Source organism: Crocodylus siamensis, chromosome 2 (assembly GCF_052110815.1).
Source record: "Crocodylus siamensis isolate JL-2025a chromosome 2, ASM5211081v1, whole genome shotgun sequence".
Classification (NCBI taxonomy): Eukaryota; Metazoa; Chordata; order Crocodylia; family Crocodylidae; genus Crocodylus; species Crocodylus siamensis.
In genome coordinates, this window is record NC_143396.1 from 242106233 (window position 1) to 242178321 (window position 72089).

The window sequence follows — 72089 nt, forward strand, 5'->3', positions numbered from 1 at the left end:
ACCCAGATGGAGTTCATGGTTCCAGGCTCCATGGAGATGGAGCCCCTGGCTCTTAGCTGCAGGGGCTGCCTGACACTTTTTCAGGCTCTGGAGTCTGGGAGCATGGCCACTTCCCCTTGTGACGTCTGCTCCATACTGGGGTCTCTGGTGCTCCAGTTGGAGGAGCTCCAGGCTGCAATCTAGAGACTGCGTGCCATCAGGGATGGTGAGCAGGAGATAGACTCCTACTGTCAGGCCCTTCTCCTCCTGGAGGTGGAGGGTAGACCACAGTCACCCTCCAGGACAAGGGAGGACTCAGGGACCTCCCATTCTGTCCAGCCAAGGGGTTGGGCCAAGGTGGTCAAGAGCCCCAAGGCCCACCACACCAAAGTCCCTGCTGTGCTGGAATTTTGCAATGGGTACAAACCTCTTGCAGCCCCAGCAGAGCCTGCCAAGCTGCTAGCTCCTACAGGCAACACAGGCTAACTGTAGCTACTGCCCCCACTCCCCCTACGACAAAATGCAAAGTGTTTGTTATGGGAGACTTCATCCTGAGGGGGACTGAGGGGGCAATCTTCTGCCTTGACCCCTTAGCTCGGGAAGGCTGCTGCTTCCCAGGATCCCATATCTGAGACATCACGCTTATAGGGTCAGTAGTGCTACATTCGCTAGCACATAGCCAAAAGAGACTTGTAATGATTGAACACAAGATTTATATGAGCCACCAATGCAATACCACAGCTGACAAAGTGAACAAAACTCTGTCTGGAATGCCTGTTCACCAGAGCACTCCAAGGGATGACAAGGTCCAACAGTTACATAATCCTGCAAGACCATTTTAGGTTGGACATAAGGAAAAACTTCTTTACTGCCTGAACCCCCAAGGCCTAGAATAGACTCTCCCCAGAGGTTGTACAAGCACCTACTCTGGGCACTATTAAGAAACATTTGGATACTTAGCTTGCTGGGATCCTTTGACCCTGGCTGACTTTCTGCCTTTTGGGCAGGAAGCTGGACCCAATGATCAGAGTTCCTTCTAAGATGTGTGGCATGAGCAGCCATGCAGGTGTGCTTGGAAGTGCGGCATGAGTGTGCCTGTGCAGCTGCACTAACCATGCAGCTTAGAGGGAATGCTGCTGATGATCTTATGAGGTCCCTTCCAGCTGTCATGTCTATGAATTCCTAGAGGGAGACTCTCTGGTACTTGGGCCACACTCCACTGCTTCAGCTGAACACAGAAGAAACCCTGCCTTCTGGCTGTCTCAGGGTCAAGAAAGCCCAGGCCCTTGCTCCCACTCCACCTTGCACTCCAGGCTGCAGGAAGACATAAAGGGAGAAGGCAATTGTGTCCCCTGAATATGACCCATACCTCTGGGCAACCAAGACCCTGGGCCAGACTGCCACACCCTTCAAGACTACTCCTGAAGTAGCCCAAGACCCACACCTAAACCCAAACAGACAGACCAAAAAACCTCCAAGACTAAGACATAGACCCAAAGACCCAGAACCACAAGACTCAGACAACCCTAACCCTTGTTGCTGAGTGCAGAGGCCTGATGCAGAGAGGCAGGCTGCTGCACAGGAAGGTAGGGGTCAACTGTGTGGTTGTGATGAGGAGCCAGATGCAGAAAGAACCCTTTATTCTACAAGTATAGATAGGAAGGTGGGGCAGTAGTGGGGTATTGTGGCCCCGCAGCCTGTAGCCCACTGTCCAAGACAACATAAAGACACTTGTGGGGCCTTTCTCTCCTTCTTTCCCAAGGTGGGGGAGGGGCCACTACTGAGTATCTTCATGGTCAGAACACTTGAGGATTCCATCATTGTTTAAACACTCAAAAGGAAAGGACAGTCCTAGTGCATGGAGAGAGGAGGTGGGGCAGACCCTGGGAGCAGTAATATGCTCTATTCTGGAATAACAAAGCATTTAGCTCAGAAAGCTAATTGCTCAACCATTGACTCAATGCTGGTGAGATCGCACTACCACTCCCTCTCAGACCTGAAGTGCCCACTTCTGTCCACAGGCATTTCACACTTCATCAGTCAACAAGGTTGAAAATTATTCCATCTTTGTCACACCACCCTGAATTTCCCTCAAGCCCATCTTCTGTTGCTGGAAAAAGCTAACCAATTGTTCCCCCAAACACTAGAAAAACAACAACACCCCCTCCTTTGACTCTCTGTTCACTGCAGCAAAAACCATGCCCTGCAACCCTCAAACTCCATCAAGGTTATAAACAATCTCTCCACCCACCCCCATGAACTGTTGCCTGTCAGCTCCATGTTCTTGGGGAACCCTGACACAGGACACAGGCTGTCTGACTCACAAAGAATCGCCCCCCCAAACAGAAACTGATTAAGATGCAGTGAGAGACGCACCTAAAACCCTCCAGATAAGGGTGACAAAAGTGAAACAACTGCGCTAGGTCTCATTTGCATCTGAGATGGGAACAGATGACCATTCATTTACATGAGAGATGGAGAACAGAAAGCCTGAAGCAGAGACTGCAGTGAATTCTGGGATCAGCGAAGCAGGGGAGCACTGCATGATGGGGAAGCTGTGTTCCAAATGCTAATCAAGCCTCCCACCCAGCTCAGCATTTATCATACCAGTTCTAATCCGGATTTACAAAGACCTTTTCCTTCCCCCTCCACACACACACACCTCTAAGCAAAAGTAAGTTTATTAGGCATCTCGGGCCGTACATTCCCCAGTCCCACTATGGGAGGCCTACATAAACTTAATTGGCTAAAACTCGGCTACTGGGAACCCGGCCTACCCTCTTCTCCCCTGGCTTATGAAGATGTACATGGGAAACTTGGATTATGGGAAAGAATACTTCAGCCACTGCCTCAGATGGTGCTTCATGACTGCTGAATGTGTCTTCAGCAACCTCAAGACACACTGCAGGGCTCTGAGTATGCATCTTAAAGTGTCTGAGGAGTATCTGCCATGCCTCATCATCACTTCCAGTATCTTCTACAACATCTCTGAGGCTTGGAAGGAAGGATTCTGTGAGCCCTGGGCAAAGATGCAGCATGCTAAATGAATCATGGCACACCGAGGCATCACAGCATTTGGAAGCAAGCTGCAGCACGTCTTTGCCACAATGTGTTCCTCTACGTCAACTGGCAGGGAGTCTGGTCAGGGAAGCCTTGGTGAATTATTTCCTGGGATCAGGGGCAGTCTCCAAAGAGTAGAGTTTGAGGGCCTTGGAAGGATGGGAATTCCAAGCAGCTGAGCCTCAGCCTTGAGAAGGCACTATGAAGGTCCTACCTCAGTGTCCTCAACTGCAGACTTCATAGAGCTACTCTTTTCTTGGGGGCTTTGTGAGGTAGCCTCAGCTTAGCATGACTTTTCCAGATCTTACTATAGTCTTGTAACAGACTGAAGGCAATTACTGGAGTGTTCATAACCTGTTGCGGAGAGGACTTCCACCAGTCATCTCGGGAAAAATATGACAACACTTGTGGACAGGGCTCCAATGGGCTGGACGCTGTGATGAACCCTGTACCATTCTTCAAATGTTATCCATACCCCCTCTGACTCAGTCTATTGCCTCAGCATTCTCTCTGATTGCTGTGGCTTAAATCATATTATCTCTGAGTACTGCCCATTTTTCTTCAGTTCCAGTTGGTTTTTCACCTTCGTACACCTCTGACAGTGCCTCAAATTTGTTCCTCAGTTTAAGCTGGGATTTCTCACAGTGTTGCACTAGTGATTTTCTTTGCCAGTTTCTGTTTAAATTTGATCTTTTTTTTCAGTTTTTATTTTCAGTTTGGCAATGCAAAGATTGGAGTTGCTGATGACTTCTGCTCTTATGTATGTTATTCCATCATAAGCAGATAGATTACTTGAATTTTAAGTTGATGCAGATGCAGTTTACTGGAATTTTTGTTTAGCCATCTGGTGAGTTGTATTTCTTTGTGTAGATCTTTGTACTGGAATAAAGCAATTTGAAAAACTAGGTCAGACTCCACATACAATTTATCAAGACTAGTCATTTTGGTTGATGAATCCCAACCAAAGGCTTCCTGGTCTGTCTGGACCCCCCTGCCCACCTTGGTACCTCAGAGGTCTCCACTCAGACTGAGCCTATGGTTTCTGCCTCCATGCAGATGGAGCCCTTGACTCAGAACTGCAGGGGATGCCTGGCTCATCTGCTGCATACTGGGAACAGGAGCACGGGCACTCCCACTCATGGGATATGCTCCCTGGTGGAGTCTCTGGAGGGGCAGGTGAGGGTGCTCCAGAAGAAAGTGAACAGGCTATGAACCATCAGGGAACATGAGGCTGATGCATACTGCCAGGCTTGGCATCTGAAGAAGGATGCCACAGAAACTGGGCAGAAGACCAGGTTTGAGCAAGATGCCCCAACTGATGGTGGGCAGAAATTGGTCTTGTTAGGCTCAAAGGAGCCATTTGTCATCCAGACTCCTGAGTTTTGTCTGCCAGTGGTACTTCTTTACATTAAGAAATATTTTCACATGCAAGTATACTTCTATTTTAATCTTCATTGGCTTCAATCAGACCACAGTGCCTGGTTATAAAGGTTCACATTGTCTTCAGTCAGCTTTGGATCAGGCCCATTATATATTTGTTGCAGCATGGCCAGAATAATACAAAAGTTCTGTCTTGCCTAACTCTGCCTTCAGGTAACACCTTTTTTTTTAGTTTAACTATGTAAGACTTTAGGCTTCCTGCCAACATCACCTCACAATAATGCAAGCACACAAATAAAGAATTGCAAGTTTCCCCAAGAGCTGTTTCTAAACCTGGGCAAAAGTCTAAGTCATTATTCATTTCTCACAGACACAGGAAACCTCTTTAGGTGACAATCTCCCTTTTTTTCCAAGTGAATTATCAGGGTATATACAATTAGTTTTTGCCTTATTGCCACTGGATACTGGTCAAGTCCTTCTTCAGTCCTTAGATGTCCTAATTTAAGACGTAAAGTATTCAACAAATGATATCCCACCCTTTCACTGAGTTCACTGAGACAAGTTGTTAAAAACACAGAAGCAATGAACCAATTAGGAAGATATCACGAAATAGAGTAGAGGGAAGATGAAGGATGGATAGAAATTGTACTGGAATACTAGCAGTCACAAGAAGAGAAAAGTAAAGGGCAAAAAGGTCATTGAACAAATATTTTAATAATGCTTTATTTGAAATTCCATCAGTTACACATTATTAGCTCTGCTATGCTGCAGAAGCGCAGGAGGGATAATGTGAACTGCTTTATTTATAATACAACAAACCACAGCACCTCCAGGGTGTACATCATCCAAACAATTTTATTTTGCAATTCATTGCTACATTTTCTGAATGTCAGCACCTTGTTGCCTTCATTTGTGTGCCGACTGGTTGGATTGGTATAAAAGATGTTGCTAATAATATAAACCAATCACCTGCATATTTATTGACCTAACTTTAAGTGATCGTTCTTACAGACTGAAGAGCTCAGTTCTACTCCCACAAAAGTGATTGACTTCAATTTGATCAGGGTTTTGGTGGAAGAAAACAAGCCTTCCTGATATTTATTGATTCCATTTCAATGTTTTACATTAAGGAATTTTGTTGAGAGAGACAATATTTTTAAATCGTTGCAATTCTCAGCGTTTTAATACAGAATACATGTTAAAAGATACACACATTATTAAACGAAAAATCCAGACAAATCATGGGTTGTGTGAATTTGGGCATACTGATTTAGCTTGAATTAATCTTCATTTCTCCCTAAGTACACCAGATCAAAACTCTAATCCCAACCTTCAAAACAAATCCCCCCATGTGTTTTATGGCAGTTCCACCTGCTGCAGCCCTAGAGGGAATTTAGTGAAATAATTATTGTTACTTTAGAGCAGAGGTTGCATTTCCTTTTGGGAACGATATTTGGCCCAGTCTCTAAAAATGTGAGAATTTAAATAATAAATGTCAAATACATTTTCACATTGCATTTTTCAGGCTATTATTTAAATGGTAGGCAACAGATTACTGTATATAAAATAGATTAAAATTATATTCCTAATGGGAATCTTATGTTTATATTAGTTTTCAGTCCTCTTAATGTCCTTGTCAGACAATTTTTATTTAATTAGGTTTTCATGGATATTAGACATGTGTTAAAGTGTTCACACTTCTATACAGAGATACATATTTTTCTTCTCCATATAAATACAAGAAAGAAAAAAACTACTTGAACAAGCTAAGTATTATAAGAAAGCATAAACACAAACTGAAGCTTATGAAGATGTGGAATGTAGTAGAATTGGATGAATAAGGGAAAATGCAATGGATATTTTATTTCATTTTAAATGTTTTTTGAAATTTTTTGAAATTCAAGGATAATTTGACATGCTCTGTAAGATGGATAAGTAGTGAATCAAAATTCCCATTAAATATATTTTAAAAATAAAGGCAGAAACAATAAAATAAAATTATGTCAGTTAGACTTAGGAGCCTAAGTCACTCATAAATCACATTTAGGCACACAAAATTTCAGAGAGACATCTGGCAGGAATCCTTAAACAATCCCAGGGGCCTAACTTTAGTGGAGGTCTGGAACCTGGACACTTAAGAAAGCATATTAGGCACCTATATGCATATTCAGGCTCCTGAAAACCTTTAAATAAACACAAGTAAAGAGCTTAATTTTGAAAGAGGCTGTGTACGCATACCGAATATCCATCCTGATCACTGTTCTCTGAGTGGTAGGCTAGGCAGGATAAAGTTCTAACATACATTTGAAAATGTTACTTGGACTCAGGGGCAGATCCAGGGGGGTGCAGTAAAACTTGATTTCTGGTCCACCCAAAGTTTAAAAGTAACTGACTAGCAGTGGCAGTAGCATTTCAAGTTAGGCAGTGCTGAGGAAATCAATTGACTTCATGGCTCATTATAATTGTAACAGGGCATGGGGCCTTGTTATGGTCCTTGCATGACAGCTGAACTGCTGCTTACCTAGGGACTTACTTCAGGACCAAGGGGTTTCAGCACAGGCTCCAAAATATGCTGCCAGATGCCCAGAGATTGACCAAAACTGGAGCAGTGGCAGCAAGCTCTCATTGGATCCCAGGAGTTCTGCCAGAAGCTCAAAGGGACTTTCAGCACAGTTACAGTTTCCTGGGAGAGGGGAAGCCATGGGATGACTGAGTACCATGTGAACCACATGCAGACACAAAACCAGACCTAAACCTGTAGCCAGAGCCAGAACTGGAAACTGGAGCCAGAGCTGGAGCTATAGCTGGAGTTGTAGCCATAGTGAAAGCCAGAACCCAGAGCCAGAACCCAAAGCCAGAACCTGGAACCCAAGCTGGAGCCAGAGCTGGGACCTGGAGCTGGAGCCTGAGACAGAGCAGTAACCAAAGCCAGAGTACAGCCAGAACGGAGGCTAGGGCCAGAGCTGGGGACAGGATGTCCCATTGCCAAGCAGCAGCCTGAGGGAATGGCTGGGACCAGTGAGTGAGATGTGACTGATGACAATGGGGTAAGATTTCCCAAGATGGTAGGTGAGCATACTAATGAGCCAGTGGGTGATAAAATTAATTGTTGAGAATTCTTAATTGAGCTAAGGAAGGTTCCAATGGGGCATGGACTATTGAGCAGTGAAGTACATGGATAGCTGGTTAAGTTGATGAGCCAACAAGCCATAGAATGACCAACAAAGGGTAGAGATGATAACAGATTGAGTTAATAGAATGGTACCTGAAAGCCAGTTATTTGAGGAATTGTGGGGAATGTGACACTAAGGGTGATAATGGCCACAAGCTGAGGGAGGATAGGTTTAGGTTAGATTTTAGGAAGAACTACTTCACTGTAAGGGTGGCCAGAGCCTGGAATAGGCTTCCCAGAGAGGTGTTGTTCTCACCTTCCCTGGAAATCTTCAAGAGGAGACTGGATAGGCACCTGGCTGCTCCTTCCTGCACATGGCAGGGTGTCGGACTAGATGATCTGTCCAGGTCCCTTCCGACTCACTGATTCTGTGATTCTATAAACAAGGGAGCCCTAAATCAGAAAAAGGAGTCTCAACCTAAATACATTGGAGGACAAGTCTTACCAATGATAGGGCCACTTAGGGACTGGGAAGAGGAGACCCAAAGAATCAGAGTGCAGGTGAATGGGATAAAACCATAACCAGGATCCACCTGGGAGTGGAAAGGTGCAGGGTGTAAGGGAGGAGGAGCCCTGTGAAGAAATGTACTGCCTTTACATCATACTGCTGATCTTGGATAACACTTTATCTGTCTTCTTTTGTTTAAATATTGAAACAGAGTAAAAGGGGGATCTAGAAGTGGGGGGTATGAGTGAGCAAGATGTCCCTGGACATGCCCACTTACAATAACCTACCTGATCCCTTCCAACCACTCCATTCCACAGGTGTTAATGACCCTCTCTTTCTTCTAATAATTTTGATATTCCATCAATCAAGCAATCTTTTCTTCTGCAATTCAGCTGTCTGTTAGCTGTTCCTGCTAATGAAGCTCTTACTCTTCAACCCTGCAGGCTGTTTTCAACTCATTCCAATGGAGCTGTATTTGTTTTACCTTCAATATCAGACTGAATAATACTGCTGTTGGCTCCTAACATAATAGTAAGACTTTTAGTTTATTTTTAACTGGAGAAAAGTAGGTTTTATTTTTTATGTGATGATGCACCTCATTATCTGCACCGCTCTTCAAAATTCAAGATCTGATCATGCTTGGCCTTAATGTTATTGTTTAAAATGTGAGGTGGTTTGCAGAGATTGTAAGAGCTGCTCATTCCGTTGTCTAGGAACAATGCTTAGGAGCTGTGTAAACAAGAAGATATAATTGATGAAGCTATGAGAGAGCTAAGTGTGAGTCTATCAGGAAGAGGTCACAGTTTAAAGAAAGGCTATGAATACATATATTAAGAGAATGGTAGACTATTTTGAATCTAAACAAGTACGTTAAATTGGGCTTTGTATTAGGCCATGAAAGATTAAGGAGTCCCAATTAATAATGTATATTTACAATACGGCAATTTAAAGTTTGCCATAGTACTGTATTTACCAGAATCCAAGAGGACTGAGTCTAAGAGAATTTAAGACACCCCCCAAAATTAGATTCTAGACATGGAAAATTTACATGCTTGTTATAATTTTCCATATCTAGAATCTAATTTTTAGAAGGTCACCTTAAATTTGTCCCCCCAGCATTGCAGCAAGACAAACAGTAGGGGGACAGGTGGTAGTGGAGGGGTCAAGTGTCTTGGCTTTTACCCCTACCACTTGCCTCCCTGGATGTCTGCCACCCAATGCCCATGTGCCCTACCACCTGCCCCAAGCCTACAGTGCTTGAACCCACCTATCTCCCTCCCTCCTGCAGCCCTGTGTTACTCAAATTGCCAATTGCTCAAATCATGAGTGAGGCTTTATAAAGGGGGATAAGGCAAGGTGCTGCGTTTATTGATCACATTACTTAGACATAGAAGTTCAGACATACCATTCATACAAACACACACAAATAATCATAAACATCATTACATACAGGCATACACATACACAAAACAACCAGATATAGTTACCAGCAATAGTTGCTCAATATCAGCCCAGGGTGGCCAACCCGAGCTTATTGAGTAGATGATGATTTCACAGATTTCATAGACACTAGGGCTGGAAGTCACCTTGGAAGATCATTAAGTCCAGGCCCCTGCCCCAGGGGCAGGAAGTCAGCTGGGGTCATAGGATCCCAACAAGAAAATCATACAAATTTCTCTTGAAGGTGTTCAAAGTAGGTGCTTGAACCTCTGGTGGCAGGCTATTCCAGACCTTGGGGGCTTAGACAGTAAAGAAGTTCTTCCTTATGTCCAGCCTGAAATGGTCTTTATGACTGTTTGACCTTGTCATCCCTTGGGGCACTCTGGTGAACAAATATTCCCCCAGATCCTGGTGAGCACTCCTTATAAACTATAGGCAGCCAAGGTCTGTTTTCCTGACATCAGATGATTTGAAGATAGCAGATTTGAAGATAACAGCTAGAGTGGGGTGAACAGATGCATCTATGCTCTGATGAAACAGGAGTAGAGAAAAAGACTCACCCAACTTGTCATTTTTAAAGTGTTCTTTTATAGGGATTGGCATCCTTTTTTCAGTGCTTTTGGGGTTTTCCATACCCAGCATCTGTTTTTGCGGTTGTTCTTCTTTTGTCTTTAGCTTACATTAGCCTTGGAGAGTTCTTGTTGCCCGCATGGCAGTATTTCTTCTTCTATTATCTCCTTTGTGCCTTCGAGCTTCCAAGGGATTCTTCAGCCATTTGTTACTTACTGGCTGGTAATTTACACATCTGGCACCTTGTTGCTTACATAAACAGTTAAATCTGCTTCTCCCATCCCTATGCCATCCTCTCACTATTCACCTTTTTACACACACTCATACATAAAGCTATGCAGAGTTCATTCACTTATGTTAAGCAGAAGGATACAAAATGGAGTTTTTGAGTTGCTTACAGGACAATACTAACATGGTTACATTTCACTACTGTTACACTCTATGTTAACATCAGCTACATTAGTTCAATTCATGCTCCACCCAGCACCTGTCCCCCACCGCTTGCCCATCTCATCTGTCTCCCACTGCCTGCCCCACCTCATTCCTGCTGCCAGTCCTCAGCTTCTGTCCTCCTCTTCCCTGCCCCCTGCACCATTACTTACCTTCCATTTGCAGCTCTGGCTGAAACTCCACTTTAGTCCAGGCAGAAAGCAAGGAGCAGCATGTTGCCTTTGGACCCAGCTTTGCTACACAGTAGCTGTTGCAGCAATAGCAGGTCTGGCCCCAAACCCTGAGCTGAAGCTAGATCTGCTGTCATTACTGTGGCGCCAATTTGGGGATGGAGGTAGCACATGATCTGAGCTCCCTGCCTGGGCTGGAGCAGGGCTCCAGCTAGAGCCAGAGCTTTGAAAGGAACAGGGGGTTGTGGCAGAGGCAATGAGAGGAGCTGACTGCAGGGAGCAAAAGTTGGGGGTAGAAAAGGCTGCAGTGGGGACAGTGGCTGTAGCTCTGATAGTAACCCTGGGCTTGGGGTTAGTGGTGCTTCCCCACCCCACTTCTACTTGAATCTATGACAACAGGCTTCTCCCCTGCCCTTGCCATGTTGACTGAGAAAGAAAACTAAGTCTTGGATTTGACTACATACAGTATTTGACATATTTATTATTATGTCCTATTCCTATTTTCCTTGGCGGAAAATGGTTCAAAAATACTAATCCAAATGCTCAATAAATAGAATGAGTATCTTCCATGTTTATGAGGATGTTAAGGAGTAAAATGTGAACTTTAGTTACTAAATAGAAGAAAAGCAGATGGAAATCCAGGAAAACTGAGGTACTCTCTCTAAATGTTTGCTTCTGAAATGTTTTCCAGCTTAAACTAGCTGATCACCTTCAGAGACTATTGCATGTTCTTTGAAATGATGACTAAGACTTAGGAAGATAAACAAAAGATAAATTTTGGCTCTGAAAATATTCATTTTTTCAGTGAGAATAAGCTATAGTTTATTTATCAGAGGTAATTTTCAGAATTCAAGGAATTTTATCCTGATGAATGAGAAGGTTCATTGACAATTTTTAAAAAGTCAATACAGTGTTTTCTGAAGTTTTCAGAATGTCTAGTACACCTTTTAAGGCCAGAGTTAAACTTGGTTCCAGTATAAGGACAAGACTCATATATTTGGTAGATGATTGCCTCCTAGCAATGTTTAAACATCACAAGTTCATTGCAAACATCTTTGATTACACTGCTTATGGATTTTGAGAATACATTTATGGCTCAATGCCCAATTCTTTCTATCTTTGAGAGCCTAGATTGCATTAAAAAATATCAATAATGAAATCTCTTGATTTTTCCCAAAAGCCTAGAAGTATCTGGCTCGGGAAGGTAACGTTGAATTGGGGACATTATGTGGACAAATGGGAGAATATCAAAAAAACCCTTGATTTTTCATGAAGATGATACTGAATTATGCATTAGCAAACCCTATTTTGTTGCATAGAAATAAAGCAATATAATTTAAATCCAAACTTTTTTGAAAATTAGAAGATCCCTGCTCCTGTTAACAGGAAATAGAGACTACAAATAGGAAAAACACCATAAAATAAGTCTGTGTGCACATGTATGGTGGGTGGAATGAAAAGCACAATGAGGAAATCAATATATTTTTGATCACCCAGAGCAGAGAAATCTAAAGGTAAAAGAAAAATCTGAAGACCCTCCTCCTCCCAAAAAAATCCCCTACCTTTTGAAATGGTTATTTCCCTCCTCCACTTTTCCCCTCCCACAATGGAATGAAGACTATATTGTTAATATTTAATATATGTCACAGGAGGACAGCAATTAACTTGATATTTTCTAGAATTGTATAAGGTACATGTTTTCAGGATAGTGCAATGTGTTGTCTGAGTGTAAAAATACATTTTTTTAAACTCTGAACAAGTACTCATGGTAGTTTCGGTATGAGAAAACTGAGGATTACAAGAAATGTAAAAGTTTATCTGTAGGATGAATCTGTTACTTCACAGCAAACGAGTTTACCACCAGTTTGTTGCAATAGCTAGATAAACATAACTATGGGCTTCTATTCACATGCAGGGAGGCTGCTCTAACATGTTGTAGTTCTGGTGCATGGGATTGGATTTGCTTAATTGAGTCTGCTGGAGGTTGGAAATTACTGTGCACCAGCAGACTCCAGCGCTATGTGTATTAGCATCCCTGTGCTGAAACATAGCGGTGGGGTGTTTTAAACTAAAGCATGTTCAATAAGCTTTAGTTCAAAGTGTTCCTCCACCATTTTTCAGTGCAGGGATGCTAATACATGTGACGCTGTAGGGCTTTTAATTATTCCAGAGCTGTGCTAATTAAAGCACCCCCCCACCCCTCCGCCTGCTGGAGCATGTCTATAAACACCCTATGGTCAGGGGTTTATTTGTGTATACAAACTGAAAAATTAGAGATGATTAGTCAAAATCAGACTTCTAGAGGCAGAAGATGTAAAATGTGGAAATATCTATATGGTGAATGTAGCACACATGAACTTTGATAATTACTATAACAATAATTATGTAAATTAATACTGCAATTTTTCTAGAAAGTATATGATGTAATTTTGGTATGTCATGATATGTAATAATGTTCTATACACAGTGAGTAATTTTCAGAACTACTTATCCAGATCAATGAGTCATTGCATTGCTCTAACTTCTTGTCCAAGTCATATGTGTGCATTTGTGTAGGCTTAATTTAAAATAGGTAAATTGCTAGAAGAAGGAGGCAAATTCTAATGCATGCCTAGATTGCTACAAACCCAATTTTGTCTCTAGTACATAAGTAGAACAGCATGGGTATATGACTATTTTATGGAAAAAAAAAAAAACTAGCTATGCAGTCCATGTACTGTCCCTGCATATTTTTTTGGCAGGACCACTACATTATATGGTACTGAATGTTTAACATGATTACTACGGTCAGGGTAAATAGTCTAAGAAGTGCAAAAGAGTATTAGGAACCTAAAACAACTACTGAAGGGCTGGGGGCAAGAAGGAGGGGTTAGAAGTGGGAGGAGAAATTTAAGTTCCTAAGAATATGGAAAAATGAACTTTTTGGATGGTTTTGTACAAAAAGGATAGGAAGGTCCTGCTTGGGAGCGTGCAGTAGCTGTTACTATCTACTATGATCCTAATAATACAATTGTCTATACCAAGTCACTTGAAAAGTCTGTCCTTTTCAGAATGTTCCTTGTAAATAGTATATTTATGAAAAATGTGAATAAATTATTAAGTAGTTACCCAAACGTTTCATAGTTCATAATTGTTGGACAAAGCATTTAGGAACTACTTAGACTTAAGATTTATATTTATTTTTCTAAACCAATAATCTTTTGAGTAAACTTGAATACAAAAACTAGATATCAGTTTTAATTTACAATGTTTAAATGTTGCTTGAGCGACTTAATCTACATAAACAAGAATAAAATTGGGCCATACAGTTACAGGAAGAAGCATAAGAGATATGCACATAAAGGAAATTTTAGGATAGTCAATGTTCTTTCTATTTTCCACACAAGGACTCCTGCCTAAGTGATTTAGGACTCTAAAGGTAACATTTTCAAATGATTTAAGGGCTAGATTTTAAAGGTATTTAAGAACCTTAAGATACAGATAGACATTGAGTGTGATTTTCAACAGCTGTTGGGGAAGTTTCTAACTCTCATTGCAGTTAATAGAATCATAGGTTTGGAAGAAACATTCAAAGATCATGTAGTCAAATTCATGCAAAATTCAGGATAAGAGTTAGAAGTCATAGGCCAAATTCAAATTGAGAAGTAGGCACTTAAATATGATTTAGATTCCAATTCACTGGCAGCAATCCAGACCAACCCTGTTCCAGCAGGTACAAAACTAATCCCAGCCCTATTTTGGCATGGAAAAGACTTTTAGGCACCTGAAGTTAACATCTGAGGCCTATTTAGGTCAAGCCATTAGGCTTTATAGTTTCATAGTTGTGTCTCTTATGGGTTTACAGGATAGAGAGAAGTCCCACACGATATATTGGTTCAAATCAGTATGCTGATGGGGTGAGGTTGAGCCCTGTTCATTTTCACAATGATCACGATTTTTATTTCTTTAGTATGTTTATTAAAGCTTCTTACTATGCATATAACACTACTTAGCTTTAAGAAATACCACAAACATTAAAACACAATAACTACATATATTAGAAACAATGCTCCAAACTCACTTCCTTCCCAAACCATGCTATAAGAATTAATATTACAAAAACAGCTACAATTACAACTGAAGGTTAAATTTGAATAACTATTATTATTTTCATGGTATACTTACAATCCTAGAATTCCGAGAAACCAAATCCCCAGATATACTTTCATTCTTTAGTTATGGTTTTAGGGTTGGTCTCAGCAGTGATAGGAACAAGTCCCCTTCCTTCCGTCCCACTTGGGTACTCCGTGGCTTCAGCGTGAACGGGAGCTCGTGTTCGTGGAGAAGGTTGTTCAGGTAATCAGTCTGATCCAGCCTACGCTTGCAATTCTTCCTTCGGTGTTCTGCAAGTGAGGTTACCTCCAAACTGGGACTGTAGGTTACAGGTTATATACTGGGTGAGTTGCCGTCATGAGCCCCTCCTACCCAAACCTGTCACTATTCCCAAATTGGGCTCAGATCTTAGTCAACAGCTTTTTGCTGGGTGGTCAGTTTGTCTTCTGCAACAGAATTTGTCCGCTGACTATTCAGTTTATCTTAAATTCTTGCTTTTTGGGAGATTCTCCATACCACTGTGGTGACCTGTCTTTCCCAACTCCATTTCAAAAGCTTCTAGGGTTTGATCTCTTGGAATGTTTGCTTAAGGGTCATTTTTCTTGTTCTTAGATTAACTTGTTAAAGGCCTCTAAAGATAAGATTGAGAACCTAAGACCTTTAAACAAATTTGTTGCAGGGCCAGGCAAAGCAAGCAATGGACTAGATAAGAAGAAGAACCTTGCCTTTTTGTGTAAACTGGGTAAGGGGCAGTTATTACAAGAATTCCAACTATTACATTCAATATGACAAGTTGGTAGGGTTATAGATTCATAGATTCATAGATGCTAGGGTCGGAAGGGACCTCAATAGATCATCGAGTCCGACCCCCTGCATAAGCAGGAAAGAGTGCTGGGCCTACATTACCCCAGCTAGATACACATCCAACCTTCTCTTGAATACCCCCAGGGTAGGGGAGAGCACCACCTCCCTTGGGAGCCCGTTCCAGACCTTGGCCACTCGAACTGTGAAGAAGTTCCTCCTAATATCCAATCTAAATCTGCTCTCCTCTAGCTTGTGGCCATTATTTCTTGTAACCCCTGGGGGCGCCTTGGTGAATAAATACTCACCAATTCCCTTCTGTGCCCCCCTGACGAACTTATAGGCAGCCACCAGGTCGCCTCTCAACCTTCTCTTGCGGAGGCTGAAAAGGTCCAGTTTCTCTAATCTCTCCTCGTAGGGCTTGGCCTGCAGGCCCTTAACCATACGAGTGGCCCTTCTCTGGACCCTCTCCAGGTTATCCGCATCCTTCTTGAAGTGCGGTGCCCAGAATTGCACGCAGTACTCCAGCTGCGGTCTGACCAGCGCCCGATAGAGGGGAAGTATCACCTCCTTGGACCTATTTGTCATGCATCTGCTGATGCACGATAAAGTGCCATTGGCTTTTCTGATGGTTTCATCACACTGCCGACTCATGTTCATCTTGGAGTCTACTAGGACTCCAAGATCCCTTTCCACTTCCGTGCCACCCAGCAGGTCATTTCCTAGGCTGTAGGTGTGCTGGACATTTTTCCTCCCTAGATGCAGCACTTTGCATTTCTCCTTGTTGAACTGCATTCTGTTGTTTTCTGCCCACTTGTCTAACCTGTCCAGGTCTGCTTGCAGCTGTTCCCTGCCCTCCAGCGTGTCCACTTCGCCCCATAGCTTAGTGTCATCTGCAAACTTGGACAGAGTACATTTCACCCCCTCGTCCAAGTCGCTGATGAAGACATTAAAGAGTATCGGTCCAAGCACCGAGCCCTGCGGGACCCCACTGCCCACACTCTTCCAGGTCGAAACCGACCCATCCACCACAACTCTCTGGGTGCGACCCTCCAGCCAATTCTCCACCCACCGGACTGTGCAGTAATCCAAGTCACAGCCCCTTAACTTGTTCACCAGTATGGGGTGGGATACCATATCAAAGGCCTTCCTGAAGTCCAAGTATACGACATCCACCCCACCTCCTGCGTCGAGGCGTTTTGTGACCTGGTCATAAAAAGAGACTAGATTGGTCAGGCACGATCTACCTGCCACGAACCCGTGCTGGTTTCCCCTCAGCATAATTTGTCCTGCCAGGCTCTCACAAATGTGAGCCTTGATGATTTTCTCAAAGATTTTGCCAAGGATGGAGGTGAGACTGACTGGCCTATAGTTACCCGGGTCCTCCTTCCTCCCCTTCTTGAAAATGGGAACCACATTGGCCCTTTTCCAGTCCTCCGGGACTTGACCCGTGTGCCACGAGCGTTCAAATATTCCCGCCAGTGGCTCTGCAATGATGTCGGCCAGTGCCTTCAGTACCCTCGGATGGAGCTCATCCGGGCCTGCCGACTTAAAGGCATCCAGTTCTTCCAAGTGACCCTGCACCACCTCAGGGTCCACGCATGGAAGTCTGGTGCCTTGCTGCTGCCTCCCTACACTCCCAGTGAGAGACTTGTCATGCCTCTCACTTAGGAACACTGAGGCGAAGAACTCGTTGAGGAGTTCAGCCTTGTCCCCTCTGTCCATCACCAATTGTTTCTGCCCATTTAGCAGGGGTCCTATTCCTCCCTGGGCCTTCCTTTTACTCCCTATATATCTAAAAAACAATTTCTTATTGTCTTTTACTTGGGTTGCCATCCTCAGCTCCATGGTAGCTTTGGCCTGTCTAACTGCCTCCCTACAAGCACGAGCAGAAGAGGTATATTCCTCTTTGGTGATCTCTCCCTGTTTCCACTTTTTATGTGCTCCCCTTTTGGCCCTTAGTCTGCCCTGGATTTCTCTGGTCAGCCAGGGAAGCCTCCTGGCCCCTTTCCCTCTTTTACCTCGCACGGGGATCGTCTCGTTTTGTGCGAGAAGGATAGCTTCCTTAAGGCACAGCCACCCTTCTTGGGCTCCCATCATTTCAAAACTACTACTCTGCAGTGCATCCTTCACTAATCGCCTGAGTTCGCTGAAATCAGATTTCCTAAAGTCCAGCACGTTCACCCTACTGGTTACCTTACCCACTCGACGCCTTATGTTGAATTGTACTTTTAGGTGATCACTGTCCCCCAGATGGCTACCGATCTGTAGGTCCCCTACTATGTCATCCCCCGTTGCCAATACCAGATCCAGTAAGGCATTCCCCCTAGTGGGACCATGTACCTCCTGCGTCAGGTGGAGGTCCTGTACACAGGTTAGAAACCTGCGTGAGCGGTTGGAAGGGACCTGAGCAGATCATCAAGTCTGACCCCCTTCCATGGGCAGGAAAGAATGCCGGGGTCAAACAACCCTGGCAAAGTGTCTATCTAGTCTCCTTTTGAAGACCCCCAGGGTAGGAGCGAGCACTACTTCCCGTGGAAGTTGGTTCCAGATCCTAGCCACCCTTAGGTGTCTAAGCTCCATTGTACTTAGGCTTCTAGAGTGCAGCTGGGTAGGTGCTCATACTCCATTTAAATCCCTGGAAAGGCTTGATTCTTTTGGTGCATTTACAGCACAACTAACATTGATAGCATTTGCATTCAGTACATAGTATTGGGCTTTTGGTTGTAGCCATGTTGGTCTCAGGACATAGGCGGGTAAGGTTCTTTGCGAAGATGTGATATCTTTTATTAGACCAACTAAGTAGTTGGAAAAAAGTTCTTAAACTTTCAGGTGCAATCACTGTTCTTCAGCCATAGGGGGTCTCTGCTGTTCTGAGACTCCAAGGAATGAGAGAAGCTAAGAGTATGAAAAGATGTCCATGAGTATGTAAATTGGGAAAACAAAAGAACAAAAGGTAAAGCAGGTAAGGGAAGCAGGGAAAAGCAGGGAAGGGGGAGGTGGGGCAAAAGTGCATAGTGCAATATCCATGGTTATACTTGCTTGAGAACGTGACCATGGGTACTGGAACCAGCACCCACTTTTTGCTTAACAGCCTAGCTCAGCAATTTCCAAACTACATGTTTTATGCCCATTTGGGGTTGCGGTACTTCAGAGTCAAGTTGAAGGCCACAGAGAAATTCAACTACCCCAAATGGGCTTGGACTAGAAATGGGATAACAGATTTTCATCAGCCAACCAGAAGCTGGGTCATGAGCTCATAAGTAAAGTAAATTGGAGGCTCATAAATGATAAGAGTACTGTTGTCTAGCTGTTAAAGCATTCTACCAAAAAATGGAAGTCCAAGGATTCTAGTCTTCCTCAGCCTGAAAGGACTCAACCCACCCTGGTCCTACTACCCAGGAAAGCCCCAGTGCCCATCTTTGGTGTAGAGATTCATCATTAATATCAGTACAAGCACAATTTCTTTCTGCAGTAAGCAAATTAAACTGAGAATTTGGTTACGATCAATGTGACTATAGATTGTCTGTCATAAAGCCAAAAGTCTCAGAATGTCTTTTTTATAAGGGTCTAATGATGTGGTAGGCTCCAGCTGGCCACTTGGCTTGCGACCTTGCAAGCATCTTGGCAAAGTTAGTAATATTTTGAAATGGTGCAGAATCTCTCAAGCATATCCTATTAATGATGGATTTTCAACTGAGAAATACCTTTTTTGAGCTGCAGCAAGAACATTTAAAGGATAATGTACTGTAAAGTAACAGTTAAACTAACTTTGTAGCTTGCGTACAATGACAACTACAGTTGTATTCTTTGGTGCTGATGGTGACTACTGAATGAATAGACCACACGTAGCTTGGGATATGGTCCTATCTCCATCCTTCATGATGAAAAACATTTACCAATGTGACCAACTTCAGAAGAAAGTGAGAGAAGTTTGATTTTTTTCATATGGCCCTAGAAAAAGTTCATTGCCGTGTGTCACTTTAAAATCTAGGACCTCATGCAGTTTCAAATCCTTTGCAAACAATCTATTGCTGTTACTGGAACATATACATATACCGCAAAGGCAGCATAAAGTTCATTAGGTTACACATCAATAGGGACTGGTCAATGATCCTAACTAGGAAACTGAGATCTAACTCTCCCTTACTCAGATGTTCTGAAAGAAGGAAAGAAAGACTTTGACTTTTTGACTTTTTAATTACTTTATTCAGGGGTTCAGGTATACAACAATGGTGGCCACTTACAAAGCGAAAACACAAACAACTTACTACCAGACCAAACCAAACCAACCAGCACATCACACCGTGATAGACACCTTCTCTGCATTTCACGTCATGTCTTACATGCTAATTATGCGGACGGCGTGCCGGCCACACAGTCATAACTATACACATAAACAATTCAGACCTTGCTCCATCCCATCATACATGTAACAAAACCTTCAACTTCCACACAAAAAGAAAGCAAAAAGGCAGTCTGGTGAGGGCCCAGGACGCGGCACGAGCTGGAAGTCACAGTTCGACACCAAGCCAGCCCGGTCGCCCAAACCGGTCATGACATCAGAGCGCGTATTTGAGATGGCCATCTTCCACCTGGCACAGCACTCCCTCAAGGGCCCAGCGCATCTCAAAGGCGGGCACCGCCCACCGAAGCACAGCATGCTCAAACTCCAGCAAGAGGCACGCCTGCACCAGGAGGCAGAAAAGCCGCAGGGCATCATCTGAGCCAGTCCTGGCAAGCCAGTTTCAGTGGCTCTTGAGGACGGCCAACTTGGCCTGACCCAGTACAGCCGCCCAGTACGGGTAGGAGCACATGTAGGTGGTCTCTGAAAAGCTCCTGCCCAGCACCTGCAACAGCAGCCCAAGGGTGACAAAGAGTGGCTGCAGGCGGGGACAGTCGAGGAAAGCGTGAAAGAGGGTCTCCTCAACCCCCCAGGCAGAAGAGACAGGCCATCGAGGCGGCTGGGTCCAAGTGGGATGCAAACGTGCCAGTGGCTAGGATGCCGTGCAACAACTGCCACTGCAGGTCGCCAGTCTTCTTGGCGATTGGCGGCTTATACAATATGCGCCATGCCGGGTGGGCCGGTGGGGAACCTGACGGCCCCAGGTGCCGTTGTCTTGGTGTATCGGGGCGGCCCACCAGCACTTGGGCGTGGCGGACGTGAACCACCCAGGCGTATAGACTTCTATGCGACAGAGAAGCAAAAGGACAACCCGTGTCACTGTCAGGAGGCACAGGGAGCATCAGCAGGGTGCCAGGGCCAAGAAGGAAAGAAAGAAAAAAAAGCAAGAAGCAATTTTGAAGTTTTACAGTAATTTGAAAACAAGTGTACTAATCCACATTCAAAAAAACCTCTTATGGTTGTTGAGGCCAATTTGGAATCTGAAGTTTACTCACCCATACATCTTTTCCATTAACTGCATATACTGGCTTTATCGATAAGCAGATTGTAGATTAGCTAGTGTGTTTAGCATTGTGCAGTAACTGTTTAAAGTTAGCTTAGCATTTGTGTGGAAAAATTATTGCATACATAAGAATACTAAGAAAGCATTCTGCACTGTTAAATATACTTTGCTGCCCCTATGAATGGAACTAGAGTAAAAGTAAAAACAAACAAACAAAAAATCAATATGAACTAAAGAAACCTCAGCAAGTAAATAGATAATTTTCCTGATTATTAAAAATGGATGCTCTCATAGGTATCTGATTCATAGGTGTTTTCAAACATGAAGGAACCGTTGTTATGTAATTCTGTTTATAACCCTAGCCACCAGGCACTTTAGTAATTCTTGAATCAAATCTATAATTTCTTTTTGACCTATAGCATATTTCTAAGAGGAAAAAAAAGAACTGTAGTGTTGATTTAAAAATTTCTAGTGCCTAAGAATATTTTCAGTAGTTAATTGCCTTTCTTGTTAAAACCAGTGTTCTGTTTCTAGACTGAATTTCATAACTCCAGCTTTAGAACTTCGGTTCTTATATTTTTTAGGTTAATGACCCATACTTTCTTATGTTTTCTTTTTAGGTTATTGACCCATTTTCAACTGAAAGTGCTTTCCAGCATAGGCCATGGTAGATAGTGGCCTTATTGTGATCTGGTGTGCCATATCTGAGAAATGAATAAACATGGCAGAAGTAGGATTTGTATTCAGTGTGCATCAGGTGCTGTCATTTTCTTCTAATGGAGGAAGACAATGATTTGTTTCAATCACCTGCAGAAGTTACTACAAAATATGTGTGTGTGTGTGTGTGCGTGCGCGTGTGTGTGCGCACGTGTGTGTATAGTTAATAATAAGACTTCTAAATCTGTGCACTGCCAGGTCTGCAGCACTGAATTTTCTGAGCATCTGATGATCATTAATGCATGTCCTCCATGGGATACATTACTCCAGATTTTACTCCAGATTTTTGTGGTAGCGGCAAAAATACTGGATGGCTTAAATAACTTGTAAAGGATGTCACAGAGGAAGGCTGTGGGCAGCCTGAATACTAACTGAAGAGACCATGGCCAATCAGCATCCTCAAGACAATCTCTTCTAACAAAGTCATAGGAGAGCAAATACAATTGTGCCATAGATTGTAATTTAAATAGTAGAAAGATGCAAACAATATTTTTGAATAGGTAGAAAATACTCAGCAGCTCAGCCCTGTCTTCCAAGCAGCCTACCACTTTACCCTTTGTGATACCTAAGCAAACGTTGCAACACTTTTTGGCACATTATTCTCAGTGATATATAGCTCTCCTAGTCCTTAAGGCAGTTGGAAATACATTTCTGACAGAATAATGCAAAGAAAAGTGTCTTTAAACGACATTTGATTCATAGTCATGAACATCTTGTCTATAACTAAAGGGCAACATGTCAGAAGTATTCCAAATAGCACCATCTATTGGGAATTTCCTAAATAACTTGGAATTTTTTTCACATTACACCAGCCTGAATAACTTCATTTTAGTTTCCCATGTTTTTAAGTTTATGCAGGCTCCCTATAGGGGATAAGGATGCAAGAGTTAATGTTACACATGTGGTATATTGACACTTAAAGTGCTATAAATTGTGGGTGGGGATGAAATAACTGAACTGGAAAGACTGAAGAGAAACATCTGTGTGTTAATTTTTTTTTAAAAGAAAAAAGTCTTTTTTATTGTCATGGCCATATGCCTACAGTAAGGTCACACTGAGTTCATTGTTCCAGAGGAACACTGCTATTTTAAAAGCACTCCACTAAATGCATCATCTCAAAAGTTTAATGTAATACCATCATCTCAAAAGTTTAATGTAATACTACATATTGATAATTGACTTGGGAAAAAACACAACAGATGAGTTCTGTCCTGGAAGGCTAAACCAAGTTGACTATTGAATAATACAATTCCTTTGTTAATGTAAATCTCTGAAGAGTGTAAGTTGTGAAACATTCTGTTTTTGGCTCTTATACTCACCATGGATGGGGATGATATTCATTCAGTCATGGAGCCAGACTCTGAAATCATCATTTCAGTTTTATTTTTACAGATGGTAGGTTTAAAATATGGGTCAGGTATTAAAAAGAAAAGGCAAATTAGACATTCTGATTTTTTTTTAAACAGTAACATTAATTTAGTTTACATCAAACAGAAATGATGCACGATGTAACCAAATTTAAAATTTCAGTGAAAGCATTGAATCAAGCAACAAGGAATCTGAGAAATACTAAAGTAAATAAATCTTTCATCAACCAGCTTAGTTTTTGTGAATAACTTCTCAGAGAGAGGAGCCAGGATCCATAACATGTCATGGTTTTCTGGAGTTTAAGAAAGTTCAGAAAGCCTCTGATCTTTCCCAGTGATGAGTAATTAAATGAGAGGAATATCTTTTATTCTCACCTTGAAAAACATGTAAAATATGATTGAAGTATAGTACTTTGTTTTCACCACATATTGTTTGACACTTGTTGGAGGAAAAAAATACCTTATCATGAAAATTCCCTCTAAACAGGCATGGAATCCCCATCTGAATAAGCCTTGAGAGGGATTTGGTGTATAAAGGCTCATGTATAGGGCGATCATATTATAGTTAGGGGAATCCAGGATCGGGTAAGGGAATCTGGAATGGTGGCTGCTGCCACTGTGCGCGTGCACACACACGTGGACACACAGATGGACACCCCTCCCCACCCCAAACCAGGGATGACCTAAGGGAAGAGGGTGCCCTGGGTAAACTTGTATTTTGCCACCCCTACCCCCACATTTTAGAAATAAAGCTGTAATCTCCAAAGTTTTTATAATTTACTAAAAAAAGATATAAAAGAGGAAATGATACAACATTCAATTAAACTAAATTTTATTCAAATAATAAATATTACATTATAGCTGTGATAAACAAATTAAACACTAGATCAATTAACAAAATAACAATGACAAATAAAAAAAACCTTTGTTCATCAAGATTCCAAGACTTAGAAGATGATATGCTCTGAATGTGTAGCATTCTTGATAGATAGTATAGCCAGCAAAGCTAACCTGTCATCTCCCACGGTTACTTGCAAATATGTTTTTAGCAGCTTCAGCTTTGAGACGCTCCATTCGCTACTTGCCACCAATATGGGCATGGTTAACAGGATCCTGAGTGCTATCCATGTGTTTGGGAAGTTGTCATGAAGTTCATTGTTGTAAATAAACTGTAGAACTTCTTGAGGAAGACTACAGTCCCTTGGAAGCGGATTTTGGAGATAGCCAAGTTCTTTGCAGAGGTTGATACTGTTTATGTCAACATTAATGTAGACTAATTAGCTCTGCTGTTAACATCTCATGTCTACGTGTGTGGCCTTATTGGGCTGTAGGAAACTAATTAACTCTGCTGCACCTCACGTATAGATGCTGATGCAGTTGGCTGGGGTATGAGGGTGCTTCAGTGTGGAGGCTGCTTGCCGGCTAGCCCCACACTGGATCACGCTCACACTGCAGCCAGCCCCTCTGCAGCACACTGAGCTGGGTCAGAGCAGCCTTAGGCTGGCAGGCTGACTCTCTGGGCTCTCTGCCAGTTGGGGCTGCTCCGACCTGGCTCAACATGCTGCAGCCCCGGGTGCGCATTCGAACAGATCACCCAGGAGCAATAAATTCCAGCACAATAAGCACCACAGTTTATTGCTTCAAATGTATTGCATGTCTAGAAGTACCCACTGATGTGCTCCAAACCTGCCTCTCAGGCATCCCTTGGGAGCTGCTCTTGGTCTCCTAATCTCCAATATGCTTAAGAGCATCTGCTTGGGGTGTTTTTGGAACAGTCTCAGCAGCTCATACAGAGTTTTTAATATGCCAGTGGGACAGGGTAGATATGAAGTATGAAATAGTATAGTAAGCATGAAATACTGCATTAAAAAAATACTGCTGTGTCTAACGATGAACAGTGCAAGGAACTATTCAGTGCCACAAGGATATTGAATAGCCATGATCGATCAGTATATTTAGTTATCTGCTAAAAGAAATACATGTGTCTAGACTTTAGAGACTCCAAATTTATATGGAATTATTTGGCAGTCAAGTAGGAGTTTTGCGGATTTCAAAGAAACTCAGATGATGGCTGTAGGTGCTGAAGTCCCTTGTTAATTCTTAAATTCTTAAATCAGCTTAATAGCAATGCATTGGCTCATATATCCTATGACCCAGGTTTAGCTATCCCAGACATGGCATATACATGTAAATGTATTGGTGTTAAGATAATAGCTTTGTTAAAGTAAGTACCACAGAAAAGCTGCATGGTAAAACATTACAGGAATCTTTCTCAATGTGTAACAGTTCAGGAATTTAGAGATAAATAATTAAAATTAGGACTTTCTTGTTACTAACTTTCTTGTTAGTACTTTTCATGCAGGGTACCTGGGTATAACTATCTTTTTGTCTGGATATAAAACTTTTACATAAGGTACCTCCAAGGTGAGTGTTTTTATGACTGGACAACTGGCTCATTAGGTGATCTGGAGTGGTCCTTCTTACACAGAAGTGTTTAGTGTAGTTTTGAGTGATGGAATGACACACATTAACCAGGAGGCATTTGTAAAACACAGAAAAATGCTTTGGTTTGGAACACACAAGAATTTATAACCACACAAGGATCAATTTATATTCACTCATTTTTCCCTCATCGGGGTATGAACTCACTCCAAATCCAAATCCTCCGTCAACAGCTTCAAAGCTTCAACAACAAGTTATGTTTACGTTTTTGTAAACAGGGTTCGTATCACATAAAAGACAAATATCTCTGGTAAGAAAAGGGGTGAGCACAGAGACAGAACTAGCTTGATTATTCAAATACAGGACTAAGGGACAGGAGAAGCATCATGGCAAATAATGCAACAGGAAGCATTGCCAACACCAATAATTCACAAACCAAAACCTCATGATTTTAGTAAATGTCATGATTTTGGAGAGTTGACATAACTTTAACAAAATGGGATATTTGTTATTTGCCTTCTTGTCTTTGAGATGTTATGGTACATTTTGGGTATATTTTCAAGCTCCTTTCTACAATCTGGAGACCTTTTTAAAAAATGAAATCTGAGATTCTCACCATTTAGATGTCCCAAGAACATGGGGACTTTATGAAGGTACCAAATATCATAACAGTCTTGCAATAGAGTCATGAGCATTAGCAACCCTGAAGTGAATGTTGCTTCTGCTCTTAATTTATCTTTTATGTATATATGTAAAGGACTTGAGTTTCTCAGGGTCTCCAGCAGACACAAGTTTCATTACTATAACTCTTCCAGGTTACCTAACCATACTTTTTTATCCTAAGCTGGATGCAATTCTACAAGTAAAAGTATACTTATTTCCATATAAGAGAATTATGCTATAATGGCACATATCAATATAAATGCATCCCAATTAGGGGTTATAGCAGTATAAAAATTCCATACTACTACCTATCGCATCACTAACAGATGCAGTTATACCAGGCTTGAGACTACTCAGTATAGCTCCTTTCAGAAACATGAACATTTACATAGGGCACGCTTAACAATTACATTAAAAAACCCTGAAAAAGTGCACAACTCAAGGAAAAGATAGTTCAAATATATTGCAGAGCATGTGAATTATATGCATCTAGGTATTTTCCTGGTATAGTTCCTATATTTCCTAGTATCTAGAAGTACTAAAAGTAAAATATTTTTATTACAGCATACAAGAATTGCTAAGTAAGTGTTTACTGCCATAAGTTGTAGGTATTGGAAGCAAGATAGCTGACTAGCATCCTGTAGGATGGTTTGGGATTCATTTTTATTACCTTAGAGATTGATAGGCATTGTCAGTGTGGTATGCAATAAAGCTTAGGGTATGTATTAAATTCTTATGGGGAAGATTTTGCCCAATGGAGGAATATACAAAAACTTCAAAATTGCTATTATATCTACTTCAGTTATAAATTTTATTAGAAATAATCAGAATTGTTGGCAGTACAAATTAAAGTGGAGGTAAGAAACTGGAAAGGAAAATCATACTTTTTAGAGCTAGGCTTGTTAGTTTTATTAGATGTGTTATAGACCTTTGATGCTTAATTGGTCAGCTTGCTTAATTTGGTCAAGTTGCTATATTTAACAATACCATGATGCTTTCATTCTCCAATCACCATTTTGTCACAATTCTAATTTTTCCCTGCAAGGAACTATTTCAAAGACCATACATACTCCTAAAATATATTAATGAAAATTCATGGGAGACTATAACCTTTTATTTCTGGCAGCAGAAATAATACCCTAGTCTGGAGATCTTTATGATGTGAAATCTTATTACAGTACGTTGTTCATGATATGAACTTCACTTATCCAAATCCCACAGCTACCCCAGACAGGATCAGATTGCATAGGGCAGGGTTTCAGATTAGCGAGTTTTGGATAACTGTTCTTTTAAAGGTTACTCAATTAGCCTTCTCATCCTGATGAAGTTTTTACCTGCAGTATTTGTCTCTCCCCTGCATCCACTTAGCATTGTTTCTCCAAAGCCTGTTGCTAAACCAGTATCTTTATGAACTACAGCAAATTGTTACCAGAAACCGTTGTTGAACACTATGACCTTGGAGAACCTGGACATCTCTGTACACTACAGACCAGAAGGCTCCATTTCTTTAGCATTAAGAGTCTATTAATTATCTAAGCCCCTAAACTATCTGAAGTGTTTGGCTGAAACCTATTTGCAGAGGTGAAGCAGGGCAGCTCCACGCCCTGGGTAGCAGGAGCACATGGGGCCATGCTGGGTGCTGCTTTATTTCTACAGGTGGCACAGCCAGCATCCAGCTGTGGCAGTGGCTATTTATGCAACTTCTACAAAATGGCCCGTAGAGTTGTTGTAACAGTTTCCCCCATCCAGTTACACTCTGGCCTATTTGTAATTTACAGGCATTGGAACAAAAATGTGCACTAAATAAAATTCACATCTTTCTACTGTTTGGCCCAATCGTTAAAATGTATATATTGCTGTGGCACTTAAACTGTGTGGCACTTAAAATGTCCTAAGCATTGGCACTTAAAATGTCCTAAGCATTGTCTACACATATTGCAAAAAATCCTGTTCCTAAAGGTATACCGTTAAATTCTCACATATTTATTTATATCCTCCACCTCAATTTGCTCTACGGAAGGCTGGAGTTACAAAAGTGAGTTATTTAAGAAATAGCAGCGCATAAAAACTATTTTGAAAAGGAATGGGGAATATTTGACCTTACATAAACATAACTGAAATTCTCTAACAGCATGAAATGGGATACTTTAAAAGGCACGGTATATAGATCATTTATTGTACTATATTTTGTCACATACAACACAAACCTTTTCCCCAAAAAACAGCTCCCAAAATTGGGGTGTATATACTAAGCAGAGAAGCTGATTTTCTGGCTGGATAGAAGCACTCTGCTTTGATTCCTGCTCCATAGTGCAGCAGCAGTGTTCATGGAGGTGAGGAACTTTAGTTAATTAATGGCTCATTGTTCTCCACTCCATGCATATTAATGACCTTTCAATGGTCCTGATAGTCCACTAATAAAGTTAAACTTTGTTAGGGCAATTTTGCTGTCTGCTAGCTGCTCCTGATCTCTCACCTTCTATTTCACAGCCTAAACAGAAACAAGAAGCTAAGTCAGCTGAAGATTAACCTCTGTCCCTAACTAACTGTTTATTTTTCCCGTTCTGCCTTATAAAAAAATGGATTCTTATATTCAAGGGCATGTTAGGTGTGAGGAAATACGGTATTTCCCTCAATCTGCAAAAGGACATCTAAATCAATGAGCTACAAATTGAGAATAAAGCTAAAAGGGAACAAACATTTCAGATTACATTTTTAAACAGTCAGTGGCTGCAGGATGTAAATTTAATGAGTTAATTGAAAAATATAGATTATTACTTGGAATTGATTAGTTTGCATTATTATGAGAAAACAAAGATAGGGGAGGGAAGCTGGGAGAAGCTTTGTTCATTTACTTCAAGGTGACCCAAGAAAAACTGTCACAAGCACAAATGATAACACCAGTAGATTTGAGCTGTAATATTCTCAGTATTATAGGTCCTAGAATCCTTGAAAAGATGCCTAGCTAGCTGACTGATGTTCTTTTAGTTATTTTGGAGATTAATTGTAGATATCTATGTGCTCAATAAATATCTATAGCTGAGCTGATAAAAGGAAGCAAGTCCTTATTCTTGAGCAAAGTACTAAGTTTCATAGTTTCATAGTTAGTAGGCTTGGAGGGGACCTGAGCAGATCATCAAGTCCAACCCTTGCTATGTCAGGAAAGAAAGAGTACTGGGGTCAAATGACCCCAGCAAGGTGATTGTCTAGCCAAGTCTTTTGGAGGTTATTGTCAGGGACCCTAAAAGGTAGATGTGGTGGCTTGGCAGTTAGACCCATCCTGGACTAACTGCCAGGCAGCCACATCTACCTTAGGTCTATAGTGGACAAGCTATACCCCAGATGGTTAATGCCTGATTTCATGATTGGCTGCTGGAAGCTCAGTTACTCCCACTTGTGGAAGCAACCTCCAGGCCAGTCAGGTATGCTGTGACTAGCCTCCTGGTCCCTGTGGTCTCTGGCTTTCCTAGTTCTTTTGATTTTCCTGGTCTGGGCTCTGTTCCTGGACTATGGCTTTAGATTTCTCTTTGGACCTGTTTGCTGGACTCCTGACCCTTGTTGGCTCTATTATTGGACTTTGATTTATGGATTATCCCTTGGATTTAGTAACCTGGAATCTGATTCACACACCCTGGCTTGTGTTGCAGGCTCTGCTTTTTGGATCTGGTAGTTTGGGTCCTGAACTCTGCCACAGTCCCTACCCACTGCCTTACATTAGTGGCTTAACCATTAAGCAAGACTGCCTATGACTTAGTTTAGTTATGCTGCATTAGATAATTTCAAATACTTTTACCATGTATCTCACTATCACATAGATGGATTCCATACATTCTGAGTGACTAATCAAGGGCCTGAACACTTAGATGTCACAATGGAAGATCTTCTGAAAAGCTTTTCAATGATGTCCAGAATGATATTTAAAATTTATAAATAGTTACAATTATTTCCTTTCCCTTTACTCTTCCAGATAAAAAGAGCACTGTATATTCCGGGGCAGGCCAAATCTGGCCCACAGGCCAAATCTGGCCCACCAGACCATTTTATCCAGCCCACAGGGCCCTTAAAAAATTTAGAAAATTATTATTTATCTGCTCCTCATTGCCTGACAAAGATTTCATAGACATAAGGGCTGGAAGGGACCTCAGTAGATCATCAACTCCAGCCCCCCATCCGAAGGGCAAGAAGTCAGCTGCGGTCATAGGATCCCGGCAAGATAAGAATCCAATTTACTCTTGAAGGAGTTCAGAGTAGGTGCTTGAACCACCTCCAGTGTCAGGCTGTTCCAGACCTTGGGGGCTCAGACAATAAAGAAATTCTTCCTTATGTCCAGCCTGAAATGGTCTTGCAGTAGTTTATAACCATTCGACCTCGCCATCCCTTGGGGCACTCTGGTGAACAACCATTCCCCCAGATCCTGGTGGTCACCCCTGATAAACTTATAGGTGGCCATCAGATCACCCCTGAGCCTATGCTTTTCCAGGCTAAAGAGCTCTATGGTTCGGAGCCTGTCGTTGTAAGGTCTGTTGTCCTGACCTCTGATCATGTGTGTGGCTCTTCTTTGGACTCTGTCAAGCTTCTCCACATCCTTTTTGAATTGTGGAGCCCAAAACTGGATACAGTACTCCAGCTGTGGCCTCACCAAGGCCAAGTATAAAGGGAGAATGAGGTCCTGGGATTTGCTTGAGAAGCATCTATGTATGCAAGCCAGCATTTTGGTCATTTTACTAGCCATAACATCACATTGCAGGCTCATGTTCATCTTGCGGTCAATGATGACCACCAAGTCTCTTCCTTCTGTAGTGCTAGCCAGCATAGCACTGCCGAGCCTATAAGGATGTTGCAGGTTTTTCCTCCCAAGGTGGAGAACCTTGCATTTTTTGGTGTTCGACACCATCAGGTTCTCGTCCACCCATTTGCTGAGCCTGTCCAGGTCAACCTGGATCGCCCTCCTGGTGTGGATGCTTTTCCCCAAAGTTTATGTCATTGGCGAACTTGGCCAGTCAGCTTCTGACTCCAATGTCCACATCATTAATGAAGATGTTGAACAACATGGGTCCAAGGACAAAGCCTTGGGGGACCCACTGATCACAGGGCACCATGATGATTGATGTCACAGGGCAGGGACCCAGGAGCGGCTGTGATCTCTCCTGGCGCCCCCTACCGAGCAAAGTGGGTGTCCATGCACCATCGTTATCTCACCCGCCACGACTTTGATAGTGAAAGTATTGTAAGGGAGGCTGTCTTTTACCCCCTTGAGCACGGTATCCCTTGGCATACTCCTGCCGGTACCCTGTCTACCGCTGCTTCTGTGTACTCCCATCGCAGGGCTACGCGTGGCTCCTACCACCTCTCATACCATGCCCCAAGCCTCTTAGTTGTCCCGGAAGTTGTTGCGTCTATGGTCTTTTCTTAGCAGCCCTTTCCGGGGCCTCTACCTGTGCACTCACCCCCTTCTGGGGCCTCTCAGTGCGCTCGCCCTCTCCTGGGACCTCTCAGTGCGCTCGCCCTCTCCCGGGGCTCCTCAATGTGCTCGCCCCCTCCTGGGGCTTCTCAATGTGCTCAACCTCTCCCGGGGCTTCTCAATGTGCTCAACCTCTCCCGGAGCTTCTCAGTACGCTCGCCCTCTCCCGGGACTTCTCAGTACGCTCGCCCCCTTCTGGGGCTTCTCAGTGCATTCGCCCCCTTCTGGGGCTAATCAGTGCGCTCACCCTTCCAGGCTTTTCCCGCACAGACACTGCCCCACTGGGGCCTTGCTCGTGCTCTCTGCCCGTGCTGGGACCTTGCTCATGCTTCCCACCAATTGGGGCTCAGGCGGCCTTGGCCTTACCTGGCCCCCAGACCTCTTCCTCGGGCCCTACACCCACTGGGCTTCTCCCAAGTGGGGCTCAGGTGGCCTCAGCCTTACCTGGCCCCCAGACCCCTTTCCTGGGTTTTACGCCCCACTGGGGCCTTTCGCCTGCTCTCACACTGGGCTCCTCCTGACACTGCCCCACTGGGGCCGGGGTCGGGACACCCCAAAATGCAGCGCCACTCTCTGGCACCAAACTTCTGTGCCTTCTCTGGCACCAGGAACTCCCCCACACTACTGGGGAGTTCCTATGAGACCTCCTCCAACCCCTACAACCTCACCCGGTCCTCCGGTATAACAACAAACAAAAACCATCAGCCAATCGGCCCCAACTCAAACTCTAGCCTCCTGGCTTAAAACGTAAACTCTAAGCCTTCTGGCTCATCACTATTTTCCATCCCTGCCAGGGCTCCTCTGCCTGGTATTCTCACCCAGGAACTGCTCAGGTCATGAGGCTTCCCACCTCTGCCTACTCTCAGCAGAGCTCTCTCCTTCATGGCTGCCAGAGGGGAACTGTCCCTTGGCCTCAGCCTAGGCCCTGCCCTCTTCCAGTCAGATGATCTCTGGGGTTGTCCTGGCAACCCACACCTGTCCTTCTTTAGGAGCAGGGCACTTCAATGCCCTGTGACAATTGAGTTCCACCAATTACTACCCTCTGGGTCCAACCACAGAGCCAATTTCCCAGACAGCAGATTGTGGTGGACCCAAGGCCACAATTGGCCAGTTTCGCCAAGAGGTGATCATGGGATACCAGATCAAAGGCTTTTTTGAAGTCAAGATATATGACATCAACCTCTTCTCCCTTGTCCAGGTGATAGGTCACCTAGTCATATAAGGAAATAAGATTGGTCAAGCAAGACCTACCCACAACAAACCTGTGCTGGCTCTCTCTCAGGATGTTGGAGTCAGCCAGTCCATTAAGGAAAGCCTCTTTAATAAAGTTTTCTAAGATCTTCCCAGGATAGAAGTCAGGCTGATGGGCCTATAGTTTGCCAGATCCACTTTCCTCCCTTTCTTGAAGATAGACACCACATTGGTCTTCTTCCAGTCTTCGGGCACTACACCAGAGCACCAGGAGTTTTCAAAGATCCATGCCAGAGGCTGGGCTATGATGCTCACCAGCTTCTTGAGTACTCTGGGGTGTAAATTGTCAGGGCCGGCTGACTTGAAAGTATCCAGCCTCTCAAGGTGTTCCTTCATGAGGTCAGCATTGATGGAGGGCAGGGGACCTCCCTGTCCCATAGCAGGCATGGGTGTCCCATGGGAGTGATGCAAGACTGATGCAAATTACCCATTTAATAGGTTGGCTTTTTCCTGGGCATCAGTTGTCAGTAGTCCCATCTGGTTCAGCAGGGGTCCAATGTTGCCCTTGCTTTTCCTCCGGCTCCCCACATATTGGAAAAAGGACTTTCTATTGTCCCTGATGCTCGAAGCTAGTTGGTGTTCAGTTGCAGCCTTGGCTTTCCTGGTTTGCTCCCTGCAGGACCGGACCAGCGCAGAATAATCCTCCTTGGAGGTGAATCCCATCCTCCATCCTTTGTAGGCCTTTCTTTTTAGCCTCAGGAGGTCTGCTAGGTCTCTGGAGAGCCAGGGGGCCTGCTGTACCCCTTTGCTGCCTTTCCTTTGAGATGGAATAGAATTAGCTTGTGCATTGAGGATTGAAGATGGCAGGAGCAAAGAGCAGTAGGATCCAGGAAAAGCCAGCATGAGCCAGCAACAAGGCTGGCCTGGCCCTACCCCCTGCCAGCTCCCTCCCACCCCTACCCCACAACCAGAAGTCTTTGCCTGCTGTAGCTTTTACTGCTTCCCTGCATGCAGCTAGCCTCCAGCATTATGTGGCCCTGGGCTACATTGCCAGACCATGGGAACTCAGGGCTGCACCAGTATCCCAGGACCAGAAGTGGGAGAGGGAGGGTTTCAGTGTCCATGTCCATGCAATGAGGGAGGGAGAGATAGTGTGTGTGTTTGTGTCTGTGTCTGTGCATTGAGGGAGGGGGGAAGAGAGACAGAGAGAGGCATACAGTGTGTGTGTGTGCATATGTAGAGAGACAGGCATGCAGTGTGTGTGTGTGTGTGTGCAGAGAAAGGCACATAGTGTGTGTGTGTATGTGCAGAGAGAGGAACACAGTGTGTGTGCAAAAAAGGCACATAGTGTGTGTGTGTATGCAGAGAAAAGCACACTGTCGGTCATGGGTGACTGGTGCCTCCTGAGTCTGGGGGTGCACCAGATCACTGATGGGGAGGGGGTCCCGTCACAGGTGATCGTCAGTGGGGTGGAGGGAGGGTGTCCTCAGCAGCCAATCGCCAAGCCAGTGGCGAAACCAGCAAAACTATAAGTGCACCCCCTACACATCACCAATGCTCTCTCTGTGCGTGTATGTGTACAGAGAGACGCATGGTGTTGAGTGTGTAGAGAAAGGTATGCAGTGTGTGTGTTCAGAGAGGCACACTGAGAGTGTGTGTATGTAAAGAGAGACACAGTGTGTGTGTGTGTATGTTTGTAGGGTGACTCCCACCCCCCCACACCATACACGTGCACCCACACCACCCTTGCACTGCTATACATGCAGACCCCCACACCCATACCTCCTCACACACCCAGACACCTTGCCCCCACAAACTCCATACGCACCAACACCCCACATATCCACACACACCCACCTGCTCCCTAACCCACACCCATACCTCCCAAACCTATCCATCCCTGCACAAATCCCACCTCACACACGCACCCTCCCCTATACCCACAGCCCCCTATGAACCTATACCCACCCTTCATGTCCCCACCCCCCATAATATACAAAACTAAGACTTCATTTTAAGCTATTGTACAACCGCTTCTTTATATGGTACAGAAACACATGTAAATCAGGACAAAAATATTTTTTGAAGTTAAATTAATGAATGTTGTAGACGTTCAGCTTTTAGAATTTAATTAATTTTTTTTGGTTCCAAGATGGCAAAACCCTTATGGAAAGGAGTACTTCTGGGGGCAAAGAGAGTGACTTCTGGTGGCAAAAGCCAGGGATTAGGGGGCAGGACTTCCAGTCCCAAGATGGCAACCAGGGTGGCAGGGCACCTGTCAAGGGGTGAGGCTACCTTTTTGGCCCTTGACAGCTGGCCAAAACTTGGTAAGTAGCCTCCTGCCAGAAATAATTGCCCACACCTGGTATATTCTAAGGGCCTTGTTTCATGGTAATTTTAGGTGGCTTATGGCATCCTTAGTCCCTGGATTGATTGCATGTTAACACTTTTTAAGTGGCTTAAAACACTTGTTGTTCAGTTTAAAGTTACACCATTCTTGGGTAGGATTATCTCTAGTATGCCTAATTTTTGCTGCTTTTCCTTTAAAGTGTGACCTCTTTCCACTCTCAATGTGACCAGTCTTACCTCCATCCTTGGCAAAGTCTTTGAAAAGATTATTAAGGCTCATATATGTGAGAGCTCAGCAGGAAAAATTAAGCTGAGGAGAAACCAGCCTGGGTTCGTAGCGGGTAGATCATGCCTGACTAATCTAGTATCTTTTTATGACCAGGTTACAAAACACAGGAGTAGGGGTGGATATCATTTACTTAGACTTCAGGAAGGCCTTCAATATGGTATCCCACCCCATGCTGGTGAACAAGTTAAGAGGCTGTGACTTGGATGATTACACAGTCTGGTGGGTGGCAAATTGGCTAGAGGGTCATACCCACATAGTGGTAGTGGATGGATTGGTATCAACCTGGAAGGACATGGGCAGTGGGGTCCCGCAGGGCTTTGTCCTTGGACTGATACTCTTCAATGTCTTCATCAGTGACTTGGACGAGGGAGTAAAGTGTACTCTGTCCAAGTTTGCAGATGATACAAAACTGTGGGGAGAAGTGGACACACTGGAGGGCAGGCACAACTACAGGCAGACCTGGACAGGTTGGACAAATGGGCAGAAAACAATAGAATGCAATTTAACAAGGAGAAAGCAAAGTGCTGCACCTAGGGAGGAAAAATGCCCAGCACACCTACTGCCTAGGAAATTACCTGCTCGGTAGCACAGAAGTGGAAAGGGATCTTGGAGTCACAGTGGACTCCAAGATGAATATAAGTCATTAATGTGAAGAAGTCATCAGAAAACCTAACTGCACTTCATTGTGCATCAACATATGCATGACAAACAGAACCAAGGAGGTGATACAACCCCTCTATCGGGTACTGGTCAGACCACAGTTGGAATACTGCATGCAGTTTTGGGCGCCGCACTTCAAGAGGGATGTAGATAACCTGGAGAGGGTCTAGAGAAGGGCCACTCGTATGGTTAAGGGCTTGCAGGCCTAGCTGTATGAGGAGAGACTAAGGCACCTGGACCTCTTCAGCCTCCTCAAGAGAAGGTTGAGAGGCAACCTTGTCGCTGCCTATAAATTCATCATGGGGGCATAGAAGGTAATTGGTGAGGCTCTATTCACCAAGGCACCCCTGAGGGTCACAAGAAATAATGGCCATAAGCTAGCAGAGAGCAGATTTAGACTGGATATTAGGAGGAAGTTCTTCACAGTTAGAGTGGCTAAGGTCTGGAATGGGCTCCCAAGGGGGGTGTTGCTCTCCCCTACCCTGGTGGTCTTCAAGAGGAGGTTGGATAGGTATCTGGCTGGGGTCATCTGAACCCAGCACCCTTTCTTATCTATGCAGTGGGTTGGACTTGATGATTTATTGAGGTTCCTTCTGACCCTAACATTTATGAATCTATGAATCCACAGGTATTCTGCCCAAGCTGAAATCCTCCAGCATCCCAGGGTGCAGTGGCTCCTTCTGAACAAGGACAGGGATACTGAGGTATGGTGGTACCAGGCATAGAGCCCCTGCACTGTTGCTCCTGTTGGGCAGAACCAGCACCCAGTGGCTGTGGTATCTCTCAAACCAGCTCACTGTTCTGAATGCCCAGGCCAGATTTGAGATGCAGGGGGCATCAGGTTGGTGATCACCCTTCCTTCTGACCTGTGGTTGAACATGGACACATGCCCTGGTGGGCCCAGGTGGCTGAAGCAGGGTAGAGCTCAGTGACTGTAGTGCAGCAGCTCAAGACTGGTTCCTACTAATTCAATAAATGTTAAGTGCTCAGAAATGAGTACAAGTAGGAAAACTGAGAGACCTGAAAACCAAATTTTGAGGAGGGATCTATGGTAGAACCTTATTGTTTATCAATCTACCAAAAAATCCCAGGAAGATAGCATGTCTGATCATTAATTTAGGGTCTGTATCATCTGTTGAAAATAAGTTAAAAAGTCAAAGCTAATTTCACAAAGGAGATACTATTAGAAAGATGGGCAAAAGTTGTTGCCCCTGTCTTTGAAGTGTAGTGTTTCCTAGTGGAATTCTCAGCCCCAGGTTAAGTACTTGGGCTCTGTATGCCAGGGGTCAGCAACTTTCAGCCCCTGCCTGGATCTGGCCTGTGAAGAGACTGGATCTAACCCATGGCACTTAAGGAATTGGCATCATTTTCTAGCCATGGCAGCATAGTCCCCATGGTCCTAGTGTTTGCATCTCCTCATCTATTTCCCTGGAAATTTCTATTTCCTTTGTTAGAGCATGGGCTTGGCCATAAGCATCAGCCCATGGTGGCAACCTCTGCTCTATAGGAGTGACTCTCAACCAGCTGCAACACTGATCCTTTTCAGAGCATTGAGGGGTGCTGCACAGTATTAGCACTGTTACTTATTCAGTCACCTGCACCTGATTCACAACATAAGCCCAGAGACGTAACATAGAAATCCATAGTGTCAGAAACATTCTGCCCTCCTGACCTGTTTTTTAAAAAAGGTGTTTCCAGTTATTTATTTTAATGCACTTTAATAAATAAATCTAGATTTAAAGTGGGAAACCACTAAATTCAGGGAAGTTATGGGGGTTGCCTTGAGTCTGACAAGGTTGAGAACCACTGCTTTGTACATTGCATGGGTTTCACAAAACCTGGCACTTTCAATGGGAAGCCATCTAAGGTGGCCAATAGTGGCAAAGGTAAAGGGAAAATATCAGAAGTAAATAAAAAGACTAGGTCAGTTTGTGTATTGGCCCTCAGCCTTCTTACAGGGAATTTAAAACGGTGCCTTTTCACATAACTATGTATATTTATTTAGCGCTGATACTGAATTCCTTCAGAATTGGAAGCTTACTGATAATTTGTTGAGACCTAGGAAGTTTAGCTCAAAATAGGCAGGGATCTGACATTGTTAGATGATTTTTCTATGTGATTTGTTCTGCTAAATCAAATAACATTTCTGTGATTGCTTTATCTATTTCTGTTTCAGGAAAAAAATTCAGACTGAGAAGTGGAATTATTATCTTTGGGTTCTTGGCATTTGGATCCAAACTTATTTCCTTGTACAAGATGATGCATTTTACCTCAGTAGCCAAAAACCTTAGCAATTCTATGAAACTGAGAGGAGTCATCCAAAAATAACAGGCCATAAAAAGTCTCTAATTTTCACTTTTTGTATTGGTCACTGATAATACACTTCTTTAGATAAAACAGACAAATTACAGGTTTTAAAGTGAGCAACACTGATCAGCACATAACTTGCAAGACCAAAGAATAAATATCTTTTACTATTTGGGAGCAATACATAAACTCTTCTGACTTTAATGTAAGCTAAAATAAAAAGTGATGCAAGTATTGCCTATAGCTCTTACTACATACAGTTATTCTGCTGAATATTAAGAATCTATGGGTGCTTACACATGAGCAGTGAGGCCGTTCCAACGCACTGTAATTACAGTGTGTCAGACTAGGCTTGATTAGTTGAGACTCCAGCATCTCATGTATCAGTGCCTCTGCACTCAGAAATGGCAGTGGGGGTGCTTTAACTAAAGCTCTTTGAACGAGCTTTAGGTGAAATGACCCTGCCACCATTTTTAAGTGTGGGGATGCTGATACATGAGATATGCTGGGTGTTTTAATTAGAGAGGCCCTCTAATTAAAATGCCCCACCGCACTCCCAGAGCACATGTATAGATGCTCTATATTTCTTAAAGTTAACCTCAAACTGTAGCACATATTTAAGAGTACATTTTTTTTGTATTCATACCACCAATGACTTTAAAAAGTGGTCTTTTACTATGTTTTATTAAATAAGGAATTGGTTTAATTTTAGATTAGTTTCATTTTAACCTGATTTACTAAGCTTACCAACTTTTAAAATTATTTTCCCTCACCAAGTTTGAACCACTTTAAAGTTCTACTTGTGGTTCTTGCATACCTTAAGTTAAGAAAACTATTGTTATTTATTATTCACAATTCACAGGGGTGTAGCATTCAAATATTATTGAAATTGCTATAGTACAAAGCACAAGCAGGTTGTTTTTTTAAAATTATACTAGTAGGCAGCTAAATGCATCCTACTGTAGACTGGTTCAACTGTGATCTGCAAAACTCCTGGCCAATAGGAAGAGACATAATAGATTCTAGGAATGCTACTGGAATACATTCCTCCTAAACTTGGTTTACCTACATTCAATAATAGCTTACTAGGTTGTATCCTAAACACATAACCTCTGTATTGGATTGTGCTGTAGTCCCTTTGTACCATGCCACTGATGCAAAGAAGCTCTTAAATGAATGCACCTAGTCCGAACTGTATTGAGATCCTAAGACCACTCTGCCTTATATGGAAGAATTCACCTAGTGAAAAGATACGTTTATCCCTTCTGTCTCTCCCTCCATTCTGAGCAGTGCTGCATGATTCTTAGCTACAGCCAAAAGCTAGCCCTCAATATAAATTTGACTTCCCTACTCTTTCTCCCTTGGGTAGAATTACACCCATTTTTCAAGAACAGTAGAGTTCCCACTTGATTTATAAAAAAAGGGCAAGTTATATATACTGCATAAAAACTATATTAAAAGAGCACTAACACTATATTAAAAGAACAGTAATTTTGCAAGCTCAGCTAGAAAATAAAGGAAATGCCAGAATTAGGTTTTGGTATGCTTAGTTCTGCCTCATATGCATTAGCTTTTTGATACAGTATTTCATTAAAGGATCATATGTTGTATCTTCATATGGTTCATCAGTAGGTTTTGAATTTAAGAGATTCAGAACCAACCTTTACTTCTTTATTTACAGTAGTAATCTACAACAGCTTGTGACTGGAAAAGGTTATCATTTTTCCTATACCAGATACAGATGTTACTAGGCAAAACTGAATGGCCTGTGAACTATAGGTAGCATGAAAAAAGATAATCTAATGTTTCCTATTAGTGTTCATTCTATGAATCTATGGTTGGAAAGATGGATATGGGGGACAAATGGGATGGTAGATATAACATGTTTAAACAATAGATTACATAATCTGAGCAGCCTTTTTGGCAGACTACTGATGTAAACACATGGATTTAACATATTTTATGCTGAGAGGCAGTGGGCATGTCTATGCAAGATGTTTACTGTAGCATTGACTAGTTAGCTTCGTGTTAAAAGTCACATGTCCACATGCAGGACTATTAGGATGAAGTAAACTAATAAACTTCACAGCAGCACATGTGTAGATGTTGACACAGCCAGCTGAGGAATGAGGGTGCTTCAGTGTGGGGGTTGCCTGCCATCTTATGTCCCAACCAGCCCCTCCACAGCAACTTGAGCTGGGTCAGAGCAGCCCAGCCTGGCAGGCTGACCCCCCAGGTCCCTTGCCAGCTGGGATTGCTCTGACTTAGCTCAATGTGCTGTAAGGTCTAGAAAATGGCATTTAGAAGTTTGCTTTTGGGAATTGGCTTATAGGTAAAGTAGTTATTGCTTTAGAACAATCATCCAGGGGAATGTCAATGGTTAATTGATTTCTAAAAGCCTTTTTGTGACAAAGTTTCCTTCAAGGCCCACTGTGTCTGACCCAGACAAGCAGCAAGTAGACACACAGGCTGGGAAATTGAAGACGTACCACACTGTTTCATAATATGAACAGTGTACCTGAACAGAGATAAAGGACTCTGCAGCATTCGCTCCAGGTCACGGTGCCCAAACTGCAGAGCCCTTGGGATTTCCAGTTTTGGTAGATGGACCAAATTAGGAGAACCCAGTAAAAGCCCAAATTAAGATGTGTGCATGTGTTGGGTTTATCGGAACAATGGAATATGCTGACAGGACAGAACGTGGACAGTATAACAACCACAGGAAAACCAATCAACACTGCTCAGAGATGAAGAATCATCAGAGGGAAGAAAGGATACAAAATGAGGTATTTCAGAACAGCAAAGTGTCCCTGAGAGTGGAACCCAAGGCCACCATGGACAGAGGGCACAGCATGAGCCTATCTCACCCACCCCACTGAGGGAGGGTGGGCCTTGGTCTTTGACCTCTAGGATGATGACATCTGCCATTCAAGAGAGAATCTCAGAGTGAAGCCTGCATACTGGCCAGACATATTTTCCCTCTGTGACAGCTCTAGGACTGGTAGATATAGAATTCTTTGCATTATTCTTATCTGCTATCACTGTGTATCAATAAATTTAGCCTATTTTGAAATGGAGAGGTCGTGGTCAGCCTGAGGGTTTGGGTCTGCCCAGAACAAGGTATCTGGCTCATAAATACAGTGCCAACATGCTGCAGTCTTGGACTCACGTGTAAATTTCCTGGGAGAAATAAACTCCTTTTCAGCAAGCACTGGAGTTTATTGCTACACATTAATTGCATGTGTAGACTCATTCACTGTGTAATGTGTCTACAGTTTTAGTTAGTGTCCATTTTAGGGCTGCCCTCTACCTCAAGCTTGGCACTCATTAAAAACCCAGTTCAGGCTGGCCCTGGAAGTTCTCCTGAACTTCAGGGCCTACAGTACAGTCAGTACAGTCCTTCTGTGTGGTATATTCAGAGTTCCAACAACAGCAGTCTACAACCATAAAAAGGCTGTCAACAGCAATCCCTCAACTTTTGTAGCTTTTCTTTGTGATTTAACTGTGTAGTTTTGCTAAGAGTTTAGACAATAGATTTGGACAGGATGGTTTTGATAGGGATGATTATGCCTTAGGCAGGGTGTTGGTCTAGATGACCTCTCAACATCTGGTCCAGCCCTACTTCTCTATGATTCGAGGAATTTCCTGTACCTCTCCTCTGAGCATTGTGAACTTCTTTATGGCCCATACGTGATAAGATAACATTTCAATTGGGACTGAGTCATCTCTCTGACAGCCTGTCCCTGGCTTTCATGCTAGCAGAAAACTGACTCCACTCCAAACACAGCCTTAAAATCAGTACATTAGATAATGGTAAACTGTCTTTACAAGTTTCTTAATGAACTTGTAGACTGCCTGGGCATGTCTCCATGAGCAGGAATGTGCATTTCCCATGGAACAAATGGCAGTGGCATATATTTGTGACCCTGTTAGTTGTCCCTGTGCATGCGATGTACAGATTAACATGCACTATTTGCATTTTGCAACACCTCAAAAGGCTCTGAAGCACCGCAAACCACACATTCCTGCACATGTGAATGTGGCCACTCAGTCCTGCAACTTTGTCTTCTCTCTGGTACATGGTCTTCTTTACTGTTTCTGCACTCTTGACAGTAAGTCTGAGTTTTAGTTTCTAGAATATTTTTGGCTTCTGTTTTCTGAACCTGATGCCTGGGCAAGGCTCTAACCAGTAGGAATGAATACCCAAACCCTAGTCACTGGTCCTGTAATGGAATCCATATACATAAAAGGAAGCAAATAGCAGACAGATTGATTCCTGGAAGTTCGGTGCTTGAGTAACAGAGAGGCCTTTTGTGAATTAGTCTGTTTGCTACTTGTCTTCCTTATGCTTGGTGAGCCCTTGTAGGAAGATCATATAAACAGGCAGGAGTGGATAATGTTGATTGAGCTAGATGAGAGCTAGCTGTTGCTGATTAGAGGTGTAGACATATCCATATCAGAGATCTGTGTTCTGTTTCCAGATCTGTCAAGAGTGCCTGTGTGAACCTTCAATTAATCCCTGGGTAAGGTGACTATACTGATATTTTCCTGCCTCCTACATGTAGAAGACAAACAGGGTAGATTACATAATGGAGGCTTCTCAGAGCATGTAGGTTAGGCACTACTGATATTAATGTATTTATGTAAAAAATGTTATGATCTTTAACAACTTCTGTAGAAGGGTTCTGAATATCTTTTCATGCCACAGCCATTTACTCTATCACATACTGCCATTCTCCATGTCTTGATCTATTGTTAATTAGTACTTATTGTTTTCTTTGAATTTTATGGTACCAAATATCTCTAATTAATAGCCTATGAGCACTATAAATACAATGGAAGTAAAGCTAGCAAAAGATTTGAGGTCAAGAGGGAAATACTGGAAATCTCATCAGGGAACCTAGTTATAAGAAATTTTCATTCTTTCTTTTCTGGTAGAGGAGGTTCTAGTAATTCATATAAGGTGCCAATAAACTGAAGCTCAGGACTTACTTCAGGTTTCACATCAGTACATTACAGGAGTTAGGCTTGAATGGTCCCTGTGTATGACACACAGAATTTCCTTCAGATGTGACCTTTATTTAGCCATTTTAAACAGCTGTTTTTCTTACTTGCATCCTCCTCAGTTCAAATATATCATATTAAGATTCTGTGGTATTGGGTCAACTATCATTGTAAGATTTGCAAACAGGAAATTAATGGATATAGATATAAATATAGGTTATACTACTTCACTGTCTTCTTTAATCATTTGAAAACACAAAGGAGAGTGCCAGATGAAGAGCTTGGCCATTTTTTACTTAAAATAACTTTCATGTCTTCCTCCTCTCTCCCCATAAATTTTGCTTAGAAAATAAATCTTCATGACTCATACAGCTACACTTACAGCATAGGACTCCTTAACTAGTCCAGTTTACTACACAAACTGTACATACCTTTTTAAGATCACTAATTACAGAAGAATTTTTAAAAAGTTTTGATTGTTGGTAAGTAAAAAGTCCATTGGGAGTGCTTTTTAATAGCTTATCATCAGTGCGGGATCAAACCAAATAATTGCTGCATAGGAGAGCTCCTATGTACTGGCAGATGCCCACAGGCAGTGCTTTGTTGTGGAATGTCACTGTGACAGACAGTGCTGGATATATAATGCATCATCAGCATTCATGCTATAGGCATGTCATGCAGGTGGATAGGAATCACTGGGGTGTGGTAAATATAAGTGTGCCAATGACATCTGAGAGGTGTTAGATGGATAGGGGGCAAGTGGAAAGACAAAGAAGCCAAGAAATTGAAGAAAACAGATTTCACCACTAAATGGAAATTACCTTGAATGCTGCAGTGCACCAGTGACTTTGACAGTTAAAGCAGCATCAGAAAGAACTTGACTTAGATATTGGGCGTAGAGTTTTCTTTGCAAGTGGCTAAATGTGGTTGATTTTCTACTGACAATATCAATCAATGTTCTTTAAACAAAATAAGCCCAACTGAAGAATATTTTCTTGAGGGCATTAAAAAAAATGATCAAAAGCTTAGATTTCTTTGTGTATATGTCTGTATGTGGGGAATAATGAACCACAGGAGTGAAAATGAATGTGTACCTTGCTCATTGGACTAAGGGTTGTGTTATTTACAATATGAAAAAATGTCTTGTAACAAAGATGTATGCTACTTTTATTTATCATAAATCCCCCTTAATGGCTACTATAAATCAAGAGTTGAAGCCCATATATTAGGAATATGTCTATCTTGTATAGAAGCTTACTGGCAAATCTGTCTGAGTTTGAAATTTCACCTCATCCTGTTTTATTTTCCTAACGCTTTTTCCTTTGAAAATGTCTGAGTGTCCCAGAGCTCCATAACTTTGTTTAGGATATCTAATATATACTCACTTGATGATATTTAGCTGTAATATGGCACTTTATGTCTGTAGCTATTGAGAAAATATGTCTATCTCCATGAATTGAAGCACATAAGGGTTAAATTACTTAGAAAAGTTCACTTTGTAGATCAGTGACATAATCTGGAATAGATCCAGTACCCTATCTACTAGACCAGCGTTTCTCAACCCATGGGTCATGACTGAAAAGTGGGTCACAAGAATGAATGAAAGGGTCACAAGCAGACTTTAAAAATCCACTTAAAAATGGATCAACAAACTTTAAAAATGGATTCTTCTTTGAAGGAGAAAAATGTGGGAAATCATGGCTTTTCCCTTGGAGGTGGGCAGAGCTCCAGCCTGTGAAGTGTGTTTTGGGGTCCCCCTGCCCCACACACTGGGCTGAGGCCTGGGGGTGGGGGCAGTGGGTCAGGAGTGAGGGGCACCAGGTCAGGGATGGCCACTGATGCTTACAAATGGGTTCTGGTACAAAAAACAGTTGAGAACCACTGTACAAGACAATGCTGTCTCATGTCATCATTGTCATTGATCCCTTACAGTTGAGGATGGTCACTCCCATGGATCAAGTAAAGGTTCGTAAATGAGTCCATTGATGGATGAGAAGGCTGATCCTACAGCTGCAGACTCTTTGGCAAATGCCACAGCTGGTGGTTAAAGGGAGGGCTGCACCATGGATTTTTCGGTTTTGTTTCCTTTCTTCCTGTTTCCGTTGTTTTTCTGCCTCCGCGTTGAGACAGTCTTCCTCAGTCAGATGTGCCTTCTCTCACAAGGCATTATATGTAGTCCTTTCCCAGGCTAGCTTTTCCCAATTTGTGGTGTCAATGCCACTCTTCTAAATGTTTGAGTTGAAGGTGTCCTTGAAACATTTCCTCTGGCCCCTATGGCTACATCCACACAAGCAAGCATGTGTCTGCTGTGGTGTCTCAAAGCAGTCTGACACGCCGCAGAAGGTATGCCACAAAATAAAAAATGTTCCCTGCACTGCATATTTGCAGCACAGACTCTAAGTTTGATACTAGGGAATCCCAGTATCAAAATAAAACATGCCAAAAAAAGTGGTGCAGGGCACACTCCTGGAGTGTGCCCCAAAGCAATTGAAGGCTGGGTCCTCCAAACGGACGCTCTAGCATCCAGCCAGAGCACCTCTGTGTCTGCTGCATGCCCCTGATGCTCCAGCACACTGCCTCAGTGTGTTGGAGGAAATAGAAGTGGGGTTTGGCTGGCAACAGTCATGCAGAGGTGGCTGAACCCAGGCTCTATCCCCAGTAAGCAGGGATGGGGGGGCAGGGCTGTGTGGGGGTAGGAGGACTGTGAGGGTGGGAGGGACTGTGTAGGAAGGGTGGGTCCCCTGCCCGCCTCTCCAAAGTGCACAGCTCCTGCTGCTAGTGGCAGCAGCTAGTAGTGAGCCCTTGGGGTGCTAATGGCACATTGCAGACAGAGCCACCTGGCAGAACATAACACTGGCTCCTGCCATCACCTGGGGCTCCTAGAATGGCAGGAAGGAGCCACACTTCATTGGGCTGGGCCACCTCCTGCCTCCATATGGCATGCATGCTATTGGGCTGGTGGCTGTGTGGTCCCCATGCAGGTCTGACAGGCATGTAGCCATGGGGTCACAGTTTCAAGGGCGCCAATGCTGTCACAGATGGCAGCAGGTCACATCCAGGCAGCAGCCCCCACTGCCAGACTTCTGTAGTGGGTAGAGGGTGCAGGGGTCACTCTAGGTTAGGGCTGCTTCAGCAGTGCAGCTGGCACAAGTGGGTAGTATCCCCAGGTACCAACTGGCAAGGCCTCAGAAAGTCTTGAAGGTGAGTAGCTCTGAGCTGCTTACAGGTCAGCTTTTTATACTGCAGGGGTTGATTGGCCCAGAGCAGGCTGGTGAAGCTCTTTTGTTTTTGCAGTATTAAGGGTCAGTCCCAGGCACTGGTATGCTTGAGAGTGTTGCGCCCCATAACACTGGTGCACCCTTGACCTGTGAGCCTGGGTCAGCATGACCGGCTTGGCGCGAGGAGTGGGATTTATGACTGGGCAGGTGGGTGATAACGGTGGGCAGGAGTCAGTACGATTTAAACACAGCGTGATGGTTTCACAAAAGATTTATTTTACTTACGCTTCTGATGTACTGGAGCGTAGGCAGAGGAGCTGATTGATTTAGTTACAGCATACAGATATCATGTTACCCAGTATTTACAGGGTGGGTAAGACAGTTGCTTCCAAGCGATTCATATAAGCTGTTGCAGTCTGCAGATTACTAAGAGCTCTTGATAAGGAAGATAACATCAAAGATAAAGAGATAAACGGACCGGTAAGACGAGACGGGGTACGCCCAAAAAAAAAAAATATGTAGGCAGAAAAGATAACATTCGTTGTGCACAATCTGTTCTTCTTGAGTGTATACACAGTTCTCCATTCTCTGCTCTCTGCTTTGGGCAGAAGTTCCTTCAAAGTTTTATCTGAACAGGTGACCAATTACTATACGCCAATCATAAATAATTAACGAGTTGGCACTTGTGCTTTCTTTGTTTGCTCAGGTTTCATAAAAAAGGGGGTTATTTTTACTTGGGTGGTACTGGTTCTGTTTGGTCACAGGGTGGCGCGCGTAGCATATTTAATTTTACAACTTCATTAAAGTAGTTTCTTTTTTATCTGGTCACTATGGGTACCAATATCTCTCGTGCTGAATTGTCAAGGCCAGTTTCTCCTCAAGTAATTTGAAATGAGGCACAGACAGGGGTGTGTATATGCAGCACTGTTAATATAGAGGTATAAATTACAACCACAGAGTTTGTTGTGTTAGCCTCTGACCCTTTGCCATCTGACCTTTTGCCATTGGCATCTGAAATCAAAGACTATGATCTTTGACAGAGAGAAGCAGTTAATTGTCATTTGTAGGTCCTCCTCAATATGTGCAATGACAGCACAATCATTGGCATAATTAAGTTCTACAATCAAGACGAAAGTAACTTGGGTTTTATCTCAGAGGTGGGAGAAATTAAAAAGGTTTCCGAATATCCTGTACTCAATGCCAATGCCACATGGCATGGAAGAGCATTTTGATGACTGCAAGAAAGATGAAAAACAAAATTGGTGCATTTACACAGTCCTGCTTAACACCAGTTTGAATGGCATAGGGCTCCATAGCAGAGCCACTGCATAGGATGGAGGCAGTCATTTGGTCCTGAAGGAGTCTTAGGATGGTGATCAAATTCCCTGGGTAACCAAACTTTGATAAAATCTTCCATAGAGCCTCACAGTTAAGAGAGTTGAAGGTTTTGGTCAGATCAATAATGGCCATATACAGTTCCTGGTGTTATCAGCATTTTTCCTGGATCTGCCAGACCACAAAATCATGTCCATGGTGCCTCTCAATGGTCTAAACCTGCACTGAGACTTGGGAAGCATTTCCTCAGCAAGAGGGAGCAGTCGGTTCAGCAGAATTCAAGTGAGGATCTTTCTAGTGATGGAAAGGAGGGCTATACCTCAATAGTTTCTGCAGTCAGACTTATCTCCCTTAAAACAATGGTGACAATATTGGCATTCCTTAGGTTAGTAGAAATTTCCTCAGTGTTCCATATTTTAAGAAAGTGTGTGGAGCTTGTTAGCTGTGGTTTCTCCACCAGCTCTGAAGACCTCAGCTAGTATGCCATTAGGGCCATATACTTAATTGTTCCTCATCTGTCTTATTGCCTTGTGGACATCTTCAGAGGCTGGTGGACTGCCAAGTACTTCCCTTACTGGCTGCCCAGGGATGGATTCAATGGTTTAATCGGTCACCGTCAATTCTTGTTCATGAACTTTTGGTACTGCTCCTTCCAGTGTTTTTTGATGGACTTGTCTTTAGGAATGCCACCTTGGTGGGGTAGAGAGGTTTACATGTATTGATGACCCTAGGAACAACAGTGTCAGGAGTCTTGTATGTCTAGTATGGTCACCCATGGTGGTAAGATCAAAGGTCAAAGGTGAAATCAGATGAAGAGTAGTCCAACACAAAGACCATAATATTACCTTTTCATCTATATCCCCTCAAACAAATGTTCACTTAAATTTAGGAAACAAGTAACCTCAGTAAATTTCTCAATTTAAATACATACTTAGTAGATCCTTTGCCCCTCAAGTAAGAGAAAACAAATTAAAGTTTTAAAGGCCAGATTCAGTTCTCATTATAAGGGTTGCATTCATGAACACAGAAAAAAATACTGGCTTTATGAAAAAGATACTGTGCTATTTAATGACAATGCTTGAAAGTAGGGACAATGACCTTTTAATGCAAGTGGCAGAGGCAAGTCTTCAACCCTGTAAATTGTCATCCCTTCATTGCCTTGACCTTACTAGAATCTGATATTAGCTGAGTATCTTAACCACTGTTTCCCCTGGGAGCAAGGATGACTGAAACTGCTTGTTCTAACATAGGCTATCAAGGCCAGAAATCAGGACCAAATCTGATATTTGATAGCAGTTATGGAAGAAGAGCATTAAAAATATTGTGCTGGTTCAGCTCTGTTCATCTTACAAATGTTTCAGATGTTCCTCCTTTTAGATGGGAAAGCTCAGTTATGGGCAGATATATGAACATGTATCACAGCAAAAGGGAAACAACATACTTGCTGCATGGGTAAGCATCAATTTCTGCTCAAACTCTAAATGTGTCAGCATACTGGTGAATTGAGAGATATTTTTGTCTAGCAGGCTTGTCTGCATGACCTGCTGTCTGAAACCAGTTTTTTGGGATAATTTCATGAACACAATGTAGTCCATGTAGTGGAATTAATAATGTACTTGAGTCTCTTCTCATATGTAGCTTATTCAATAGGGAGCTTTCTGTCTACTTACATGAGCTTTTACAGGTCAGCTAACTTAAGGATTCATATGCTGACTCAGACAGAACCAGGTGGTATGATATGGAAAACTGATACTCTGAGGGACGGTGGGTAAATGAATGGGTTGCACTCATCCACATGCATAATTTTCACCTATATCAGTTAAAATATGGGCCATATTCTTCACTTAAAATATTTCAAGTATATTTCTATAACTAGTTCTGTGATAGCAATGACCTTCATTTTAACAGTTTAAAATCACGTGTCAGACAAAGAAGCCAATAGAAATAGGATACACTACATGAGAGGGACCACAGGATTTTATGACATATGACAAGCCTATTAGTGACATGAAAGACTTGCCACACTCTGGTATACTGTAGCTGAGGTGGCAGGGCACCACCAGTTGAAAGAATACAACTCATTTTACTTAGAGGTACTCCAGGTATCAAAAGGCTGATTGTTGGATATTGATTTCTGGGATTTCCAGTTGCAGCCAGAGGCTTTATTTTTACATAATGCTAGTCTTATTACTAACATGGCCTATGCTATAACCAAAAGGAAATAACACTATACTCTACTAAACAACTGAAATTTTATATATATTTAAATACATTTAATTAATTTATTTCTGTGGACCCTAAGAGTATGTCTACTAGCAATTAGGGTGAGTAGACATCCCAGAGCATTTTCCAAAGCTGTGCTCAGGCTCTCTGGATGGCAGTGGATACTCAGATCTCAGCCTCAACCTCAGTCCCATTGAGGTTAAGACAGGAGTTAAGAAAAGCTGCATCATCACTCCAACACTCTTTTCAATATTCCTTAGTGTGATGCTACATCTGACCACCAACAAGTTTCCAGTTAGAGTGGACCTCAGCTACCGAATGGGTGGCAAGCTGTTTAATCTCAGCTGACTCTGAGTTAAAACCAAAACTACCCTCACCTCAATCTTTGAGCTCTAGTATACTGGTGATGCTATAGTCTCTGTTCACTCAGAAGCAGACTTTTAGGCAATCATTGATGGCTTTGCCAAGGCATACAAGAAAATGGGACTGACCCTTAACATTCAGAAGATTAAGGTTCTTTATCAACAAGCTCTTAGTGAGCAGTTCCCAGCTCATAAAGTTTCATTGTAAGACTCTGAAGAATGCTTAGTATTTCCCATACCTTGGAGCCATCTCTCACAGAAGGCTGACATGGATGAAGAATCCAACAGCACCTCAAGTGTACAAGTACAGCCTTCAGATGCCTTAGAAAACATCTGTTTAAGGAACATGACATCAGATCTGAAATCAAGATGATGGTTTATTAAGCAGTTGTGATTCCCACCTTACTGTACAGAGCTGAGATCTAGACAATGTGCAGGCAAAACCTCAAGTCATTGGAGAAATAACATTAATGTTGCTTGCAGAAGATCCTTTGAATCCAGTGGGAAGACAGATGTACTGACATTAGCATTCTCTTGCAAGTAAACACTGTGATCAGTGAGGCAATGATCATCCAATATCAGCTTTGGGGTTGGCCATGTCATCCAGATGTTTGACTGTTTTATTCTCCCAGTTCAGTCAAGGAGTACACTTAAGAGAGGGGCAGAGAAAGCACTTCAAGGATGTCCTCAGGGCCAACTAGAAAAAATGCAATTTCAACATCAATTCATGGAAAGCTATTACCCAGGACTGCCCCAAATGGAGGAGGAGTCTGCTGTAAAAATCTCAGTACTTTGAAACCTTATGACGACAACAGGAGATGGGAGTGGCAGAAACAGCATGTTGCAGACTGAATCAAGAATGTGGAGCAACCCACCCCACATGGAAATGTGTGCCTGAGTTGCAGCACAGTCTGTCAATCTTGGATCAGCCTCATCATCCATCTTCATATCCACAGATAAGGCAATAGTGGAAGACAATCATCCTTGACTACAAAGGACTGCTGAAGAAGAAAACTGAGATCTGCCCTGAGCTATTCTGAAATTGTTTGTTTTCCCATATTGTCTTCTTTGGTGTGACCCAGCAGGTGTGAGTGGGTAAGATTTATTTTGTTAGTGTTGTATCTGGAGTCAAGAGGAAAACAATATAGACTTGTCTGTGTTGTCATAGATTTGGGATATACACTGGACTTATTTCCCAGAAACTGAGATCTGAAGAATAACTCCATTTAGAATGAATGAAGAAAAATCATTATTGAAAGTGTTGTGTACATCTTTCATTTCCTCTGTCCAATGCCTGTTGTAATCCCTCCAAGGGTAACAGTTATAGCACAGTTTATCAACCTCAATCTTAATTTCTAGAACAGTGGTGTTGATCTCAACTGGCCCTATGAGCTGGATGAGTGGATTAGAGCTGGTTAACAGGCTGGATCCAGAGCACAAGATTAGTCCACAAGCTGGATCCTGATCACAGAGACATAATTTGGCCAGTGGCACAGGAATATGTTAGGAGCAGTGTTAGTTGTTGTGGCTTCCCACTCTGTCAAATTTCTGGCTGTGGCTCTACACTCTGGAGACATCCCACAGGACACTGAAAAGCCATGACAATCAATGCTGCCACCACCTCACCAGATTTCAGACCTGTGGGGAACCTGACATAGCTCCATGGGTTGTATCTTAGTCACCATATTCTACAGTAATATAAACAGGGAAGTAGTCTCACTTCTGCCTGGAGCATATCCAATGCAGATTGGTCATTCTCAGTTATCCTTTGTCAGAAAACTGCTTTAACATTTGCTGAAATAGCTGGGCACACTATAGCTTAAATAACTCACTGAAATTTGAAAGTCTATCTATAGCCCTAAATATATTCAGGGATAAAATCTATGGAGTCTGTAAATGAGACTCCATATTTCAAGTTGCACACATAAATGAAAAACACTAAGTTAATGGCCATCTGGAAAAAAGTTTTACCTAAATGACTTCACCAGCATCACACAAGAGCTCTATAGAAGAGGTAGGGATAGATTCCAATCCTTCAGGGAAGCATTCTACTACCTAAGCCACAAGACTCTCCTTTCTTGTCCCCTATGCCCCTGTGCTATGTATCTTCCCACTTCTGCAATAAATGAGACAGAGGTTCTATGGAGTACCTTATCCTCACTGATTCACTCACAAAGCTTATTCATGCTATGCAGTGAATGAAACAAGGATTTTGTAGAAAAATAGTATATGATGATATCCTTATAGACCATAATATATATTTACAGGGCATATCATATACATACACACATGAATGCAGAATTAATATGGCACTGGCAACCTTAGTTCTGGATTTGTAAATTCTGCACACTTGACTTCGCAACTTTAATAATGTTCTTTTAACATAGCTTTCTGGTTATAAGTTCCTAGTTTCTTTTCTTTTCTTTATTAAAGCACATTAAAAAACTAGAAATACTATCATGTAACATCATACTCTGCATCTACATATGGACTAGATTTAGTGTGTATTAACTAAAGTGTATTAATGCACTTGTAGACACACCCACTGTCACCCATATGGTCACTTGAAAGGCTAAAGCCTTTAGATTTTCCACACAGACATGTCCCACAAGAACTAATGGAATAATTAATTGCAACAAAATGTTTTTCTCCTCTGTATGGATCAGCATTCTGGCTTCTTATCCCAATCCCATTTTTGTGATATTAAGAGTCTTAATCTACCCTTCTAGGGGCACATCAACATGAGATCCATTAATGCACATTAGCCTAATTTAATGTACATTAAGAGCACATGTCTAAAAATGGCTAATTTTGGCTAATCAGGTCTAAATTTGATACCTGCAAATGAAAATGCAAATTAAGGTGTGATTAGTTAAAGTGTGTTAACACCATGTAAATGTGACCAGCACTAATTTTAGTGCTGGGTCTGTCCAGCCACTTTAGGCACATGGCAGGGCTGCAGGGACTTGGCACTAACTTCAGTGCCAAATCTCTGCATGTGCAGACACCTGCCAAAAATGGCTTAATGTGTATTGGCTTAATGAACATTAAATATAGTCAAGCTTTAATGTGTAGAAGCACCCTAAGACCCCTATATGGGGCTTAATTTTTTCAGTCTTTCCCTGACTTTCATCCCCAGATGTCTTGTTCAGCCATTTCCTATTTTGTCCAATCATTCTCAGCTCTTCGGCTCAATCCTATGCCCTTCACTTAGTCCTTCATGTTTTCTATAGGTGTTCAGCTAAAACCCAACATATTTGTGTATTGTATCTATTAGTGAAACATTGAATCAAAAGTAGAGGACCAGTTTGAAGCTAGACATGAACATCTAGTGCTCCAACATTCCACATGGAGAAATGGATCACAAACTTAGTTATAGTTAATATGGGAGTTTTATAAAGTGTTTGAGTAAAGTTTTTGGTACACATACTTTAGTAGGATGCAAAATACCACTGGAAAGTGATCTTGGCATTTCAAATAAATAACAAGTAGATATTCTTGCTGGTTTTGAATTTATCTGGTAGACGTGGTTTCCCTACTAAAAATGTGGTTGACATTTTTCAAGATGCATGAAGCTTTTTGTAGTACTGGAGTTTCCCAAGGAGGAACATCCAGGCCACAGCATCTTATAGCCTTTTCAATTGTGTTTATCCAGCTACAGATCAATTTTTAGTTTTGATTTTTAGAGTTTCCTATAGATTTAAATGAAGAAGGATTGGGTCTACTGCACTAAAACAAGAGTCTTATCAGTTTTAGAGTATACACCCTAGGGACTGTTAACATGATTTACTATGTATATCTTACTATTTATATTTGTTAATGATAAGGAGATAACATATAATACTGCACATCTCTTCAGATAAGCAATTATTTTAAATAATGAAACAGAAATATCATTAAGAGGGATAGAGTAGCAAATTAGGTAAGTGAGAACTGATTCCAGCTTTTGTTCATATTTTTAATAAAGTATGTTCATGAATTGAATAAAGAATGACTATCCTTATTATTTCCACTTGCTTATTATTCGACAATCCCTCCTGTTAGCCAGGAGTGAAAGCAACAAAACAACATGAAGAAAGAACTATATGATCTAGGAGCAGAAAATAACAGAAATGTTTTGAACACCCTATCATTATTTCTAAACTGATTTGAGTTACTATTCAAACCGCTGAACAAATATTCACCTGTTCAATATATGAACACAAGTCTAACAGAACAGATATCTTGGTCTTCAGCCCAACTCCTGATTTAATAGCAATTCCATCCAATCTGGCACATTTTAATCACCTCTTGTTTACTGTTCTTGTTGGGGAACCAGTGCCTCTTCTGTTCTGGATTCTAATTCGTAGACCTTTAATTAAGCAGAAAAACTATACCTACTCAACCCCCTACTTTTATTTGTTACACTAATTTACACCTGAATCTCTCTCAACTTTTGCTGTGGCCTCTTCCTGAGATTGCTTTGTCTTTTCTTAACATCTCTTTCTTTGGCCCACCATGCAAAGCCAGGACTTCTAGCTACCCACTTGGCTTACAGCAAGAGAGCCGTTTTGCATCTTACAGCAAGTTCCTCTTTGCTCCCTGGAGCTTTTTCTCTTCAAACTGATTTGAGCAGGGTCTTTCTTCATCAGGGAAATGAAAGCAGCTAGTAAGACACAAGAGAGCTACTCAGGTACAGTAAGGCCAGGAGTACACACACACACACACACACACACACACACACACACACACACACACACACACACACACTACTGCTAGGTACAGGCACATTACATTTTGCCGATATAAGTGATCAGAAACCACGTTATACCCATAAAAGAACAGTAGTTTGGCACACACAAACTGATTAAAAATGGTGGAACTTGGTCTAAGATTTACTCCTTCACCAAAGGGTGAATGTATGTTCTGGTCATTTCCATTCTAAACTATGCTGCTTACAGAAAGCTGCGTAACTTAGATAGATTCTGTCTTGGGATTTTTTAATATCTATAGGTAGCCTAAAAGGCCACTCTACCCGGTGGCAGTCCATTGACTGCAAATAGAAATAGAAATAGAAAAGTAAAGGAATGCTATACCAAATGACAAAAATATCTAAATTGGTTCACAGCTTTGCAGTGTTTGTACAGCATTGGCTTTTGTCAATCTTAAAAATTCAGGGAAATAAAATTCAGTGAACTCTAACAAAGTTCTTTCATATTACAAAGAGAAATGGGAGAATAATAAAATAAACTATATTTTGTACATTTCATTGCTTCTTTATTTGAAAACATATGTTAACATTGCAAATTTTTAATGAGAAAATTCTTTGTCTCCAGACTATTTATGAACGGTTCTTTATGAAACAAACATTTGCACTTCAAAATAAGCTTTCAGCTAGTTGGCTACACGAATCACAAGGTACTAATCTGTGACTCATAAGGAGTGAGTTCTATTCCATCCCAGCCTGGAGTCTGACCAAGTCATTTGTACCCCTGGTCTCCATCTGTAAATGAGATAACAGTTCACAAGGATATGAGAATAAACACTTTAAAAACTGTGAGGTATTCTGATAATGACAGTCATATAAACACCTAGGATAGTAAAATTATATTGGGTGTCATGTTATTAATCAGTATAAATTGTTATTGTATATTAACGTGTAAAGTTCACAGTTAATACTGCTGTTGCATAGTTATGAAATTCAGTATTCAATTTAAGTATCTAATATTAAAATCAACTCATGGAAAGCTTTACTGCTAATAAAAATAACGTATTAGAACATGCTTTGGGTTTCTTGTCACAAGGAAGTTAAGAGGCTATAAGTTAAGATGTGAATTTGCCACAGATCAGCTATCCTGTGCAATTCCCTCAGCTGACATGCTTAATAGAGTTCAAAGTGGAGAAAGATACCTTGCACAAAGGTACCAGTGTTGACAAAGCCCTCAGAAAGCAAATAAAATGACTTAAATGTAGTCAAAGAATTCTTATCTTTTAGCACTACTCATTACCATACATCTTGTTGGTCTCTTTTCTACTAAAAAGAGATAAGGAACACTCTTAATGTTCTGTGCCCTTTTTGAGCATCTCGTCTTTGAATGTGATTGTTTGTGCTCTGTGGATTATCATCCTCAGAGCTCATGAGCTCTGAAAAAGAAAGGTGCTTGATAATACAGCACAGAAGAGAGAAAGCTACCATAGATCCCTTTCATTCTGAGACAGAAACACCAGTATTTATATTTAGTTTCCACTTTTACACATACTCTATTCATCTTTCTTCCACTTTTGATCATACTAGAGACAAATTATTATTGAAAGCTAACTGCACAACAGGTCAGAAGACAAAGTCATCTTGTTTGTCTTAGCCTTAGCTAACCTTCGCTTCTTTGCTAATACTGAGGGAGTATTAATGCGACAACACAGAAGGAGATGCTGAATTAATGAAGGGGGAATGATGAATGAGCAATTCATCCAAAGCTTCCTTTCTGGTTAAGAGAACAATCTTAGACCTGTGTGTGAACTATTCTTTGGGCAGCTGGAGATTAGGTCAAAGCAATGTCATTCCCTTCCTGTGCTAGAAACAGTACTGTCTGTACTTAGTAGGGATGAGTTTCTTCCAGTGGAAGCAAGAAATGCCATACATATGAGTCAGCTTTGTGTGTCCAGGTGGTGCAATTAGGTCAGTTTTTGGACACTGTATTACAGCATATTCATACACTTATTCAGGCACTTCACAACTCTGTGAAAAGGAACATCTTTTTCCCCTTTTTGCCTTTGAATTCCTTAATTAAAAATTTTAAAACAAACATAACTCTTCCATAAAGGAATAGTTTTTGGCCAAGTACTAGCCTGGTTTTAAAATAGAGCATAGGATGTAGTGGTCTGAGAAATAGTTCTCTTATTCAAAGTTCAGAAGGAAAAGATAAAGGCCTCTGCTGTTTTACAATTTCCAGTGTTGATTCAAGTTTTAAATAGATTGCCAAAATGCTACTGAATAACTTTCATAATTACTTACAACCTGGCTAATATACACCATATCATGCCATCTTTCATGACAACCGTTGTTTGCTTTCGAACACAAATATAGAGTGACATTCTTTGTTGGCTAAGACCACTGAGTTTAGTAGAGTCATACCAGCTATGAATATGAGGCATTGAATTTATTCCTGCTTTTTATTTCCTTTTCTATCTTGAACTGAAATATCTGTAGTGTATTTTTTTCCAAAAATTAACAATTAACAGATAATTTGTGTAATAGTATATGTGTCTATAATGGACATTGTCCTGCAAAACTTCAAGTTGAAGACAATATTTTTAGTACCCATTACATTTGGTTGAATATCAGTTTGGAAGGATCCCTGAAGGAAACCATTTTGTTGGTTTGGAGGCTACAATGATAATATAGTGACACTAATACTTTGAAACACCTTCTTGGCTTTTCACTTAACCTATCAAGGCTGTTATGTAGTCTTGATCTACTACCAGCTCTTGTGATAGCCATTACACATAAATATTTATCAGTTACTAATATAAAGTAGTATCTGTTTTGTCTTATTTATTTTTCTCACTACAACAAAACCATGGCCATCACTGTGTGGCAGCTCATGATAAACACCGGGTTTTTATTGACAGTCACTTGGGTCTCATGTCTCCCTGACTCATAGCTATCCTCTGGAAAATGTAATGATTTCACCTGTTATAGCTTTGTTTAAATTATTACAAATAATGAAGAGTGTTGGCTACAACACAGGCCCCTGCCATGGCCCAGTACACCCCTTTAACTCCAACTCTCAGCTCTCTGCCTACAGATACTTTATCATTCTTGAAAATTTATTATCCAATTCATATTCCAAGAGGTTATACAATGATCCATCATGCAAAACTTTGTCAAAAGCTTCATAATAATCCAAAAACATTAAATCTGTTGGTTAACCTTGATCTAAGTCCATATTTATTTTCACTGAAAAAGCAGCTGAATGTAAGAGCCAGCGGGTTGTGTTATGATTTATTGCTAGAAACTAAAAAGCAAATTTCCATCCAGATTCAGTGCCTGCAGACATCCAGACAAGATTATATAAACCCTGAAAATAATCGGGATGCTTGTAGCCTCTGAATGAGGTTTCCAAATTGCAGAAATAAGATGAAGTCTGTATTAAATCTAGCCGCAATACAGTATTCCTTACTAAACCTGTTAGTGCAAGCAATTGTAAATACCAAATTCTGGGCTGGATGTGGCCTTAAGATAAAGAGGGATTTGTGTCATTGTAAAAAAAAAAGTAGTAGTGCTGGACAGTGGGAAATACCAAACCTTTTGACAGTTAATACATTTGTTGTTATTCTTTTATTGTTCCTACTTCTATATTTTGTTTCTTAGACTTTATTTTGGTGAAGCACAGACTTTCATTCTATGTTTGTACAGTACCAATGATGACCATATCCACACAGAGGGGTCCCCTTCCCTTATGGGAGAAATATACAACATTATCAATAGAAATCGTTTTCATGCCTAGTCAATGAGATGTGCAATAGACACGGGCTTTCAGGATAAAATTAATCTCCAGCACTTAATTCCTCAATTTAATAACCAACCATTCCACATTTCAGTTTCAGCTTAAGCTGGTGGGTAATATTAACTAGAGTTCCCATTTTCTTCATCATTCAAGTATCCCAAAGAAGTCTGAGTTACTTATTGTAGAGATGTATTATTATACTCATGAGCAGCGGCAACAAAAACAGTAACACCCACACAATTAAATACGGTGGTGGTTACAAGGATCATTCGTTTGAAAGAAAGTATCAAGTAGATTATTAATTTTATTTTTGTAAACAATTATATTGTGTCGTAATATGGGTGTTACAAAAACCGTGCTTTTGCATTGTATTCCCAAAGGTTAACCATAAATAAACTTTACACTTTGGAGACAAGAATTCTGGAGACAATTAAAGAGGCTTCTATTAGCTTTTCTTATTCTGCAGCTGGAAAGTGAGCCAAAAAACTTGTCATGTATGTTGAATTTTTGGCAAGAAATGCTACCAAATGATATGATAAATTCTGAAAATATATTCTGGTATTTTACCAAGTAGCATCACTGAAGATATTCATCATATTTTTCTTATAATGTTTCCCAGGTATTTTAAGTTTTATAGCAGGAAAAAATGAAAAAAAAAGCAATTTTGTATCCGAAAATCAATGGAGATTGCTATTAAATATTTATTCTCCTGCTTTGCATCCACTTCAGAACTGAGAGCTGTTTATTTGCCCAGCACTACAAGTTCCTTTGTGCAGTGCACAGGGTTGTATGAATGAAAATTTCATCACTATTATTTCTCATTTCAAAAAAACGTAATTATCACCTATTACATGGCAATATTTTTCATGAATAACCCAGTGGCCATTATTTAGGATAACTGATTTAATAAAATCTAAATTCAGCATGTAAAGTTAAAATGTGTATCTAGGTGATTCTGCTGGAATCTTTCAGTAGTCAGTATCTCCATGGCTTTAATCCCAAGTTAGTTAATCAAATGGAATATGAAGATATACAATACCTATCTACTTCCAGTCTCAGGCTCTGGCCTAATGGACCTTTCTTATACTAATTAACATAACAAATTCAGTCAATCCCCAGCAACTGAAATTGTCCAATGGGGCTGTTGATAAAGTAAGTGTACTAAAGGAGAATACATCTTTAATACACTTACTTTGAGGTACTCTTGGCTATGATATTATAAATCAGAATGAGCCCCAATGATTTTAAGAAGTGACCATCTCCTCAGGTGTGGATTTAGCTCATCTGTACTGCCAGGCATGTCCCTGATATGTTAATTATTGTCATTTTCCTACTGCTCTACAAAAGATGCATTTGATGGGAAAATAAACACCTGCATTGATCTGTTAAAGAGTATGATGCTAGTCCCTCTGACCCATTAGAGGGACTAGATGGGTCAGTCGCTTATTAATAGCATACAGATCTTTTCAACCCTGAGCCACTCAGATGAATCTGAAGCAGGTCAGTAATAACCAAAAGTCACTAACATCAGACAGCTGGGTGATGGCCTGTGTAAAAGGTATTGGTGCTCTCAGTCCAGTACATAAAACATCAGAATAATTGGTGTTAATTTGTATCCTTGTTGGCAGTCTCAGCAGAGAGGCCAAAGACTGAATGACCATGAAAATTAAACTACCCCATCAGCCATAAAGATCATTTTGGGTCAGGGTCAAAGCACATCAGCAGGGAAGTGTAGACGAATTTGCACTACCATTGCCTGAACCAAAGTTGTTCAGTGACTAAGCGGAGCACTTTGTTCTTCAGCGCCTTCAATAATATGATGCCTTTCACATGCTCTAAGGTCTTTTAAAGGGTTGTTATACTAAGGGAAAAAAGAATAAATTTACAAGAGAAATACAATGGGGGCAGGAACTGCAGAGAGCTGCAGCTGACCCCTACAAAAGAGCAAATTATGGTATCAGCGTTAGCATTCATACATAAATGCTAATTTACTGCTAGAGTGAGAAACTGTACACAGTGTTTGGTGGGTATATGTTGGTGTCAACGGGATTGGCGTAGTAGGTGATTAACATTGTGTATGTTGCAGTCCACTATCAACTTTGAGCCCTCATGTTTTCATTCCTGAGTCTGTTACTAACCTGATATAGATACACCTATTACAGCAATCCATTTTCAATTTAATGCGTGATTAATATTTAACACCATGCATGTCTGTGTCTTTCATTCCTGGTTGCACATCAGAATAAGGTTTGCAATTCAATTGGAATGCCTTGGAGCCCCCACCTTAAAAGATGACTGCCTTTGCACTGTCGACCATCTGAGAAACAGGTTGGGAGATTTTAAGAAGTTCTGTATTCTTGTGTTGATACTAAACAGAAAATAGCCTCAGAAATATAAAAAGGAAAGTTGACAAGTAGCACCCAAAATTGTATTTGCTCTGAATACATTCAGCACTTGTCAATCCCAGCAAACCCTGAAAGAAATAAAAGAAATCCTCTAGACACATGTATTTAATCAGAAGATTGAGATTTGCTAATGGGAAGGCAATACTGAGTGGGCCACAGAGTTAACTAACACGGATATGGCTTTCATATGCAAATTTCTTTTGATTCAATGAAACAACAGTTCCCAGGGACTGGACTGATGTCCATACAACCGGGCCTGGGTGTGAATGCAAATGACTTCATTATAGACTAAGTCTCTGTGCGCCAATGAGCTGTATAGGACACTTGCAGCGACACCAGCTTTCTGTGCTGCTTTCTTGCTGTTTCTGCTTCCTGTCTGAAAATAAGTGGCATCTTATCTGTTGCTAAGCAGCTGGAGGAGGGTGGGAGGAACCCCAGGGAAATAAACTTTCATTCTTTTATTTTTTCTTATTAACACGTTCCTTTTTCCTGGCTGGTTGGTAACTGTTATTGTTGGCTTTCCTAGTCTTCATATTAAGGTCTAAAATACTTATCTTCAACTGAATCTGAATACTGGTCTGAGTATTACTTTTGTTTAGCTTGCTGTATTGTTAAGTTGAATAAATGCACATGCCAAACAATATATTTGTTAAGAATGGCAATCCCCACCCCCAAAAAACCCCCCCAAAACCAACAAACCTCAGAGGCACAAACAGGTACAACAGAACTTATATAGGGAACAATCTTGGAAATATAAACAAAAGAACTGTGTTCGCTCTACTGATTTATATGCAGTTCAGGTGCCTGTATATCTCCAGTGGCATTCAGATCTTCACTTTTAGTTTCTGTCTACAGGTTTTTGCTGATGCTATCTGCAGCTGTAGAAAATCCCTTTGTATTAATTACACAATAAGGACTTTCCACATATTAGCCCATCTGTATGATTGGGACAGCCTGCACTCTGTAGCTGCATTTGTCTAACTTCTTTTCTGTAGCTGCACCGAGGGTGGATCCCTACTTCAATAGATTTAGTAAGAGATTGTGCCATTTTTCTGTTCCTTTGTGAACAATTCTTGGAAGATCTTTATTAGGGCGGTGTGAAACAGCACCATTTTGTTTCAACTTCCAGTTTGCCATTTCAACAAGGCAGCATTTCATTTGGAGTTTCATTTCATTTTGAAACCACTGTTACGTTTCATTTCATTGAACTGGTTTCACTGTTTCAACGTTTCGCCCATAGGCTATAGGGAAGTATGAAACTGCCTATAGCTTTTCCATTTTATGCCTGATTTGGATGAAACATGCAGGAATGGTAGCACCTTCTGAGGCAATGAAGCCTACTCAGCTCCAAGGAGATAGGTGCAGGGGTTTCTGGGAAACTGTACCTCAAGTCTTGAAAGCAAAACTTATATCACGCATGTGTGTTAAGGCACAGCAGGATGAAAACTGCAGGGGTGGTAGCTCCTGCTGAGGCCACAAAGTCTGCCAAGTTTCAAGGAGATAGGTGCAGGGGTTTCTGGGAAACTGCACCTCAGGCTGCTGACAAGCAAAACTCGTGACGTGCGACAGAAAGCAGGGCAGTTCAAACAATGCTGCCTTTTTTGCAATTTTTCCATCCCTCCCCGCAGAGCAGTGGGATTGGAAGGGACCTCAGGGAAGGATGACAGTCACTGGCCAGCTACACAGTCAACAATGAGAGCATGCTTTCCCCACATTCGCCTCCCTCTCCTTACTTTCTGCTTCCCTGCAGGCTTTGATATGGAAGCTGCAGGTTGCCCAGCTTCAGCATCGAAACTCAAAATGTTTTGGAAGTTTCAAAACATTTTGACTGCCCTCGTTTCATTTTGAGCCTCTTTCAAAGCCCTTCGTTTCATTTCAATTTTATTGTTTCAGACTTGAAAAGAGTCGAAACAGCGTCAAAATGAAACAGCCAGTGAAATTTTGCACAGCCCTAATCTTTATATAATTTTTTTTTTGGGTATGGGTGATAATTTTGTCTCTCAAAATGGAAAGAGAGCAACAGGTCTAACTTGTACCTACACTTTACCCCACTGTACCTCAGAGATGTGTAGGCAAAGTTACCATAACCCATGATCTGGGCTTATGCAGTGTACCCAGGATTTAAAGAAAGCTTCAGGTTATAGAAGATTTTCCTTTATATGCAACTTGTGCAAAGATCTAGAGAGAGTCTGATCTCTCAGCACATGAGCTACTGCTGCCCTGGTTCGGGCTCCCCAGGGGCCCCTATAAATCAGCATACATGGTTAGTTCTCCCCACCAGTCCAATCCCTACTTACATTACTGCTGGACCACAAGTAGACATAGGTGCTGCCTTGATGTGAGAGTTATTGGTTAGAGGGTGCTGGGGTTCATGAAACAATTCAGAAGTCCCTACCAGTTACCTTTGGTGGTGTCCTGCTCAGTCCTTGCTCTGCATCTCATTCTGAGGTGTTTAATTCCTCATGGATTGTACGTGGAATATAGGTATCTTATTCAAGGCTCCAGATTTCATTCCTGGGTCCAGGTGTGCCTGTGCATATCCAGCCCTTAAGTAGTTTTGAGCATTTTATTTGCCTTATCAATCTTCGTTTGTGTGTATTTACACGTCAGAAAGAGAAAGAGCAGAGATGGAAAACTATTAGGCTAAAATGGCATTGCTTAATCCTCTTTATTAATACTACTAAACAACACATTTATCATTTATAAACATCCTGTTTCTGCAGAGACAAGACACCGCACCTGGAAGTCCAAGAGCAAGCAAGTTAAAGTACGGCCCTTTATTAAAATTTCTGGAAAAGAGGTTCCCTGTCCTACATTAGAAGCCTAGCACTGGACTGTCACATCACACAGGTGAATGTAAATGTCTGAGGGCTATTAAATACAATGCATTTCCCCTAATGAATCCCAATTACAAAATCACCTGTACAAAATCATTTTGTGCTGATCCACCATGAAGATTTATTAGCCCTTAACATTTTTCATTGTTTACCTGTGACAGGATTTTTGGTGCTTGAAGGTGATTTGGTGTGAGTATATTTGTGACTAGGGTATGCTCCACATGGTGAGGGCACATGCAGGGCTAGTAAAATTCGTATATTCAAAGTTTCTAATTTTGATAGTTCTCCATGTGAAAGGGCACCAAACACCCTCCGCATTTGAGCTAGCCTTTGGGATTATATGCCCCTGGCTTTCTGCCCACAATTTTATGCTCCATTACCTTGTTGTCTCTGTACTTGAGCAGATGCCATTGTCTGCCCTGGGCTCATCTCCAAACAGAGTGCCTGCAGGTGGTATTTTTCTATAATATTTTGTATCTTCTGAGAAATTGTGATTTTAATGGGTTTGTCAAATACCACAGTTTTAGGCTGACAAACATGACCTCAAACATCATGTTATTTTTTTCTTATTCCTGTTAAGGCTGTCCTAGATCTTCAGGTTCAAGTGTGATTGAGTGCAGCAGTATGCTTCTGTCAGAAACATGCAGCTTTTCTTAGCTCAGATGCAGTATTATATAAATCTCCCATCTTACTTAGCAGTGCAAATAAAATTGTAAAATAATGCTCATCTTTTCCTGAGGTGAAATCAAAATTCTGTAGCTGGAGACTCAAATGGCTCTAATTCATGTAATAAAATTGTCCATCACTACAGAGTTCTTGGCAAACGTTTTCTTGAATAATGCTGTACTCAGTGGGTCCATTTGTAGTTTTAGACAGAGCTCTGAGGAAGAGGTAATGCATGCACTGCACCAAACCCGGGGATTCTTCATGTCTCAATTCCCTCCCTGGCCGACACCAGCAGTATTACAACATCCACAACTATAGCTGTGCTTGTTGACACACTGGGTGGGCCAAACTAAGGTTAAGTTTATTCTTCTTTACTCCCTGCCAAACCATTCCAGAACAGAGCACTGTCTAACCAAGAGCTGATATCATCCTAGAGTTCCTTATACTTCCTGTTCATGTGTACGTAGCCTCGGTCCATGGAGAGAGATTATATTTTTTGCCTTTCCTGCCATCAGGGCAAAACTTTGTGCACTGGAAACCTTGCTACCATAGAAGCAGCTGCCACCACTGCCACACCACCAGAGCCATAGTGGCAGCAGCACTACTAGAGGAGATGTGGGTAAATAGTGCAGTTCTCTTTGAACTGAACAAGAGAATTACTCCCCTACCCACAGGCAGCAGGGAGAGGGGCTGGGGGCCGGTATTTGACAGCTGCTATTTTTTTTGCACTTGCCAACTCATCATTGACAACCTGGTTCCCTTTACTGGTAGGGGAGAGAATGGGCAATCAGCAATTGGGCTTTCTTGGGGATAAGCAGGGAGCAAAGAAGCAGCCCTCTATTGCCCCCCTGTATAGAAAGCATGCCTTTGCCAGCACCTTAGCACTTTGTAGAGCTACAAAAGAATGTCTTTGTATAGCCCAAATCACAATCAGGACTGGCATCACAGGCAGATAAAGTAGTGTTGCCTCTAATTATGGGTGCCAAATATTTTGCCTGCTTTTAATTGCTTACGAACGTGTAGAACTTGAACTGTTTGTGTTGAAATTTCCCATGCTTTCTATCTACTTCACAATTTTTGCCATTCTAAGAATGGGCTAAATGAGTCACAAAGTTCCTGTGTTAAAATAGAAGAAAGTAATGATGTAGTATATGGGCTAAAACCTGTTTGTTCTTTCAGACACCTACTTTTAGGTATCTGGTATGTAAAGTCTAGGCATCTTGGTGTGAGAGTGTAATCCACTCAGATAGGTAAACCCAATCCTTAGAGGACAAAATATGAAGATTCCAAGAGCCAAGTATTGAGGGGTTTATTTCATCTTTATTGTGGAAAAGCTTTTTTAAAGTTAATAGAATGTGCTAGATTAAAAGCATAATAAAAACCTCAAGAATTTTCTCCCAAGAATAAACAACGCACAGATTAATCTCATTATTTTCAGAGGGTTGGCCTACACATGCATTAATGTGAATGTGCTTTAGTTAATGTGCATTAAATCTAGTACCTCCAGGTACCTGTGCATGAGCACAGAGGCTGCTCTGATGCACTGTAATTACAGAGTGTTGGAGCAGATTTGATTAATTGAGTCTTCTGGAGCAAGGTAATTACCATGGTCCAGCAGCCTCCTGCCTCTTGTGTATCAGTGTTCCCACACTTCAAAATGGTAACAGGGGCACTTGAACTAAAGCTCATTGAACAAGTTCAAGTGCCCCTCCTGCCATTTTGAAGCATGGGGCTGCTGTTACATGAAATGCTGCAGTGCTTTAATTAGAGCAGCTCTCAGAGCCACTGTAATTAAAGTGCCAACCTTCCCCCCACCCTCAGAGCACATGTAAAAGTACTAGGAAAATATGTATTAGTCTGGATTAATGTCCATTAACTAAAGTGCACACTTTTTAAAGTGGCATTTAATGCGCATTAGCTTATTTTAATTCACATTAAGTAAAAAGCACATTTTACATGATACTCTAATGTGCATTAAAATAGGCTACTGCTCATTAAAGTGCATGTGTAGACACACCCACATAAAAAAAAAGTAAAAGGTTGTCAAGAATATCTGAGGTAAATTTGTTTTTAAATTGAAGCAAATATTTTTGAGAGAAAAATGGTCAGATGGCTAACAGAAAGCTACAGGTATATGCATCCCACAGTGAGCTACACATATATTTAACCTGGTACTCAGACTGAACACTCAAGCCTGCTCTCTAGCCTAAACCCATTGACAAAAAAAATCCCTTAGCTCATTCCCCTGGCAGTAGTCTAATCCACTTCTGGAAGCTTTTCTGCATGACATAGTACGACGGTACTCCTAGTGACCTTCCTAGGGCCTTCTTCCTATAGGCTGTTGAGAAGTCAATTGGGTTTTTTGGCTGAAAACGTGGCATGACCAAGAAAAATAATCCCATAACTTTCTATACTTTAGCCTTTCTGGAGCTCACTTCCTATATGTATGGGTCATAATTAAAGTCAAATATAGAATAGGGCCTCTTAGGAAACAATCTTCCCACTAATTCTGTGTTTTGGATGCAGCCACTAGAAAGTAATAAACAGGGGGTGGACAGCTCATGTGAATTGCCTAATTAGGGTGACTTAAGGATCAGCTGAAGTATGCTGATGAACCTATTCCACTTTCTACTAGGGAAATGTCTTTCATGAAGAGACTAGGAAGAAAACAAAACTTAGCCTAGCCTCTGGCTTCTTTACTTTTCATTCCATCCAGGAAGAGCACACATCAACTACTGAAACTTCCTTAGCCTGACGAAGGGTTTTTGAACCCGAAAGCTTGCTTAATAATTGTTTTCCAACTATTTAAGTTAGTCTAATAAAAGATATCAGATTCACCCAAACAAAACTTAGAGTGCTTTAACCACATTAAATTATTATTCCTAGTAGACATAAGGAAGATAAAGATAAGGGTAGAGTGCAAATGAAGGCTTGTGCTCACAAAACACTGCTAAGTGACTCATAGAAGAGAATGGGTCTTCTGTATTTAAAAGATCCCTGGCACATTCTGGGTAGGAATGTGTGCATTTGATATAGCATGGTTGTCCTGTGAATAAACCAATTACATCAGTCTCCCAAGTGGTAGCTTCTGATTTATAAGAGTTTGATGCTACAAGGCAGGGCTGTCCAACTTGTGTAGTCCATGCAGGGTTAGTATGCAGTCCACAGGCTCCCACCTGGCTGCCGCTGCTCCCATTGCTCCTGCTGTTTTGGTGGCCAGGTCTCAGACCATTCCCTCCTTCCTCTGGTTTTTACTTCCTGCTCCAGGGGTGGAGCCAAGTAGAGCAGGGCAGCATGCTCTGTGGGGCTCCAGAAATAGGGCTATGCTGGAGGTGAGTAGGGAGGACGGTTGGGTTGCCTGTCCTGTTTGCATAGCACTTGCATTGGGACTCCTTCTCCAGGCTATGTCCATAGCAGGGGGCAGGTTTGGGTTGCCCACCTGACCACACAGCATGCAGCAATGTAGGGAGCTGGACTATCTCTGCTGTGCATATGGTGGGTGGCCAGGCAGCTTGTGCATGGAGGGGTGTTGGGGAAGTGAGAAGGAATGTCTGGCCCCATGCCCTGTGGTGTGCAAGGAGTGTGGCTCCCCTCTGCTCACAAGTTGGACAGCCCTGCTGTGAAGCATTCAGTACCCTTAGCTTCCACTGGAAACACTATGAGCTAAGGGGGGTTAGAATCTTAGAAGATGGATTCTTAAAGATTTTAAAACTGCAACTTAACATGGCAACCACATGGAGCCTCGCTGATCCCAGTAGATTTCCATAAAAGACAAGACATTGAGCCACATGTAACAAACTGCATGAATGGAGTTGAAGACATTTTACTGAGAACATTCTAAAAACCTCTGGGCTGTGAAGGCATTAATTTAGAAAAGGAAAACAAAGCCAATAAAAGATATAAACTAAAACAAAACAAATGAAATAAAAAGAAAAAATGGAAACTAGCTCTATTCATTTACTGGTAATAGTACAATACTTGAAATATTTTGAACATTTAAAATTAGGTTTATCTCTGAGGTTTACCATAATCTATTAATATATTTACATTAAAAAGAGGTGCAATCCATTCCTGAAAGCTGCCAACAGCCAATGTATCCAGACCACTTCATGATTATTTTTCTACAATGATCAAACAAACAGTGATCATAGAATAATTTGAGAGCTGTCACTTACATATCACAAGGTGAGTGCACCACAGCAATTTTAGAATGTACTTCTAGTCTATAAGATGTTTTTGAATTTACAGCTCTGTCACATTTGCTTTTAGGATCTAGTTGCTTCACACCTTCTCCAGCACTTAGATGAGACTTTACTGTCCATAAACAGGGATTTACATTTGGCACAGACACGATATCTGGATGACCTGATATCTCCTTTTTGTTTTTAAGATGTATCCACTATACTTCAATATATGTGTCTTTATATATCAACAAGAAACACAAGAAAAACTATCTCTGGTTTCCAGCATGGTTTCCAATAAGTTCTCCTCATCCAGTAGGCAACTGTCAAACTTCCGGATCATTGTGCACACATAAGAGATCTATTCAGATGCCTAATGAATCTGTTTGGGAATGACAAACCCAATTTGAGAATAATGCAGTTTGTTACAGGTTTCATAGATCCATATGTTGTCTGAGTTGAAGTCCAAGTTTACAGAATGTTGCTTTCTTCTTTCTTGCTTTTTCTATCTACTGGATCAAAGCCACTTCATGTTGAGCTGCACCCAATGCCAGATGTTCCCTCCAGGTTAGATGCTCCATGCTCCTCCCAGGTTTCTACATTGATATTGAATGACACCATAGAGGATGACCCTGCTTTCTAGAGCCATATCAAATATTAATTTCATGATAAATTGCCTTCAAAATAGACAGTAATCTCTTTGGGCAGGGAATGTGTTACAGTATACTTGTATTCTGGCAACCATAGCAGGGTTCTAGTTCTGATACAGATCTTACAGTGTGATGGCAATAATGAAATAGGAAAAATAATCATAGTATTAGTACTCTTGCTGAGTTGTTATGTTTATCATGGGAGTCCCTGGCCATAGCTGGGAGATCTAGCTGGAGACCTCTAGCCAAAGGAAGAGAAGAGAATGGAGATTAGGGCTCCCATATTAAAACTTGTATGATATATTATGCTGATATTTCCTAATGGAAGTTTTTCAGATTTGGGGTTTCAATCTTTTCTCCAAAATGAATTCAGGAAAAAGATGCATTTTTGAAGTTTTTTGTTTTAGGGTTAGTTTTCTTTTGGTTGAAACCCCTGTTTTCCATGTTCTTGTATGTGAAACAACTGTGTCTCGTTGACCTCTTCTGGCTCTGTCTGTGAGGGTGCTAGAAATGGTTTTACATTAATTTACCTGAAGTTAAACCTGATTCTTAAGCTCGCCACTCCACTATTTGATAATCTCCAGCTTTTTTTAGATATTCACATTTAAAGAGGCCATATTGTGATGCCAACTGGATCCTATTTAAACAATAAAATATCAGAAACAATTTCATCTACTTGAAACTTCCCTCATAAGATTTATCATTAACAAGAAAAACAGAAATTTTTCATTGTATTAAATAGAGCTGTTTCCTAGGAATTCCACTCAATTAAAAACCCATGCCTTTGTATGCAGAATGGAGCTCTACTCACTGTGAGGTTATTAAATTTTCATACATTAAATTATCATTGCTGGTTAGATTAATCTAATTGTTACATTTCTATGAATATAAAATGGCCTTTTGCAAGGAAGTTTTATTTGCAACAGTAATGGTATAAAACCCATTTTTCTTTTCATTTACATTTTTGATGTTTGCAAACTGTTTACCTTTTCACAGACAGCTGGATAGGCACATGCAGTTCTGTAGAGAGCTGAATACAAGGCTGTCCCATGAATGAGTTAGCAAGAGTATCTATTACTATTTGAGTGCCCAAACTCATTTCTTCTCTAACTCCTTAGAGCACACACCAAAACATAGCTCTTATAAATTGCAGTACAAATTGGTATGCCTAAGCAGCACCAGCAACCATCAATCTTAATTCTTTTAAACATCACATAAACTGAATCCTTTTGTAGCCAAAATAACTAAATTCTTTGCATGTCTACAATGCAAAGACACAAAAGAAAACACGACAAAAATTGACAGTAATAAGAAAACCAAAGGAAACTTGTGTCTGTGGATACAGTAATCAGGGCTCAAGGACTGAGGTGATATCTTTTATTAGGCCAACAAGATTTTTGCAAAAAACCCCCAAACTTTAATTGCAAGCTTTCAGGCACAAACAGCTTATATCAGGCATCAGAGAAAAGATTGTAAAAGTTCTCCTGGGTAGAAATGAAAGTTCATATTTCATAGAATTTCACATGGGGTCAATAGATGGAAGAACCCTCTGGACAGCAGGTCTTAGCTGATAAGGAGTCTCAGCTCTCTTGTGAGGCTCTGATGATGCAAATTACATTAGACAAAGTCAGGAGCAGGATCTCAGGTTTCAGGTGGTCAAAGTTGTTTCCTGCTTGGGAAAAAATGAAGATTTCATTTTTAAAATTGAAAAGGAAAAGAAAAGAAGAAGCAGATCTGAACTTGTTCCAAGCCTTGTGTGTAATCCAGCTAGATTTTATTCAAAGGTAGATAATGGACATGAGAATGATTTGAAGTGTTTTTAAAATTTCCATGAATAAATGCTTGATCTAGTTTCCTATGACTCACTGAAATCATTGACTTGAGTAAATGGACACAACAAGCACTGATAACATGTTTATGAATCTTGAAAGCTTTGTGAATTTTAGCACACATTATTTATTATTGCTAAACTTTTAAACATTTCAGTCACCCAATCCAAATGTAAAAACTGTATAATGTGACTTGAGTGACAAGTCACATTTTGTGAATAATGAATAAACAGCTCACAGGCAGTTAATGGTTTGAAATTACTCAACCCAAAAGATCTGGCAAATACTAAAGCAATACATTCTTTCAAAAATAATTTTCAAATTAGGAGAAGATAAATTCGTAAAAAGTATAAATTTAGTCTGTCCAGAGGTTTAGCATATGTGTAAATCTTAAAGGTGAAATTCTACCTCATTGAAGTCAATAGCAAAATTTTGATTTCAACAGGAACTGGGTTTCATACAGAAAGCCCATTATTT